The sequence below is a fragment of the Macaca fascicularis genome, chromosome 4, assembly GCF_037993035.2.
Source record: "Macaca fascicularis isolate 582-1 chromosome 4, T2T-MFA8v1.1".
NCBI lineage: Eukaryota > Metazoa > Chordata > Mammalia > Primates > Cercopithecidae > Macaca > Macaca fascicularis.
The window spans coordinates 172,040,757-172,112,845 of record NC_088378.1 but is presented as its reverse complement, the minus strand read 5'-3'; the positions used below and the strand labels follow the sequence as shown (position 1 = coordinate 172,112,845).

Here is a 72,089-nt window from a genome sequence, read left to right as displayed (position 1 = left end):
CCTCCTCTCATCTCCCTACCTTTCTGTAGGTGTTTCCTTTGTCAGACTGGCCTCCCTGCACGCCATCGACTACATCACACCACGATGCGTGAGCACTGATTTCCCACTGGATAGACTCCAGCCCGACATCCACGATTCTCCAGTGCAGGGGTTCAGTCCTGGCTCTTCCATCTCCCCTGGTGAAGGCAGCACCCCAAACACTCATTCCGCAGTTCCTCCTACACCATGCCCCCTGGTGAAATGCCTGCTCCCTGATTTCTCCCCAAAGCTCCCTCGTGAGCCGCTGAAGTCTGACGTTCCTGTGACGCTTCTTGGTTGATGTCAGCTGTCCATGATCTCTTCTTACTCTCAACTCACGGCTCGTAGAGATTAAACCCCTCCTTGGCTAATAGTTAGCTACCTCTTACATTTCTGTCTTGAGAAATCTCAGTATTTCATACACATATTGTTCATTTACTTTTCACTTATGTGCACGTTTCTTCCTGACAAGATTACACATTCTAGAAGAATTCCTTGAGGCTCACAGATTCAGGGCTTTTTGTTTCAAGCAGTCGAGGCTCTCCCCCTCTGAGTGTTTACTTGGCGTCCCTCTCATGCTCTTGCTTGTGATACTTAATTTGTTTTGTTTCTTGTTTGGACACCAATGATAGTTTGTTTAATAAATAGATTATTTGTGTATTATTCCAGTAAAGTAGTAAAATTTCTTCTAGTGTTTTGTTTTCTGTGTAAAAGGTTTTTATTTAAATTTATTTTTCATTAGCTATTTGTTTTGGCTCCATTATTCCGACTGCTTCCAAAAGAGTGCATCCCATTCATGGTAAGGGTGTGATGTTCCTGAGCATCTTGAAGCAATTCTGTTTGTAATCCTGGGAGTAGTAACTGGGAAAGGTGGATTGTTCTATGGACACAGAGAGGAGGAGGAGAAGATGGAAAAGAAGGGACCCTAGGAGGACCGGCACCTAGGGTGGAGAAGAAGGGCCAGTTTTGAACAGCAAGGCAGCCCTCGGGGACAGACAGGCCACATGTGGGTTTGACCGTTTAATGAGAAGTGTGTGCCTCCTCTCCATCTGCACATCAGGAATCTTCAGTAGAGCTCACACTGGTTCCTGACGGTCTCATAAGAATGGGCTCTCTGGGGGAACTCAAAGGGATGTTGACTTTCGCATCTGGGTCAACAAAGTGCAGAGGCGAGGGAGGCTCGTCCTGGCCCCCCGGGCTCATCTAAGGCCTCTCAGTGTCCAGAGCCACCAGAGAGCCCTCTCGTCTTCAGATGAGTGACGCAAAATCAACTCACATTTATAGGGCTCCTCACAACTTACAGAGGAACATCATCCTAACGGAAACTCTGTGTGGCAAGTGGGGAGGACTTTGTTAACTCAACATTACAGACTTAAACACGGAGCTTCAGAAAAGTTGTGTCATACGCCAGTGAGCAAAGAATTCAAAGCCATGGCCTGCTCTTTTAAAACAAACAAACAACAAACAAACAAACAAAAAACTAGGACCTTCTAGTAGCGTCCACTCTTTCGCCTTCTCCCTGTGCTAGCTGGGGTGTGCCTGCAGACTCGTTTCTCTGGAATTCATAGCATTACTCTGTTTGTTGTCAGTTTGCTTTCAGAAGAACAATCACCCTGCTTTTCTCTTGTATGTGAACTTTTAACTTAATGCTTAAAATGTTTGGTAATCTTGTCAACCTCTAGGTTTTAGGATACGTGTCATCAAAATCTGAATGGCACGTCCAGAATTATCCACACATGATAGTTCACATTCTCCCTCTCGTTTAGTCCTATTCTATAGTCTCTCATTACTTTGCCATTTTCATCATTATTTTTATCTTTCTCCTCAAATACACGTTTTATAAACAATTGTGATTTATTATTATTATTTGCTTTTTGAATTCAGTTCCGCTGTACTGGTTTATGGCTTGTTACTTTTCTTCTGTGACTTGCCTTGACGTTATTTGTCCAGTGCTCTCATGCTCACAAGTCCTTCTTGATCACGAGTCTATAATTCCCAGCATCTGTTTCTGGCTCCACCTTGAAATGCATTATTCGATGAAGATTTTTTTAAAAAATTTTTTCTTCACATGATTTAATTCTTTGGCTAATCACTGTGATTAATTTTTGGTTGAAAATTTCCAGTTGTCTTTTTAAATGGAAGTTATTATTTCTCTCTTAATTTTTCCTCTAGTATGTGAGAGAGGCTCAGGAAATGGATTCTTAGTTATTTTATACTCTCTCATTCAGTGAAATTAATGTGCTTTGAAATTAATGCCATTAAGAATCAATTATTATTTGTAGTAGGGAAAATGTGTAAGAACCCAAATGCCCAACTACTAAGGGAGCTGTTAAATGAATTACTCAAGTCCTTTGAATCAGAGCATGATTTATAAATATAAAAAATTGGAAAGAGTTTAAAAGATAATTGTAAAATTAAATGCAATATAGTCATAAAATCATGTTTTTGAAGAATAGGTTTAATAAAAGTGCACATTGAGTGAAAAGATTTCAGGACACAAAAATTTACATGCAATTTGATTCCAAGTTCCTTCTATTCTTAATAAATGTGATTAACTTTGTATGAAACAAACTACTTCTCCTTTTAGATGTACACTTATTTTGCCTAAAATGAGAATTGCAGTTTCATTGTATTCTTCTGCTTTTAGTTTTTAGTATAACAACATAAATGGTACCTATTTTATTGCATTTATTCCAACACAGAGAGGTATATGGAGAAGAGATGCTGTCGGTGCTGTCCTGGAGTAGATGCTCTAAGCACACAGACAGCAGGTTAGGCATGGAGGGAGATGAGGGTAATGTGTGTGATTGATTCACTCATGCTAAAAGGGCCCTGGCTCCCCTGGACTCATCTCCCAGTTAACATTTCACTGATGAGCAGGTGTGCAATCCCAGTAGAAACAGGGAAGGCATTTAGTTAAAATGAGGTGTTCTAATAAGAACTTAATTCCATGGACCCTTTGATTATGAAGTGTTTCAGAGAAGGGTGTGGAAGGCTTAAGTAGAGATTTGAAAGACTTCTTGCACTTAGATAGTTTCTACCAAAGAGAATTTTGAACAATGAAGCCAATGAAACAGAAACAGATGGCTAAAATTTTCTTTGAAATGTAGACAGATTGAGGAGGAAGAAGTTTGGCAAAAATACATTTGGGATATGGCCAAACTGAAAACATTTGAGAAATGGTATGAAACACTGGAAAAGCATGAAGGTGCCCGAAACACTTGCACTAAGTGTAATGTGATGGGGACACACGAAGAAATGGAGCTTGCACAGACAAGGCCACGTGTTCTGGTCAACCATGGCCACCACAGCTTCATTCTGAGGGAGGACAGACACTGACAGTTTGTGGCTCCACCTCAGTGACTGGAACCACCTGCGTGAAACACCCTATGAGACTGTAACTACCTGTAAGACTGATGCTACCTGTGTGTCTGAAACACTCTGTGAGACTGTAACTACCTGTGCGACTGAACTCTGTGAGACAGCAACTACCTGTGTGGATGAGACACCCTGCGAAACTGTAACTACCCATGCAGCTGAAATACCTGTGTAGTGGAAACATCCTGTGAGACTGTAGCTACCCATATGGCTGAAGTGCCCTGTGAGACTGTAGCTACTTGTGTGGCTGAAATGCCCTGTGAGACTGTAGCTACCTGTGTGGCTGAAATGCCCTGTGAGACTGTAGCTCTACCTGTGTGGCTGAAATGCCCTGTGAGACTGTAGCTCTACCTGTGTGGCTGAAATGCCCTCTGAGACTGCAGCTCTACCTGTGTGGCTGAAATGCCCTGTGAGACTGTAGCTACCTGTGTGGCTGAAATGCCCTGTGAGAATGTAGCTACCTGTGTGGCTGAAATGCCCTGTGAGACTGTAGCTACCTGTGTGGCTGAAATGCCCTGTGAGACTGTAGCTACCTGTGTGGCTGAAATGCCCTGTGAGACTGTAGCTCTACCTGTGTGACTGAAATGCCCTGTGAGACTGTAGCTACCTGTGTGGCTGAAATGCCCAGTGAGACTGTAGCTACCCATGTGACTGAAATGCCCAGTGAGACTGTAGCTACCTGTGTGGCTGAAATGCCCTGTGAGACTGTAGCTACCTGTGTGGTGGAAACATCCTGTGAGACTGTAGCTACCTGTGTGGCTGAAATGCCCAGTGAGACTGTAGCTGCCTGTGTGGCTGAAATGCCCTGTGAGAATGTAGCTACCTGTGTGGTGGAAACATCCTGTGAGACTGTAGCTATCTGTGTGGCTGAAATGCCCTGTGAGACTATAGCTACCTGTGTGGCTGAAATGCCCAGTGAGACTGTAGCTACCTGTGTGGCTGAAATGCCCAGTGAGACTGTAGCTACCTGTGTGGCTGAAATGCCCTGTGAGAATGTAGCTACCTGTGTGGCTGAAATGCCCTGTGAGACTGTAGCTCTACCTGTGTGGCTGAAATGCCCCGTGAGACTGTAGCTACCTGTGTGGTGGAAACATCCTGTGAGACTGTAGCTACCTGTGTGGCTGAAATGCCCTGTGAGAATGTAGCTCTACCTGTGTGGCTGAAATGCCCTGTGAGACTGTAGCTCTACCTGTGTGGCTGAAATGCCCTGTGAGACTGTAGCTACCTGTGTGGTGGAAACATCCTGTGAGACTGTAGCTACCTGTGTGGCTGAAATGCCCTGTGAGACTTTAGCTACCTGTGTGACTGAAATGCCCTGTGTGACTGTAGCTACCCGTGTGGCTGAAATGCCCTGTGAGATTGTAACTACCTGTGTGACTGAAATGCCCTGTGTGACTGTAACTCCCTGTGTGGCTGAAACACCCTGTGTGACTGTAACTATCTCTGTGGCTGAAGCGTGCTGTGCAAATGAAATGTCCTGTGTGACTGAAATGGCCTCTGAAATTGTAATTTCCTGTGTGACTAAAACTATCTGTGCAACTGAAATGGCCTGTATGGTTGTAACTCCCTGTGCCACCATAACTTGCTAGGTCTCCTTTTGCTTGTCTCTAACTTGAAGGCCTTGGAGTAAATGATCTGACATTCTTTAATGGAGGAGTCACCCCACTACCATGTCTCTTTCCCTCTCTGTGTGAGTGTGAAGCATTTAATCTGCTTTTTGTGGAGACCATTCCTGAAAGAAATATTTGCCTGAGAGTTACAAAATCTTTGGTCTCAGACTTGAGTATCCCCCTTTTTTTTCAGGATCTCACTTTGTCACCCAGGCTGGAGTGGAGTGACATGATCATGGCTCACAGCAGCCTCAACTTCCCAGGTTTAAGCGATTCTCCTTCCTCAGCCCCCTAAGCATCTCGGACTACAGGCATGTGCCACCATGCCTGGCTAATTTTTTTGTATTTTTTTGTAGAGACAGGATTTTATCATGTTGCCCAGATTGGCCTCAAACTCCTGGGCTCAAGTAATCTGCCTCAGCCTCCCAAAGTGTTGGGATGTTACCCACTTTTCAATGGACCTTTCTTTGGTAACATTTAAGTGAAAAAGTATTAATGCATATTTATGCTAATAATCAGATAAAAAGAAAACAACACCCACAGCTGAAGGGCATGGAAATATAAATTTCTGCTTAGGTTTCCAAGGGGCTGATCCTTGTGAGGAGATTGGAAAGTCTGAGTTGGGGCATTTGATTCCAGGAGGAGAAGGAAAACCCAGGAGAGCTTACTAAATGCGCCATTTCAAACAAAGTAATGACGAAATGACCTTCAGGCAAAGAAGAAAACACTGAAACACAATGAAAGGAGAAGAGCCCTATGGTTCACAAATTATTTTTTAATTTTTAAATTGAGGATATTTCCCCAAAGTATATCAGACTTTGGAATATTGGCTGGGGGCGGTTGGAGGAGACAAAACTACAAACAAGAAAGAGAAGTTTCAGGGTCAGCCGGCGTGAATTCTGCTCTCTAAACCTGACTAACTCGTGGAAAAGGGACAGAAGCACACGGGCACACGGAGACGGTCAAAATGGGAAGGAGAAAGGGTCAGAGAAGCCAAGTTGTGGGAGCCGGGAGGTCAGTGGAGATGCCACAGGCTTCGTGGTCCTGAGACAAGTACACCTGGTACGGCAGTGGCTACCCGAGAGGTGGGGAAAGCCAGCGGCACTAGAGTGTCCTGGAGGAAGGATGAAGGGAGGGTGGCTGATGTAAGGAGGTTTGCGGAAGCAATCTGAGAGCAGGTAAATCCCTCGGTACCGCAGCCACCTCCACACGCCTGCCTCCCTGCTAGTGGGGCTGAACTCTGGAGGCTTTTTCTCTCAGCAGAGTCCCTGGAACACGGCTCTAGGCATAGTTGTATTATACTCAAAGCAAGGGGCCTCACTGAGTGTATGGTTTAAAATATTCCTGTAATTTAGTGATGAGCATGTGTCAAAACTCATTTCAAACTTTCTCTAAGGAAAGAAACCTGAGACAAGCCTACTGAAGTACTAACCCGTGCTAGGAACATTTTAATGAAAAAGGCTAAGTGAGATCTGTCTCTCTCAGCCTGACTATATGGTAAAGAACGTCTTGTTAGAAATCATTAATCCTGCTGACAGACTGAGGGGTGAGAAGCCAGTGTCCTGGAAGAGATCTCAACTGCATTAAACTTTATCAGCTAACTGCTTAAACATTTGATCAGGAATTAACATTTCTTCTAAGAGGGAGGTTGCAAATTATCCCACATGAAAAGTTCTTTCCTAGACCAGGTTTGATTTTTCCGTGGGCAACCTGGCCAGCTAACCAGTTCAAGAGGTACTGAGGCAGCAGGCAGGGCTTGATTCTGGAGCCAGGGCTCAGACAGGGGACCGAATGAGGACTTGCTAAACCAGGGATGGAGTGGAAGCTGTTTCCCGTAAGACAGGCCCAACAGCGTGCCAAGTCAGTTTACCATCGCCATGGCAATACCCAGGAGTTACTGTCCCTTTCCATGCAATGACCCAATGACTCAAAAGTTACTACCCCTTCCCTAGGACTTTCTGCATAAACCGCCCCTTAACTCACATGTTATTAAAAGTGGGTGTAAATGTGATTGCCAGACTGCCCCGAGCTGCTCCTCTGTGCCTATGGGGTAGCCCTGCCCCGCAGGAGCAGTCACAGAGCATGACGCACACTGCTGCCTCAGTAAAGCTCTTTTCTTGTACCTCTGGCTTGCCTTTGAATTCCTTCCTGGACAAAGCCAAGGACCCTTGCAGGCTGAGCCCCACGACAGGGCTCACCTGCTCTGCATCAGTACAACCAGAAAATTGCCATTGGAGTTTTCCTGAAAGCAGATAAGATATTGGATTGAAGAAACCACAACAAGATGCTAAAGACATTTTTGCAGAATCAAAGCATGATCTCGATAAATAAAAACAAGGTAGGAGAAATGAGAAAAAATAAAGTCATGAAGAGGGCTCTGGGAAGATGGCAGAGGGGGAAGCATCAGGAATCCATCTCCCCACCTAGACAACTGTTGCCCTGGCGGGATCTGTCTGATGTAGCTGTTTTGGAACCCTGGAGTCTACTCAAAGGCTTTCAACTTCCAGAGGAACACTTGGATGTTCAGCTCTCAGCTTGGCAGCCACCCCCACCTTACCCGTCAATCGCAGAGCTGCCAGCCACGCATGAATCCCAGTCAAAATGTTGGACATGTAATTTTTAAAACATTTTTCTCTCTCTTTCTTTTCATCTCTTCATCATTTGCTCTACTTTTGGCACATGTTGCACTACAAGATTTTATTTTTTAAGCTTTCTATTACTTTTTAAGAGAATTCTTTCCTGCAGCTCATCCTTCTGTTCCCACACGCCCACTCCCAGGACGCTGGAGCCGTGAGACTCAGCCTGCTGCTCTCTGATCACTATAGCTCTGCAGGACTCATGGCTAGGTCAGCCTCTACAGAGGAAAGTGCTGACTACTTGGTCTTTTCTAAGTATTCAAAGCCTCTCTCTGTTCTTATCCTTGTCCTTATTATTTTAAAGGATGAATTTATTTATTTATTTATTTATTTATTTATTTATTTATTTATTTTTTGACACAGAGTCTCGCTCAGTCGCCCAGGCTGGAGTGCAGTGGCACATGGTCTCTGCTCACTGCAAGCTCCACCTCCCAGGTTCACGCCATTCTCCTGCCTCAGCCTCCCAAGTAGCTGGGACTACAGGTGCCCGCCCCCATGCCTGGCTAATTTTTTTTTTTTTTTGTATTTTTAGTAGAGACGGGGTTTCACCGTGTTAGCCAGTATGGTCTCGATCTCCCACCTCGGCCTCTCAAAGTGCTGGGATTACAGGCGTGAGCCCCTGCACCCAGCTGAATTTAATTTTTATTCCTTTTATTGATGCTATGATACATTATCCAATAAAAAGCCCAAAGGAACAAATATGAAAAGAGTGTGCATCCAGTGCACAACTTCCCCAGCCACACTGTTTCTCTGTCCACAAGGCACAGAGTCTTTCCGGAATATTCCATCTATACGTAAACAACGTGGCTGTATCCTGATAGCTTTGTGTTTTCATCTTCACTGCTGCCTACAGGGATCAGGGAGACCTTGCCCACATGAGGCATCTCATGTCTGTGTAGCCACTCAGATTACGAACATGTTTTGTGTTTCCCTTTGGTTTCAGTCATTTGCCATCATCTTTGTGAACCTCACCAAAAAAACAATAAAACAGAAGGTGCTTTTGACTTCTGCCATGTCTGGTTGTTCAGCTGCAGGGTGGTTATTAATACAGAGCCCTGCACATTCCACACCCTCAGATATTAGAACTACTGCCATCGGTCTTATGTGCCCTTCATTCTTGCTGGTCAGCAGTCATTTCTGGGTCCCCATTAACCATCCTTCTTGAAACTTCTTTGACTATACTGTTGGTTATCCTGTTCCCTGAGTCCCATGTATTTATTTTTGTTCATTTATTGAGCTTATTTGGTGGAACATGTTTCCATTACCTGAAGAAAGTGTCTGAAAAAATGTTTTTCTTCTACCTTCCTCCTCAATAGATAGTTGGGCTGGGAATAGAATTTTAGATTAAAAAACAGTTTTCCTTTGGAACTTTGAAAGTATTGTTTCTTTGCAATCTACCTCCCAATGTTGTTGCTGGGAAAAAAAGAAAGCTAAATTCTAATTCCCATCCCTTTCTTGTGACCTGTGGATGCTGTCGCTGCTGTTGTTTTCTTTTCTTTCAGAAAGCTTGTAGGATCTTACTTCATCCTCATCATTTTGAAATGCCAGTGATTTGGGTTGATATGAAACTATTCTCATTGATTGTTTTGGGCATAGTTTGGGCTTCAATCTAGAAACTCATGTACTTCAGTTCTAGGGAATTATTAAACATTCTTATTAAAATTCTTACACTGATGTTTTCTCTTCTCTATTTCCTCAATTTCTTTTTGGAAATCAGGACATTCATTAGGAATGTGAAGTAAGGATGGATGTGAGTGAAAAGTATCCAATAAAACCCCACTACAAGCATATAGCTTTTGGACATTTTTCCATGTATAGGTAAATATTTATTTTCCAGAATGAGATTATAAAAAAGATTCTTTTTGTGATTGTCTTTCTTAGCTTGTGAGTATATGCTCAACTTTACTGGGGAATATTTTAATGTTAATACAAACATGCCATTATCATTAGAAAATGTTCATTATATTCCTTTATATTATCATACAGTGAAAACTTCTAAAGGTGACTTCATTCAATAACAATTTTTTCCCAGTTAGAAACTTCATGGACAAAACAAGTCAGATAAGTCGTAAATGAGGGACACGTATAAAAATAATTTATAAACAATCACACAATGCTCAAGGGGTAAACATATCCCAAACTAAGTGCTGAACAGTTCAATGTAGGGATGGTGATATACAGAAAGGTCATATTTTCACTTCTAATTGGCCTTATATGGAAGTAGGTGTTTGAAATTGAAAAACACAATAATACATATGGCACAGGTTCTGGAAAAGAAGAAGCAAACAGAAACGTTTGACTTCTGTTTAGGAAAGCACGTTCCAGAAATTATGTCCTCCAAAATAGTAAGAAATTATGTGTTCATGAGTCCAAACTGGGCTACTTCTGTAGGTGCTAAGTAAATGCTTGTTAAAAGAAATTCTTAAAAAAGAAATGTAGATGAGTTTGCTGGGGCTGCTGCCACAGATACCATTGTCTGAGTGGCTTAAACAACAGGAATTTATTTTCTCACCATTCTGGAAGGTAGATATCTGAGATCCAGGTGTGGGCAGGGTTGGTTTCTCTGGAGGCCTCTCTCCTTGGCTTGTGGATGGCGTCTTCTCCCTGTGTCCTTGCCTGGTCTTCCCTCTGTGCGTGTCTGTGTCCTCATCTCCTCTTCTGATGAGGACACCAGGCGTACTGGATCAGGGTCCACCCTAATGATCTCATTTTAACTTAATTACCTCTCGAAAGGCATTCACATTCTGAAGCACAGGACGTTAGGACTTCAACATAGGAATTTTGAGGGATGCAATTCACCTCATGACACAATGAATGAATTGTGAAACAGTGAGAAAAGTCAGAGGGGGAAGAAAACTCCTAGAAAGCTATTAACAAACTGAGCATTTCTTATACAAATGATTTTGCATTCCATGGTTTGATGAGATGGGGAGATATGTTCAGAAGGGGTGGCTTGTCCCACCTGGGGTTTCCTGAACCAAGCAAACCTGAGGGGGACTCCTGGTGACATTTGCCAAGCCCTGTGTCTGTGTGTGGAAGACCTGCCTGACTACACAGACCACAAAACCGTGCCTCATGACCCCTCTAGGCTGGTAATGTGTTCAGGCCAGGCAAAATCAATAGACTTACATGTCTTACCCCTTCAAGCTCCATTCTGTATTTAGGCAACAGAAAATTGTCTTCGCCCTCACTCGACCATTATGTCATGTGAAACAACAGCTTACTTGAACTTGGCTCCTATCAGCTAACGGGGCACATATTTCCTGGTCCCCGACCCCCACCCTCACCAGCCACCACAGACCTGCCACGCAACTGTTCCCAAACATGTCTGTGTCTTGGAATCACGTGGGTGTTTAAAGAGTCTGCTGCCTGCCTCTCCCAGCCCAGACATCCTGCTTCAATTAGTCTGTGGTTGTGGACTGGCCACGGGGATATTTTTAAAGCTCCCTAGGTGATTCCAATGAGTTTGGGAACGGTATCTCAGGCTAGTCTACATGAACTCTCTGCCATACACTCTACAGCACTTACTTTGTGACCAGCACTGCCCTAGTAATGACTGGTTACTGGACTGTCCTCCCCACTGCACTGTAAGTTCTTTCAGGGCAGGAATGTCAGCTGCATTCTTCACTTTGAGGTACCCAGAGCCCAAACTGCACTTCTATAAGATATGAGGGTGATTACGATAAACACGTTTGTTCCCAGCCTCATCTCTTGCAGGTGCAGGAGCTAGATCTAGTCCCAAGTGGCATGACAGACTTCAAGGCCTCAAATCTTCACCCTGTTACATTCCACTTTTTAAAAAATATAGGGCCAGGCATGGTGACTCATGCCTGTAATCCCAGCACTTTGGGAGGCTGAGGTGGGAGAATAACTTGAAGCCAGGAGTTCAAGACCAGCCTGGGCAAGATAGCCAGATCCCATCTCTATCAAAAAACTTTTAAAAACTTAGCCAGATGTGGTGGTACATGTCTGTAGTCACAGCTGCTTGGTGGCTAAGATGAAAGGACCACTTAAGTCCAGGAGTTTGAGGTAGCAGTTAGCTATGATCATGTCGTTGTACTTCAGCCTGGGCAACAGAGCAAGACCCCAACTTTAAAAAAAAATTAGTTAATAATTTAAAGTTGGCTGGCCAGTATTTTGGTATGCTTAGCAGGAGGGAAATGCCGTGAAATTAAGGAACTTTGAGATCTTTGGATATTTGGTAAAAATCTCAATCATCCTGGACTGTGGAACTCTAATTTCTCAGCTGAACTCTCAGTGTATTTTTGGCATATAGATTAATTTTTCAGTATAAATTTATACATACTTAAACAGATGTATTTGAAATTTATATTAGAAACCTCAAGATTCGTCAATTAATACATCTATGATGAATGTCTATTAGAAATGAAAATGTTTTAGATTGCAGCTGGGACTATTACAGTTCTTTTCTATTTTTTAAATTTTTTAAATTATTTAAAATGTTTTAAATAAGAAATGAATCCACTAAATAATCCACAAAGAAAGCCGTCTCTCTTGAAGGTTCCCATGTTCATAAAACTCCCGAAATGTGTAATTTTTCTTTGATAATTTAATGTCTGCTGTCTTTGTCCATCTAACTTATTTGTGATTAATCATAGATTTGTTTTATTATTTTAATAGTTTTTGGGGAACAGGTGGTGTTTGGCTACATGGATTTCTTTAGGTGTGACTTCTGAGATGTTGATGCACTCATCACTCGAGCAGTGTATACCGCACCCTATTTGTAGTCTTTTATCACTCACCTCCCTCCCACCCTTTCCCCAAAGTCCCCAGAGTCCATTATATCATTCTTATGCCTTTGCGTCCTCATAGTTTAGCCCCTACTTATAAGTGAGAACATACGATGTTTGATTTTCCATTCCTGAGTTAATTCACTTAGAATAATGGTCACCAAGTCCAACTAGGTTGCTGCAAATGCCATTATTTTGTTCCTTTTTAAGGCTGGCTAATATTCTATGGGGTGTATATACACATATGTATATATTATATTTATATATCTACATATATGTATATATTATATTTATACTTATTTATAATTATATATGTCATATAATATATAATAGACAATATATAAATATATAGTGTATAATATATACTATATATACATATATGTATATATTATATTTATGTATATATAATATATAACATTTTCTTTATTGACTTGTTGGTTCATGGGCATTTAGGCTGGCTCCATATCTTTGCATTTGCAAATTTTGCTGCTGTAAACATGCATGTGCAAGTGTCTTTTTCCTATAATGACTTCTTTTTCTCAGAGTAGATAACCAGTGCTGGGGTTGCTGGATCAAACAGTAGTTCTAGTTTTAGTTCTTTAAGGAATCTCCACACTGGTTTCCATAGTGGCTGTACTAGTTTGCATTCCCATCAGCAGTGTAGAAGTGCTCCCTGTTCACCACATCTGTGCTGACATCTATTATTTTTTTATTTTTTGATTATGGCCATTCTTGCAGGAGTAAGGTGGTACCGCATTGTGGTTTTGATTTGCATTTCTCTGATAATTAGTGATGTTGAGCATTTTTTTCATATGCCTCTTGGCCATTTGTGTATCTTCCTTTGAGAATTGTCTATTCATGTCCTTAACCCACTTTTTGATGGGATTATTTGTTTTTTCTTCCTGATTTGTTTGAGTTCTTTGTAGATTCTGGATATTAGTCCTTTGTTGAATGCATGATTTGTGAATATTTTCTCCCACTCTGTGTGTTGTCTGTTTACTCTGCTGATTATTTCTTTTGCTGTGAAGAAGTTTTTAGTTTAATTAAGTCCCATCTATTTATCTTTGTTTTTGTTGCATTTGCTTTTGGGTTCTTGGTCACGAACACTTTGCCTAGGCCAATGTCTAGAAGAGTTTTGTTTTTCTGATTTTGTGTTCTAGAATTTTTATAGTTTCAGGTCTTAGATTTAAGTCTTTTATCCACCTTGAGTTGATTTTTGCATAAGGTGAGAGATGAGGATCCAGTTTCATTCTTCTACATGTGACTTGCCAGTTATCCCAGCACCATTTGTTGAATAGGGTGTCCTTTTCCCACTTTATGTTTCTGTTTGCTTTGTTCAATATCAGTTGGCTATAAGTATTTGGCTTCATTTCTGGGTTCTCTATTTTGTTTCATTGGTCTACATGCCTGTTTTTATACCAGTGCCATGCTGTTTTGGTAACTACAACCTTGTAGCATAGTTTAAAGTCAGATAATGTGATGCCTCCAGATTTGTTCTTTTTGCTAAGTCTTGCTTTGGCTATGTGGGCTCTGTTTTTGTTTTATATGAATTTTAGGATTGGTTTTTGTAGTTCTGTGAAGAATGATGATAGTATTTTGATGGGAATTGCTTGAATTTATAGATTGCTTTTGGCAGTATGGTCATTTTCACAATATAGATTCTTCCCATCCTGAGCATGGGATGTCTTTCCATTTGTTTGTGTTGTCTATGATTTCTTTCAGCAGTGCTTTGTAGTTTTCCTTGTAGACATCTTTTACCTCTTTGGTTAGGTAAATTCCCAAGTATTTTATTTTTTGTAGCTTTGTAAAAGGAGTTCCATAACTTTTGTAAAAGGGGGCTTGTAGCTTTTGATAAAGGTGTTGAGTTTTTGATTTGGTTCTCAGCTTGGTCACTGTTGGTGTATAGAAGTGCTACTGATTTGTGTACATTGATTTTGTATCCTGAAGCTCTACTGAACTCATATATCAGTTCTAGGACCTTTTTGGATGAGTCTTTAGGGTTTTCTAGGTATATGATCATATCATCAGCAAACAGCAACAGTTTGACTTCCTATTTATCAATTTGGATGCCCCTTATTTCTTTTTCTTGTCTGATTGCTCTGGCTAGAACTTCAAACAAGTAGAAAAAAGAACTTCAAAGAAGTTCTAGAATGATTTAGGGAGGGTTCCATCTTTCTCTATCTTTTAGAGTAGTTTCAGTAGCATTGGTATCAATTCTTCTTTGAATGCCTGATAGAATTCAGCCATGAATCCATCTGGTCCTGGACTTTTTTCCTTGGCAACTTTTTAAAATTCCTGTTTCAATCTTGTCACTTGTTATTGGTCTGTTCAGAGTTTTTGTTTCTTTCTAGCTTAATCTAGCAGGGTTGTATATTTCCAGGAATTTATCCATCTATTCTAGGTTTTCTAGTTTGTGCACATAAATGTGTTCATGGTAGCCTTGAAGGAGCTTTTGTATTTATGTAGTATTGAATGTAATATCTCCAATTTCATTTCTAACTGAGCTTAATTGGATCTTGTCTCTTCTTTTCTTGGTTAAACTCACTAATGGTCTACTGATTTTATCTTTTCAAAGAACAAACTTTTTGTTTCATTTATCTTTTTTGTTTGTTTGTTTCAATTTCATTTAGTTCTGCCCTGATCTTTGTTATTTCTTTTCTTCTGCTAGATTTGGGTTTGGTTTGTTCTTATTCCTCTAGTTCCTTGAGGTGTGAGCTTAGATTGTCTATTTGTTCTATTTCAGACTTTTTGATGTGGGCATTTAATGCCACCAACTTTCCTCTTAGTATTGCTTTTGCTGTATCCCAAAGGTTTTGATTAGTTGTGTCATTATTATCATTCAGTTTAAATAATTTTTAAATTTCTTTCTTGATTTCATTGTTGACTCAAGGATCATTCAAGAGTATATTATTTAATTTCAATGTATTTGTATAGTTTTGGAGATTCCTTTTGGAGTTAATTTCCAGTTTTATTCCACTGTGGTCTGAGAGAGTGCTTGAGTAATTTGAATTTTTAAAAATTGATTGAGGCTTGTTTTGTGGCCTAACATATTGTCTATCTTGGAGAATGTTCCAAGTGATGATAAAAAGAATGTATGTTCTGCAGTTTTTGGGTAGAATGTTCTGTAAATATTTGTTAAGTCCATTTGTTTTAGGGTGTAGTTTAAGTCCATTGTTTCTTTGTTTACTTTCTGTCTTGATGACCTGTCTAATGCTGTCAGTGGAGTATTGAAGTCCCCCACTATTATTGTGTTGCTATCTCATTTCCTAGGTCTAGTAGAGCTCCAGTGTTAGGTGCATATATATTTAGGATTGTGATATTTTCCTGTTGAACTAATCTTTTTATCATTATATAACATCCCTCTGTCTTTATTTTTTTAACTGTTGTTGCCTTAAAGTCCTTTCTGTCTGATGTAAGAATAGCTACTCCTGCTTGCTTTTGGTGTCCATTTGCATGGAATGTCTTTTTCCACCCCTTTACCTTAAGTTTATGTGAGTCCTTATGTGTTAGGTGAGCCTCTTTAAGACAGAAGACACTTGGTTGGTTGATTGTTATCCATTCTGCCATTCTGTATCGTTTAAGTGGAGCTCTTAGGCCATTTACATTCAATGTTAGTATTGAGATGTGAGGTACTGTTCTACTCATCATACTAGTTGTTGCCTGAGTAACTTGTTTCTTTTCCATTGTGTTATTATATTATAGGTCCTGTGAGATTTATGTTTTAAGAAGATTCTATTTTGGTGTATTTTGTGGTTTTGTTTCAAGATTGAGGACTCCTTTTAAGCATTTCTTGTAGTGCTGGCTCGGTTGTGGTGAATTCTCTCAGCATTTGTTTGTCTGAAAACCTCTCCTTCATTTATGAAGCTTAGTTTTGCTGGATACAAAATTCTTGACTAATAATTATTTTGTTTAAGGAAGCTAAAGATAGGATTCCAATCCCTTCTGGCTGGCACGGTTTCTGCTGAGAAATCTGCTGTTAATCTGATAGATTTTCCTTTATAGGTGACCTGATGTTTTTGCTTCACAGCTCTTAAGATTTTTTCCTTTGTCTTGACTTTAGATAACCTGATTACTACGTGCCTAAGTGATGATCCTTTTGCGATGAATTTCCTGGGTGTTCTTTGAGCTGCTTATATTTGTATGTCTAGAATTCTAGCAAGACCAGGGAAGTTTTCCTTGATTATTACCTCAAGTAAGTTTTCCAAACTTTTAGATTTCTCTTCTTCCTCAGGATCATCAGTTATTGTTATGTTTGGTCATTTAACATGATCCCAAACTTCTTGGAGGCTTTTTTCATTAAAAAAATTTCTTTTCTTTGTCTTTGTCAGATTGGGTTAGCTCAAAAGCCATGTCTTCAAGCTTTGAAGTTCTTTCTCCTACTCATTTGATTCTATTGTTGAATCTTTTCAGTGTATTCTGCATTTCTCTAAGCATGTCTTTTATTTCCAGAAGTTATGATTCTCTTTTCCTTATGATATCTATTTCTCTGGATACTTTTTCTTCCATATCCAGTATTGCTTTTTAAATTTCTTTAAGTTGCTTTTCACCTTTCCTTGGTGCCTCCTTGAGTAGCTTAATAATCAACCTTCTGAATTCTTTTCCTGGCAATTTGGAGATTTCTTCTTGGTTTGGGTTCATTGCTGGAGAGCTAGTGTGATCTTTTGGGATGTTACAGAACCTTGTTTTGTCACATTATCATAATTAGTTTTCTGGTTCCTTCTCATTTGGGTAGACTTTCAGTCGAATGATCTGAAACTCAAGGGCTGCTTTTCAAATTATTTTGTCCCATGGGGTGATCCCTTGATGTGGTGCTCTCCCCCTTCCTCTAGGGACAAGGCTTCCCAAGAGCCAGACTGCAGCGATTGTTATTGTCCTCTGGATCTGGCCACCCAGTGGGTCTACTGGGCTCCAGGCTGGTGCTGGGGAAGGTCTGCAAAAAGGTAAGTCCAGGAAGGGCTTCCCTTGGCTCGAGCTGGAGATCAGGAGTGCCTACAGGACTCTTCCTACTGCTCTTTCTACTCTTATATTTTGCTGGGCTCCCTAAATCCATTTCAGCTTTAAGTAAGGGGTTAAATCCTTCCCCATGATCTGGATTTTCAGGTTCCACACTGGGGAAGTATGTTCAGAGGCCAACTTTTCCCCTTCTCACACTTGGGGAACTCAGAGTTTTTCGACTGTCTCACAGTGTTTGCAATGGCAAGCTGCTTTTTTCAAAGGGTCTTTGAATTCTTTTGCGTTTCTTTGGTTTTCCTGTGGTGGTTCTTGAAGCAAAAGTTCACAATGTGAGTCTCCAAACACTCTTCTGATCATCTAAGTGGGAGCTGCACATTAGTTCTGTCTCCTATCCACCATTTTTTTTCCCTAAAACCCTATTATTGTTCTTATCTGCAAAATTTCTTGTGGGTATAAAAAGAAAGAATGCATCTGATTTACTTAGCACATGGTAAGAGTAAAAGGAATTCTAACCAAGTTACATGTCTAAATCGAATATACAATTTTACTGGGACCTTTGTGAAAACCCTGCCTCCTCTCTGTCCACACCCACTTCCTCCACTCAGAGGACTTAGCAGGTGCTTCTGTTTCCTCCAGGAGGTGTTATGGACCCTTTTTGTTACTCTAAGTTAACAGGGTATGCACAGTCCTTTGCATTCAATTGTAAATGGGCCTGGTGCTCTTTGGGGACTAGCTCTATTTCTTTTGTGGTCTATTTAAAGTTTCTCCTTTCTTAAAGTTAGTTTTGGCATTTCATATGTCCCAGGAGAATCATCCATTCCAGTTTATTACATTTTCCAAATTTATTTGCATACTGTTAGGCAAAGTTATATTTTATAATTTTCTAAGAAATATTCCATTTATTCTTTAAAAGATAATTCCATTCCTAGAATATGTTACACAATGTGACAGATATAAAATTATATACTCTACAAAAATCAGTCTCCTTCTAACATTGTTCCTCAACCACTTAAGAATCCTTCATGTGGGTCATTACTATAAACAGCTCATTTTGTAAGCTGACAAGAATGTTCAATTCAGCTGGCTTGCAATATCCCTGTGAGTACAGTTGTAATGTCATATTCTGTGTCACAGGTAAGTACAGTTGTAATATCATATTCTGTGTCACAGGTAAGTACAGTTGTAATATCATATTCTGTGTCACAGGTAAGTACAGTTGTAATATCATATTCTGTGTCACAGGCACAGGTAAGTACAATTGTAACGTCATATTCTGTGTCACAGGTAAGTACAGTTGTAACGTCATATTCTGTGTCACAGGTAAGTACAGTTGTAACGTCATATTCTGTGTCACAGGTGAGTACAGTTGTAACGTCATGTTCTGTGTCACAGGTGAGTACAGTTGTAACGTCATGTTCTGTGTCACAGGTGAGTACAGTTGTAACGTCATGTTCTGTGTCACAGGTGAGTACAGTTGTAACGTCATGTTCTGTGTCACAGGTGAGTACAGTTGTAACGTCATATTCTGTGTCACAGGTGAGTACAGTTGTAATGTCATGTTCTGTGTCACAGGTAAGTACAGTTGTAACGTCATGTTCTGTGTCACAGGTAAGTACAGTTGTAATATCATATTCTGTGTCACAGGTTTGAATTCAGAAAATATAGCCACTTCATTGTTCACTCTTAAGTTGCTAATTCTCAAAGCAATTGCATGCCCACTTTGCCCTGTAAAAATTCAAGTTATACACCAATTGTTTTATATTTCTCCAGTCCTTTTCCCCAAGGTCACCAGCAACTTGAGGGCTTCTAATTAAAGACCGAAGCTCAGATGGCAATTCAGGGAAATTAAGAACTTTGCTCAACTCTATGCAAATAAATTTGGAAAATGTAATAAACTGGAATGGATGATTCTCCTGGAACATATGAAATGCCAAAACTAACTTTAGAAAAGAAGAAACTTTAAATAGACCACAAAAGAAATAGAGCAAATCTCCAAAGGGCACCAGGCCCATTTACAATCGAATGCAAATAATTACATGTACAGTTCCTAAATGTCATTATGTTGAATGTGCTCAATTGTACCTTGTACTAAAAGTTCGGAAAAGTCAAGGCACTTCCACGCTGTGTCCCATTTGGGAGTTGCGAGCTGCATCCCCTGAGTGGTTTTGCTTGGTTGGGTGAAACGCCAACACAGAGGACCTGGGGATGGGCACCCTGGCAGAACACAGGTGGGAGACAGCACTATGAGTAGGATGTGTGGGGTAAACAGCCACAAGAGCAGGCTTGTTTGTCTTTTGCATTTATGGAAAATACACAAATGATACTTAAATGCATACAACACTGAAGGAAAGATACTTAAAAAAATATTTGTAACTAACAGCATGGCAGAATTATTTGTTTTTGTTAATCCTTTGGCCAAACAAATGTTTAACAAGGGTTTAATATTGAAAAATAGAAGAAAAAGCCAGCAGAGAAGAATGAAGCACCAAAACGATGTTCCCTAGCATTAGTGGGAGTTAGGATATAATATTTCCTGCTTACGAGTACTTGGCACACACTATTATATAATAAATGCATCTGACCAGGGATTCCAAACTGTCAACATGCAGGAAGATTGAGAGTCAAAGACTTAAAGGATGATTTGTTACAATTGAATACACTTTAATAAATTCAAACTAAAGTAGAGAAATGGGAGAAGTGGGCAGTGAAGGCTGGGAAGAGAGTGGAAGTGATCTCCTTAGTTTTTGGTCAGTTACCAGAGGCTTTGAATTCTTTTCTTCTGGCAGTGCCTCGGTGGAGTTAGTAATGCAGACGATTCCAACAGTACTTTTCAGGCTCTTAGGATTGTCCTGCCTTTAGTTAATTGTTTTATAACTTGCTTGATTTCTTTTTTTTACTGGGTGTGTTCTATGACAAATTTGGAAATGCATCAAATTGGTTTTTCTCTTCGCTTCTCAAAATTTGTGTTTAAAGGGATCCACTTTTACAGACAGCGTGGAGAAACTTTGCTGTTCTGCGCCAGTTCTGGTGATCAGCCTTTTACAGCCTTTCTCGTGCTTCTCTGGGAAGCTCCCTGCAGGCCTCTTCTATGAGCTTCTTAGTGTCCAAAAACGTCTTTGAGCACCCCACTTCTCACCGCCGGAATGAGAAGTTAAAGGTGCTCTGTACGCCTCTCGATTTTTTTTTTCCCCACAAAACGTGTGTCCAGAGCTTTCCACTTGTCCATGTCACACATAAACCTGGCTCTGCAAAATGCAGCAGAATCCTCTGAACATCTTGAATCTGGAGAGTTATCTGGAGGGCAGCTCTGCCATGGACAAACCTCACAAACTTCGGTGCTCCCTGTGGCTCTTCGACACCAAACCAAGTTCTCCAGAGCTCCGTATGTGAAGTGCCTATTTTCAAATTTTAGCCATTCATTTTTGAATATATTCGTGTAATTTAAAAAGTTACTGAAGGATGTAGCAACAGAAAGTCTCTCTCCCACTCCTCTCCTTCTCAGCCGCGTCCCTTCTATGTGCAAAATCCCATATTGCCCTTTGGATCCTGCTTAAGTCACCAGAATGGCTTTGTAAGAGGCACTGAAATTCAGGGCTACTGTAGGAACCCAGGCATTCTTACAGCCATCATTCCCTGCTGGTACATAGAAACACCTGCACAGCTTTAAGGCAGATACTCAGTTGCCACTGCATAGATTAAAACAGGCCTGAGCATGCCACGTAGAGCTGTGGTAGAAAAGCCTTGCACCATCGTCCCAACATCTCCTGCAAACCCAGAAATCAAATTGGTGTAGAGTGTGTGATGTGCTGATGGACCATCCACAGGCCGGCCACCAGAGGAGGGTTCTCAGTGTGTCCAGGTAGCCGCCGTTTACAGTGACCATCTGGAAGGTGGTCTTTCTTGCCGATCATGCAAACTGTATCCCAAAACTCTTTTTTTTTTTTTTTTTTTTTTTTTTAAATTTGAGACGGAGTCTCTCTCTTGTTGCCCAGGCTGGAGTGTAGTGGTACGATCTCGGCTCACTGCAAACTCTGCCTCCCAGGTTCAAATGATTCTCCTGCCTCAGCCTCCTGAGTAGCTGGGATTACAGGCGCCTGCCACCACGCCCGGCTAATTTTTGTACTTCTAGTAGAGACGGTGTTTCGCCATGTTGGCCAGGCTGGTCTCGAACTCCTGACCTCAGGTGATCCGCCCACCTCGCCTCCCAACTTGCTAGGATTACAGGGGGAATCACCATGCCCGACCCAGGTTACTCTTAATACAAACATTTATGCCAGACATTCTTAATTTTGTAGCACAAATACTGTGTGCCAGGGACTGCCCACGTATTATTTTTAATCCTTACAACCACCCCATGAGGTTAAACATTCATATTTTTATTTTAGAAGTGAGGAGACTGAGGCGAGGAGAGAGAAATTCACTTGCTCAATCTCATACTGCCTGGAAACGGCAGACCTCAGAGTGAAACCCAAACCCGTCTGGTCAACGTATGGCCCCTGCATGTCACTGGGCTGCTTTGCTCTTTACAAAGAGGCACTGGCTTAAAACGGGTGCAGTGGAGAAAAATGAAGAAGATTTAAGTCTGAGAAGTAGTCATTCTAACAAAGATGACAGGAACTGGGAACTTTATGTGGAGGCCACAAAATGAAAGATAAGTAAGTAAAATATTTAGTGCCAGAGATGATGACCTGCCAGACTCAATCTCTGTGAAGACAGAATATGGTAAAAAGAGAATAACTTGGGAGGCCGAGGCAGTTGGATCACTTTAGGTGAGAAGTTTGAGACCAGCCTGGACAACATGGTAAAACCTTGTCTCTACTGAAAATACAAAAAAAATTAGCTAAGTGTGGTGGCATGTGCCTATAATCCCAGCTGTTCCAGAGGCTGAGGCAAGAGAATCACGGGAACCCGGGAGGCAGAAGTTGCAGTGAGTTGAGATCACACCACTGCACTCCAGCCTGGGCGACTGTCTCAAAAAACAGAAAAAAGAAAAAAAAAGGGGGGGGGGAATAACTTTCTGGGGAATTTAGTTAGCTATAAGAAAGAACCTCCTGTGGTTAGGCTGTGGACGCTCTATCCTTTGTCACCTTTAAGAACCATGTTTAGTTTAACTTTGGAGAGAAGCTGTACTATTGGGGGTGGGGGAAATGGGCTTGGCTGCAAACAGTGTTCATTATTAATCTTGCTGAAAAGATGACTTTGGGCAGCATTTGTCATGTCTTGACATTCTTATCTGGAAAATTGAGAAAAATATGCAAGTAGGAAAAAGGATGATTTTGAGGGTAGAATAAAATCACAGAGGCGAGTGCCTGGTGTGGGATCAGTGTGCAATAAAGGTGAGCTCTCTGCCTTCTCATGTTGTAGAATAGTTTGCAGGACTTATTCAGATATCTCTTTCCTTTAAGAGTTAGTTCTAGATTTTGTGAAAAGAGAATGAGATTTTTGGCAAAAAAATAAATCGTAAAAAGGGAATACAAGGAATACAAAAACTGAAGGAAAATGTTAAAAAGTAATCTGTAAAAAGAAGATATAATGCATGCAAACTGAAAAGCTAGATGCCACAGACCAGTGACACTGTAGTCCCACTCACAGATGAGGGACAGAATCCTGCGACTTACTGGAAAGCCCACAGCTGGGCGTGTTCCCACCTCCCCCACATGGGTTTTGCCTGTGTGCGCAGGTGTCTGCATGCATCATGACTAGCAGTTTGAGCAGGAGTTTTTGACGTCCTCTTCCGTATCCTGATATCCCCCTGTCTATGACAGTTTATCTGGCTCTAACCAAGCTACAGTCACCCTAGTAACTTTACTTAATTCAATATTTTGGTGTTTTCTAAACACACAAAACATGTTCTGACAGTGAAGATTCATGATTCAGTGACTCTGCCCAAAGCCTCAGGCTAACTTCTGCATGTGGCACAAGCTTATGAAGTCACCACTTAGGAGCAGGGTGGGGCTGGCAAGTAAAGTCTAATTGGGTATGCTTTATTGAATAGCTTCATTTTGTTTAAAAAGAGGGTTTTAGGCCAGATGATAATGGCAGTGATCTATTCAACTGACGTACAAAAGCGTTTCAGGCGGCATTAATAGACGTAAAGCATTTTGCATTCTGTATTGAGTGCACTGTTCTTACAGAGATGCAATCTCAAGCTCAGATTGGGTGCAGCTCTTCTTCTACTGGGATGTAAAGTACAACAGTTCAGTGCTTCAAATATATTGTGGCAGTAAAGTTTCTGAGCCTTATGAATATTTATATTTCACAGCCGTCATTTCAGTGTTTCCTGGGGTTTTAATTGTTTTACTTCTGGAGTGTTGAATAAACTCAAGCCATGCTCATTGCTGTGCAGAGTTAATCACTGCCAAAATACACCTCAGCATCACATGTCCCCTTGCCCCAGGGTGTTGCCAGAAACATTGAATGTCACCTGCAGACAGAAATAAGTTAAAAGTTTCTTTTTTTATTTTTATTTTTTTGTTTTTAATTTAAGTTCTGGGATACATGTGCAGAATGTGCAGGTTTGTTACATAGGTATACATGTGCCGTGGTGGATTGCTGCACCCGTCAACCCGTCATCGAGGTTTTAAATCCCACATGCATTGGATATTTGTCCTAATGCTCTCCCTCCCCTCGCCCCCAACCCCTGACAGGCCCCAGTGTGTAGTGTCCCCTCCCTGTGTCCATGTGTGCTCATTGTTCAACTCCCACTTATGAGTGAGAACATGCGGTGTTTGGTTTTCTGTTCCTGTGTTAGTTTGCTGAGAAGGATGGTTTCCAGTGTCATCCATGTCCCTGCAAAGGACATAAACTCATTCTTTGTTTTATGGCTGCCTAGTATTCCATGGTGTGTATGTGGCACATTTTCTTTATCCAGACTATCACTGATGGACATTTGGGTTGGTTCCAAGTGTTTGCCATTGTAATTAGTACTGCAATAAACATACATGTTCATGTGTCTTTGTAGTAGAATGATTTATTCCTTTGGGTATATACCCATTAATGGGATTGCTGGGTCAAATGGTATTTCTGGTTCTAGGTCTTTGAAGAATTGCCACACTGTCTTCCACAATGGTTGAACTAATTTACACTCCCAACAACAGTGTAAAAATGTTCCTATTTCTCCACATCCTCTCCAGCATCTGTTGTTTCCTGACTTTTTAATGATCACCATTCTAACTGGCATGAGATGGTATCTCATTGGGTTTTGATTTTCATTCCTCTAATGACCAGTCATGAGGGGCTTTTATTCATGTGTTTGTTTGCCTCATAAATGTCTTCTTTTGAGAAGTGTCTGTTGATATCCTTCACCTACTACTTGTTTTTTTTCTTGTAAATTTGTTTAATTTCCTGTAGATTCTAGATATTAGACCTTTGTCAAATGGATAGATTGCAAATTTTTTCTCCCATTCTGTAGATTCCCTGTTCACTCTAATGATAGCTTCTTTTGCTGTGCAGAAGCTCTTTAGTTTAATTAGATCCCATTTGTCAATTTTGGCTTTTGTTGCAAATGTTTTTGGTGATTTAGTCATGAAGTCTTTGCCCATGTCTATGCCCTGAATGGTATTGCCTAGGTTTTCTTCTAGGGTTTTTATGGTTTTAGGGTTTACTTTTAAGTCTTTAATCCATCTTGAGGTAATTTTTGTATAAGGTATAAGGAAAGGGTCCAGTTTCTGTTTTCTGCATATGGTTAGCCAGTTTTCCCAGCACCATTTATTAAATAGGAAACTGTTTCCCCATTTCTGGTTTTTGTCAGGTTTGTTGAAGATCAGATGGTTTGTAAATGTGTGGTGTTATTTCTGAGGCCTCTGTTCTGTTCCACTGATCTACCTATCTGTTTTGGTACCAGTACCATGCTGTTTTGGTTACTGTAGCCTTGTAGTGTAGTTTGAAGTCAGGTAAGGTGATGCCTCCAGCTTTGTTCTTTTTGCTTAGGATTCTCTTGGCTATATGGGCTCTCTCCTGGTTCCATATGAAATTTAAAGTAGTTTTTTCTAGTTCTGTGAAGAAAGTCAATGGTAGCTTGATGGGAATAGCATTGAATCTATAAATTACTTTGAGCAGTATGGCCATTTTCACAATATTGATTGTTTCTATCCATGAGCATGAAATTGTTTTCCATTTGTTGTGTCCTCTCTTATTTTCTTGAGCAGTGATTTGTAGTTCTCCTTGAAGAGATCCTTCATGTCCCTTGTAAGTTGTATTACTAGGTACTTTATTCTCTTTGCAGCAATTTTGAATGGGAGTTCACTCATGATTTGGCTCTCTGTTTGTCTATTATTGGTGTATAGGAATGCTTATAATTTTTGCATCTTGATTTTGTATCCTGAGTCTTTGCTGAAGTTACTTATCAGCTTAAGGAGTTTTTGGGCTGAGATGATGGGGTTTTCTAAATATACAATCATGTCATCTGCAAACAGAGACCATTTGACTTCCTCTCTTCCTATTTGAATACCCTTTATTTCTTTCTCTTGCCTGATTGTCCTGGCCAGAACTTCAACTTCTATGTTGAATAGGAGTGGTAAGAGAGGGCATCCTTGTCTTGTGCCAGTTTTCAAAGGGAATGCTTCCAGCTTTTGCCCATTCAGTATGATATTGGCTATGGGTTTGTCATAAATAGCTCTTATTATCTTGAGATATATTCCATCAATATCTAGTTTATTGAGAGTTTTTAGCATGAAGAGGTGTTGAATTTTATCGAAGGCCTTTTCTGCATCTATTGAGATAATCATGTGGTTTTGGTCGTTAGTTATGTTTATGTGATAGATTACATTTATTGATTTGTGAATGTTGAATCAGCCTTGCATCCCAGGGATGAAGCCAACTTGATCGTGGCGGATGAGCTTTTTGATGTGCTGCTGGATTCGGTTTGCCAGTATTTTACTGAGAATTTTCACATTGATGTTCATCAGGGATATTGGCCTGAAATTTTCTTTTTTTGCTGTGTTTCTGCCAGGTTTTGGTATCAGGATGATGCTGGCCTCATAAAATGAGTTAGGGAGGAGTCCCTCTTTTTCTATTGTTTGGAATAATTTCAGAAAGAATGGTACCAGCTTTTCTTTGTACCTCTGGTAGAGTTCGGCTGTGAATCTGTCTGGTCTTGGGCTTTTTTTTTGGTGGGTAGACTATTAATTACTGCCTTAATTTCAGAACTTGTTATTGGTCTATTCATGGATTCGACTTCTTCCTGGTTTAGTCTTGGGAGGGTGTATGCCTTCAGGAAATTATCAATTTCTTCTAGATTTTCTAGTTTATTTGCATAGAGGTGTTTATAGTCTTCTCTGTATTTCTGTGGGCTCAGTGGTGATATCCCCTTTATCATTTTTTATTGTGTCTACTTCCACACCTTACCACCTAGCATGACGTAGATGCTCCAAGTCTGACCATTGAATGAATAGAATTAAAACCAGCTGTCAACCTCTCAATCCTCTGCTAATAATCTGTTGCATTCCCCTTTTCAAGGAATTTACTCATTTTTGCAATTTTAATTAGTTCTTCCAAATTTTCCCCATTCCCATCTAAAATGACCTACGTGGATATTTGTGACAAGTTGGGTTCTCCACAACCAGGCTGCCTCAGGACAGTGGGGCCTCCAGGGAGGCAGACCTTGAAGGACCTGGCAGCTGGAGAGTGTGTGCCCTCATTCCCCACACTGGGCAGCAAATCCTTTCCTGAAGGGAGGTCTGGCAGAGCATCTCCGCTGCTATTACAGTATCTTACTTACTTTACACCTTCATCCAAGGCAGAACTGTAACTCTCTCCTGGGAACGCATAACTTTCCATCTGTTTTTCATGTCATATATAAGAATCCTTTGCAAACTAACGTCATGAAGACTTACTCCATGTTTTCTTTTACTATTTCTGTGGTTTTAGCTCTTAAATTTGGGTCGTTAATCCATTTTGAATTAATTTTTGCACATGGTTTGAGGTACAGGTCCAATTCCATTCTTCTGTATTGGCTATCCAGTTGTTCTATATCATTTTTTGGAAAGACTCTTCTTGCTCTCATTGAATGGTCTTGTGACAGTTGTCAGAAAATTTTTGACTATAGATTTATCAGTTTATTTCTGAACTCTCAATTCTACTGCATTGATCTACATGTCTACCTATGAATTGAGGAACAAAAAAAGATATAAGACATATAGAAAACAAAAAGCAACATGACATAAGTACCTTCTTTTCTTATCAGTAAATACTTTAAATGTGAATATACTAAACTCGTCAGTTGATACTCTTTTATTTAGTATATTCACACTTAAAGTATTTACTGATGAGAAAAGAAGGTACTTCTGTCTTTAGAATAGGCAGAGATTGGCAGAATGAAAAAATCCACATAATCCAACTATATGTTGTCTACAAGTGACTCACTTAAAATTCAAAGACACATACAGGTTGAAAGTGAATGAGTGAAGAAAATAAATTTTATGCAAAGAGTAACCAAAGGAGAGCTGGGATTGCTAGACTAATATCAAAACAAAAGAGACTTTAAGTCACATACTGTCACCGGAGGCATAAAAATTATATATTTATAAAAAGATAAGCCAAGCAAGGGTATACAGCAATTATGCAACAAGAAAGTCCCCAAGTATGTGAAACAAACATTGACAGAATAGTAGAAAGGAATAGTTGGAGACTTTAACATCCCACCTTCAGTAATGGATAGAACAAATAGAGGATCAAAAAGAAATAGATAACTTGAACAATACTATAAACTAACAAACATATCAGTAAATTCTACCCAATAATACACACGCTACCCCAAATACACATTCTTCTCAAATGTGCATGGGACCTTCTCTGGAACAGATCATATGTTAACCCACAAAAAAACTCAATAAATTTTAAGACATTGAAATAATGCAAAGTATCTTCTCTGACCACAATGAAATAAAACCAGTGAATTAGTCTGTTCATGCATTGTTATAAGGAAATACCTCAGACTGCATAATTTACAAAGAAAAGCAGTTTCATTGACTTACGGTTCTGCAGGCTGTAGAAGAAGCATGATGCTGGCATCTGCTTGGCTTCTGGGAAGACCTCAGAAAACTTAACAATCATGGCAGAAGGCAAGGAAGGAGTCAGGTTTCTCACACAGTGAGATCAGGAGCAAGAAAGAGTGAGAGACAAAGGTTCTGCACACTTTTAAACAGCCAGATATCATAAGAACTTACTCATTGTCATGAGAACAGCACTGAGAGAATGGTGCTAAACCGTTCATGAGAAATTCACCCCCATGATCCAACCACCCCATGCCAGGCCCCACCTCCAACACTGGGGACTAAAATTTGACATGAGATTTGGTGGGAGCACAGGTCCAAGCCATGTCAACTAGAAATCAAAAGCAGAAAGAAAATTTAGAAATTTACAAATGTATAGAAATTAAACAACACACTGTTAAATAACCAAGGGGTCAAAGAAGAAATCCCAGGGGAAATTAAGAAAATACTCAAAGGCAAATGAAAACAAAAATATAAGAAACCAGAAGTTATAGGCTGCTGCAAAAGCAGTGCTTATGAATAAATTTGTAGTTGTGTGTGCCTATATTAAAAAGCATAAAGATTTCCAAACAACTTAACACCATAGGAGACCAAATAAATAAGAGTAAACCAAACCAAAAGATTGCAGAAGGTAAAAATAATAGAGTGAAATGAAATAAAATAGAGAATTGAAAAATGATAGGGAAAATTAATGAAACCAATAGTTGTTTCTTTGAAAAGATCAACAAAATTGAGAAATGTTTAGCCAGGTTGACTTAAAAAACAGACAGAAGACTCAAATTACTGAATCAAAAATAAAAATGGGAACGTTACTACTGACTTCACAGAAATTAAAAAGATTATAAGAGAATATTATGAACAATTTCATGCTAAAAAAATTAGATCAAGAAGAAGATATAGAAAATTGGAAATGACCTATGATATGTAAAGATTGCATCAGTAAACTAAAGCCTCTCAACAAAAAAGTCCAGATTCATGTGGCTTCACTGATGGATTCTACTCATCACTTAAAAAAGAATTAACATGGCCAGGCACGTTGGCTCACACTTGTAATCCCAGCACTTTGGGAGGCTGAGGAGGGCGGATCATGATGTCAGGAGATTGAGACCATCCTGGCTAACATGGTAAAACCCCGTCTCTACTAAAAATACAAAAAATTAGCCGGGTATGGAATCCCCATGTGTCAAAGGAGGTCCTGGTAAGAGGGTAGGAGGTGACTGGTCATGGGGGTGGTTTTGCCCATGTTGTTCTCATGACAGGGAGCTCTTACGAGAGCTGATGGTTTTAAAAGTGTTTGGCAGTTCCCCCTTTGCTCGCTCTCTCCTGCTGCCTTGTGAAGAAGATGCCTGCTCCCCCTTCACCTTCCGTCATGATTGTAAGTTTCCTGAGCCCTCCTCAGCTGCGTGGAACTGTGAGTCAGTTATGCCTCTTTTGTTTATAAATTAGCCAGTCTCAAGTAATATCTTTATAGCAGTGTCGAAATGAAGTAATACAAAGTTCTGAGAGTAATTAGACAAGAAAAAGAGATTAGAGACATCCAAAATGAAGGAAAAAGTGAAATTACCCTATTAACAGATGATATAATCATATATATATCCTTTAAAATTTACAAAAAACTATGAGAGATAATTAACAAATTTAGCAAAATTGCAGGATACCACATTAACGTACAAAAATCAGTGCACTGGAAATGAATTATAAGTAAAGAAAATTAAGAAAACAATTCAATTTACAATGGCATCCTAAAGAATATAATACTTAGGAAGAAATTCAATCAAGAGAGTGAAAGACTTGTACACTGACATTGTTTGACTACAAAATATTGCTTAAAGAAATTAAAGAAGACATAAGTAAATGGAAAGATATCCCATGTTCATGGATTAGAAAACTTAACATTGTTAAGATGGCAATACTCTCAAAAAAACTTACTGATTTGATGTAATCCTTATCAAAATTTTAATGGCCTTTCTTTGGAGAAATGGAAATACTGATTCTCAAATTTATAGGGAATTGCAAAGTATCCAGAATAGCCACAAACACACAAATTCTGAAAGAGAAGACGTATACTTCCTAATTCTAAACTTACTACAAATCTACAGTGATTGAAATAGCATGGTACTGGTATAAAGATAAATATATAGACCAATGGAATAGAACTAAAAGCCCAAAAATAGACCCATACATCTAAGGCCAATTGATTTTCAACAATGACACCAATAAAATTCAAATGGGAAGTACAGTTTCTTCAACAAATGATGCTGGAACAGCTGGCTACCAACATGCAAAAGAATGAAGGTGGGTGCTTACCTCACATCATTTACAATAATTAACTCAAATTGAACCAATAACTATATTGGTTATATATAAAACTAAAGACAGCTACAACTATAAAGTGCTTAGAAGAAAACACAGAAGTAAATCTTCATGACCTTGGATTTTGCAAGGGGTTTTTACACAGGAAGCCAAAAGCACAAGTAGCAAAAGAAAAAAAAAATAGAAAAATTGGGTTCCATCAAAACCAAAAGCTTTGTGCTTTAAAGTATATTATAAATAAAGTGAAAAGACAACCTATAGAACAGGAGAACTATTTTGCAAATCATATGTTTGATAAGGGTCTGCTAGCCAGACCATACAATTAACTCTATGATTCAATAACAAAACGCAAACGCCCAATTAAAAATGGGCAAAAGACTTGAATAGACATATCTTCATCCAGTCCACATTACTCCAGTGCCAATCACATCTCAGATATGGTGTTCCATACATGGAGGTGTCTGAGGATGGAAAAGAGAGCTCAGTGTGTACAGAGGGAGAAAGCAGGGCACTGAGAACACAGAGGAGGAAGTACCTGGAAGCAGGTGTGCCTGGGGATAGGGAAGTGGAACTCAAGGAAGCCTTCTGAAGGGAACTGACTGTTGAATGCTGAGGAAAAAGCGGATTTAAGGGAAGAAGCCTGGGGGAGTTAGTGTATGGCTTTTAGTGCAGACGTAACAGCACGTGAAAAAAAAATCTCATGTGAAAGATCCTGATGTGTCACAATGAACGTGAGGAAATTTCAGGTGAGCAAGAAGGGAGCAAGATTCTGGCTTCCCAGGTCTTTTCTTATGTGTCTAAAATGTCTTTAGTGGACTTTACTCTCAAAGGGCTGTCCAGCTGGGCAGAGTTCTGGAGTCAAAGCTATTCTCAGCATTTTGAAGCCTCATGTCAATTTAATTCTCATTTGTTTTGTAGTAAACATGTATTTTCTTTGTAGAAACCAATAGCATTTTCCTTACAGGAAACAGACTTGAACTCAGATGATTTAAGACACTTGATTGAAGAGACTGTTTCCAGTAGCATTAGCTGCACAATGAAAAACTCCACATCTCAGCATCACAGTCCAAAGAAAACTAATTAATATACATTTATAGATACAAACAACACAGAATTTAAAATGAAAATAAAAAGGCTCCACTTACGATAGCACTAAAAACACTAAAATGCCCAGCAATAATCCTAACAAAAAATGTGTAAAACCTCTCTGTGGGAAGCTTTAAAACAGTCTGAAAAAATACCAAATAAAATAAAAAATGGACAAATGGAAAGAGATACTATGTTCTTGGATAGAAAAACTTGACATTATCAAGTTATTAATAGAGGTTAACAGTAATCTCAATAAAAATATAAAGAGAATATTTTTCTCTTTAAAAAAAATCTAGGCAAACTATTTCTAAAATTCTTTTATAAAAATAAACTATCAGTTTTGCTTTCAGACGCAACAGAGTAAATGGTATTGGACCTGTCCTCCACTCTTAAATGATTGGAAACCAGACAACGGAAACGACAAATTGTTTTCAGACTTCAGTCAAGGCAGCATGGGAAAATAATTCCTGAGAAGAAAGAAGCAAACAAGGGGAGCCATAAAATTGCCCCTGATTTCTGCCTGGGAACGTTTTCTGAACGGTGTCAGGCTGGGGAAACTAAGCAAAATACCACCGTCTTGCTGAGCTTGGAATTCAGAGAGGCGGAGGTGGCTGGACTTTGTGGAGCAGCGTTGTGGAGACAAGGGCCGCATTTTTCTATGTTTCCTTCCTTCCTTCCTTCCTTCCTTCCTTCCTTCCTTCCTTCCTTCCTTCCTTCCTTCCCTCCTTCCCTCCTTCCCTCCTTCTTTCCTTCCTTCCTTCCCTCCTTCCTTCCTTCCCTCCTTCCTTCCTTTCTTCTCTTCCTTCCTTCCTTTCTTTTTTTCTTCCTTCCTTCCTTCCTTCCCTCCCTCCTTCCTTCCTTCCTTTCTTCCTTCCTTCCTTCCTTCCTTTCTTCCTTCCTTCCTTCCCTCTTTCCTTCCTTCCTTCCTTTCTTCCTTCCTTCCTTCCCTCTTTCCTTCCTTCCTTTCTTTTTTCTTTTCCTTCCTTCCTTCCTTCCTTCTTTCCTTCCTTCCTTCCTTCCTTCCTTCCTTCCTTCCTTCCTTCCTTCCTTCCCTCCCTCCCTCCCTCCCTCCCTCCCTCCCTCCCTCCTTCCTTCCTTCCTTCCTTCCTTCCTTCCTTCCTTCCTTCCTTCCTTCCTTCCTTCCTTTTTCCCTTCCTTCCTTCCTCTCTCTCTCTCTCTCTCTCTTTCTTTCTTTCTTTCTTTCTTTCTTTCTTTCTTTCTCTTTTTCTTTCTTTCCTTCTTTCTTTCTTTGTTGTCCATGTCTAGCAATTTCTTATTGGAAGCAAGACACTGAGAACTCTGCATTATTAGGTGCTGAGTTTTGTTGTACTTAAAATGTATTTCTAGTCTTTGTGCCGGAACATTGTTCCATTGCTTGGAATTGACTTTAGTCCATGGATGTCTTCATTTAAGTTACTGATAGAAGTTAAAGTGGATCTGGAAGTATTCTGACCTGGTGTGGGCCCGCTTTTGAGTTGAATCCTTTTGAGACTTTCACCCCATGGGTGTATGTTAGCAGGTCTTTCCAGTGTGACCTCTATTCCTGGCCCTGAGTTTGCTCACCTTACTGTTTCCCAGGTGGTTCCCAGCCTTGCAGGTTTTCTCACACTTACGTGCAGATCACGACCAACTCAGAGACTCAAGGAGAATGTGCCGCACATCTCTGGAGTTTGTTATCACTCCTGTCTCTACAACTTCCTGCGTTCTCTAATTTAGCTTCAGAAATTCCAATTGCTTAAGGTGGGGAGGGAGGTGGATCCAGTCTGTTACATCATGACTGAAAAGAAACTCTCTAGGTATGACTTTACTGTGCAGTGGAACTCTGTACCATCCCCCAAAAAGAACGAGGAAGGTCTCGGTAGTGACACTGAACAATCGCCAAGGTTACTGCTAATTGTGAAAAACAAGTTTCTTAAGAGTCCAGCAAAGAAGGAAAATGGAAATATGTTTTCACATTTTCTTGCATTTACATAGAGATGCTAGGGAAATTTATAAAATAATGACTACAAGTGGTTGTCTGTAGGTGCATAGGGGGAGAAGTGGGTTGTGAGGGAGGGGAAGTAAGACTTTTCACTGTAAGCCATTTGACGTTGCTTTGATATTTTGCTGCGTGTGAATGCATTATCAATTAAAAAAACTTTAAAAAATTAATGTTGCTGCTTATCCAAATGGAAAAGAATGAAAGTGAATTTCTATATTACACCAGTCTTAAAAATCAATTTCAGATAGAAAAATGACTATAAAAAACAAATTCGTAAAATGTGTAGAAGATTATGTAAGAAAATCCCTTTACAAATTTAAAACAGAGACATTTATTATACAAGACAAGGATGTACAAATATTAAAGAAAACACTTGATAAATTAGACCACATTAAACTTTGAGAATTTAATTTTAACTTAAGTAATCAATTTAATTATATATATTGATCAAAAAACGCAACAAAGGGTGAAAAAAGTTAAAAACTGAAAGAGAAATGTTTGTATTACATAAAACTAGTAAGGAATGCATGCACAGAAGATATAAAGAGCTACAAATTATAATAAAATGACAAACAGCTCAATAGAATAAAAAAGTGAGAGCCTTGAGCCATCACTTAGCAGAGGAGGAAAGATGAATAGCCCATAATCATATGCTTCATCTCAGTGGCACTGGGGCAGGGCAGCTGGAGACCACAGTGACATGCCATTTCACCTCCACCAAATTGGCCCATCTTAAAAGCAGACATTAGGGAGGGCATGCAGGAACACCAGCTCTCATCCGCTGTGTGGGAGGGTGTACATCAGTGGAACCCCTTGGAAAAGGTCTGGAATGACTCACCAAACTAGAACATGCCTATATTCTATGCATAGTGACTCTACTCCTAGACACACACCTGGAGAAACTAGTGCTGTGTGCCGGACCTGAGCAGTAGTCCACAGTCACACTGTAACAATTGGGAGTCCACGTGCACACAAGGTGCACAGCTTGCAGGAAACCCAATTGCCCCAAACTCTGACCACATCTCAGTGCATATCATGCCTAAATCAGCTATGGGGCAGTCACACAGGGAGTCCTACACAGCAGTGGAAGTGAATGAAACTTGGGGGCACACATCAACACAGGTGAATCACAACCCTAATTGAGTAAAACAGCAAGTCACAGAAAAAAAATATGGTATAAAATTCCAGTTAAATAAAATATGAAAGAAACAAACACTAAAAACTACACTATGTGTGTACATGATTATGTATCTACATCTATATCTACCTACCTGTCATCCATCATTTATGCATCATCTACTTATGTATCTATTTACCCATCACCAGTCATCTATCTATCCACCTATCTCCCATCTATATATCATCTATCTATCTATCTATCTATCTATCTATCTATCTATCTATCTATCTATCTATCTATCTATCTATCCACCTGTCTCCCATCTATATATCATCTATCTGTCTATCTATCTATCATCATCTATCTATCTATCTATCATCTATCTATCTATCTATCATCTATCTATCCACCTATCTCCCATCTATATATCATCTATCTATCATCTATCTGTCTATCTATCTATCTATCTATCTATCTATCTATCATCTATCATCTATCTATCCACCTATCTCCCATCTATATATCATCTATCTATCTGTCTATCTATCTATCATCATCTATCTATCATCTATCTATCTATCTATCTATCTATCATCTATCTATCTATCTATCTATCTATCTATCTATCTATCTATCTATCATCTATCTATCCACCTATCTCCAATCTATATATCATCTATCTATCATCTATCTATCTATCTATCTATCTATCTATCTATCCACCTGTCTCCCATCTATATATCATCTATCTATCTATCTATCTATCTATCTATCTATCTATCTATCAATCATCATCTATCTATCCACCTATCTCCCATTTATATATTATCTATCTATCTATCTATCTATCTATCTATCTATCTATCTATCTATCATCTATCTATCCACCTATCTCCCACCTATATATCATCTATCTATCTATCATCTATCTATCTATCTATCATCTATCAATCTATCATCTATCTATCTAACATATGTCAACCATATACCAATCCATCTTCCATGTATGTTTGTATGTATATATGTATGTAAGTATGTATCTAACATGTATCAACCATCTACCAATCCATCTATGTATGTATATATGTATGTATGTATCTATCTACCTATCAATCATCTATGTATCTGTGTATCCAATTTGTCTATCTATCTATCTATCTATCTATCTATCTATCTATCTATCTATCTAACATATATCAGCCATCTACCAATCCATCATCTATGTATGTATGTATGTATGTATGTATGTATCTATCTATCTATCTATCTATCTATCTATCTATCTATCTATCTATCTAATCTATCCTTTAGCTAGTTGGCCATTCAGGATAACAGTTAACTGGGCACAACAGAGCTTCTATCTATGTTAGCAGGGATATTGTATTTCTTCAGTTGTTTGGAAGATAGATGGGCATTTGTTTCACTATTATTTGAATGAAATATGGATATTCTATTTACTGTTTTGTGTGAAAAATATATTTCACAAATTTTCTCTGCAGGTAAGTGTTTTTTTTCCACTTACTTATACCACCATTTATTTTATACGAAGATGTTTTAATTAAACATTTACATATCCATAGACATAAAGAGACTGAATGTTAAAAAAAAAAAACAGATTAGATTGGTCTCCAAGCCAGGGGAGCTGTAAACATTTGTAAAGTAACTATGACTATTTTAGCTAAGTAATAATGAATAGTTTTATCTATAAGGCAAGTTTTCCTTTCTGAATGATAAGTTGTTTTCACTCAACGTCTTTCAAGTTCCTGTTCTTACATGGCTGTTGTAGGTGATTGCCCAGGAAGTCGCTTTGCTGTGGCGATGACGGTTCGGGACATTTATCTGAGAATGTTCTCAGGACCAACACGTGTGGGGAGGGAAAGCGGCAGATGGGCAGAGGGACAGGTTGGGCTTCCAAGTGGCCAAAACAAAAGCCTCAGGGACCCCACAGGAATATCTCCGGAGTGGGGCAGCCCTTTAAAGTTGTGCGGAATAGGGGTGAGAGGGACAGGGCCCTCTTATCACAAGGACATCACTGAACTGAGGCTACTCCAGGGACCATGGTCAGGGCGGGTCCCTTCAGCAGAGGGCGATGTCTAGAGAGAGGCGGGTAGGGGATGGTGCTGGCAGCACTCACAGCAATGGGGCATGAGCCCCTCTGTCCTTCGGATCTCAGGGAGGCCGGGCTGCGTGTCCCAGCTCCACATCCCCACGGTAAGAACACGTGTTAGGCACCATGGAGTGTCAAGATGCATAAGGTCTGGTCCTGCCCCTGAGGAGCTCACGCTCTCGTGCCGTGGCTGAGGGTGGGCAGAAACTATGTAAGGGCAGGATCCAGATGGAAGCTCCAGAACTGCAGCGAAGGCTTGGGAGGCGCTGGGAGCAGCTCTCCCTGACCGCAAGGAGGGGAATGAAGGCAGGCTGCAGGAACACATCTCAGAGGGCATCTGCGCAGTTACAGGATTTGCTCCCAAAACTCTGGCAGGCGGGGAGGAGGAGGACGACGGGTGTTTTCAGGTGTAGGACCTGGCGAGGGAGAAAGAACTAAGGCCAGAGAGGAAGAGTCCCAGGATACACCGATCTCACTGCTGTGCTGTCTGCGACCCCCAGCCCTGCCTCCTTCCCTCTCCATCCTCAACAGCTTCCTGCCAGCTTCGGGGTGTGGGAAGCCAAGAACAGCGCAGAGGGCTGAGTGGGCAGCAGAGCTGGGTATACAGGCTCGTACAGGTGGGAAATTAAATGAGGCCGGCAGTCCTCCAGCCGACACTGGATAGACACAATGTGATAGGTCACAGCTGACGAAATATGATTCAGGCATGAATAATCATACGTGATCATGTAGCTGACACATGCTGTGACATGGTGGACCTGGAAGACATTACGGGAAAGGAACCAGCCACAAAAGACCACACGTGGTACTACTGCATTTATATGAAATGTGCTGAAAAGGCAAATCCTTACAGGCAGAAAGTAGGTTAGTGGTTGCCAGGGGCTGGGGGTCTGGGGGAACTGGGGAGGGACTGCTTATAGGGATGGGGTTTCTTTTGGGGGTGGTTTAAATGTTCTCAAATTGATTGTGGGAAGATTGCACAACTCTGGGAATGTACTAAAAACCACTGAAGGCTACACTTTAAAGGGGTGAACTCTGTGGTATGTGAACTATATCTCAGTAAAGTTGTTACTGAAAAGAAAGTGAAGCCGTGGGCACGAGGACAAGGCCCACATGGAGATGTAGACAACAACTGGCTGGATAAACTTTTCCTGTTTTTCTTTTTCTTTGATCTGGTTCTCCTGGCCTATTGATCTCTCCTTTACAGAGGCAGTGCTGGGAGCCTGGCGGTGGGTGGGCATTCCCTTCTGTGCCTATTCATCATATATTCTCCATCAGACACCCCTCAAATTACCTCAGAGAAACGGAGGCTCAACACCAATCTAGGTATAGTAACAGAGGTATCAGAACCTCCTTGAAAATGAAACTCTAACTTTGAGACACTCCCTAGCCCCCCATTCTGAGCAGGTGCACCCAATCCATTTCATCTTGTGTGCTGTGCTTTTTCATGCGGCCTGCTGGAACCTTGCACTCCCTCCTCACTCTTGGTCTGCGGCACTAACCCCCTCTGACACTCTGGGCCATTGCTGTCTGCCTCCCTCTGTCAGAACACCAGGCGCGAGCTGAGAGCAGGTGGCACTGCTTGGCACAAGGCAGGGGCTCAGCAAATTCTTGCTGAGGGGATGAATAAATTCCACAACTCGGTGTCCCTGAAAGCCGTATTTCCCATGTGCCTTGATGGATGCTGCAGACAAACCAAGGTAACAGTGCTGTGGCCTGGAGGCCACTCATGTCTGCACAGAAGAAAGAGGAGCAGTATCCTAAACCCATGCCGGCACTGCCTGTTAGTTGTTTTCTGTGCACAGTAATTTATTATCTGTACCACTAATTAAAAAAAAAAGCTACTCTACCTCCTGGAATATGCAATAGGATCCGTGTAAGTTGTATAATGCTGGTCTGGGGATCTCTTTTTCATTTAGCCTACATTTATTGAGCACTTCCTATGCCCCAGATGTTCATTATCTCATTTAATCTTCACAACATAATGTGATAAATACACTAATATTAACCCCATTTTTGAGATGAGAAAACTGAGACTGCAGGTTAGGAGAATTTTCTGGATTCCACAGTCAGTAAGGATCGGGGACAAGGTAATCCCAGGTCTCTCTGTAGTTTGGAAGGAGGAGCTCACACTTCTCCTTGTGCAGCTCGCCATCTCCATGTGCCTTTGACTTCCAGGCATCTCAGCACAAAGCCAGGAGCCCTCCGTGTTCCCGGGATCCCATTACATAGCAGCTCCAGTGTGTCTGCCCAGGGGTCAGTGTCCTCACCTGTAGCCTGTGTCTAGGGCGTTGTGAAGTTTCCTCCTATCTTCTCACCTTCTCTTTCTCTCCTACCTGCAGCAGGAGCTTCACAGTTCCTCAGGGTTCAATGGCTGTGGATCCTGCTCCAAGACGGACCACACCTGTGGCCTCGCCAGAGGAAGAACCCACCTGCTCCGCCTCTCCCAACATCAGCTGGCCGCTCCCCCCTCCCCAACCCTACCACACAACCGCCTTCTGTCGGTCCCGTCCTGTGCCAGACACTCATCTTTCCCTTCCAGGTCATCACCAGCCACCTCTCCCGAGTTTAGTTCATGAGTTTGCGTGGCCTGGAGTTTCTCTCTGAAGCTTTTGCTGTACATACATACTGAGGAAGACCGCAGAAAAATTCTGAACCACGTATCAATACACGAGTATTACAACAGCAGTTTAACTGCCAAGATGTTTTTGGCACTGATGAATTAAGTTTCACACTCGCTTCCTCAGGACGCCATAGCAAAGCCTGGCAGACTGGTGAGCCTTAAATAACGAGAATTTATGGTATCACAGTTCTGGAGTCTGGAAGCCCAAAACCAGGGTATCAGAGCTGGTTCCTTCTGAGGTCTATAAGGGAAGCTCTGCTCCAGATGGATGGTTGCCTTCTCTCTGTGTCTCTTCCCACCGGCTTCTCTCTATGCACATCTGTCTCTGTTCAAATTTAGCCTCTAATAAGGACATCGATTATATTGGATTAGGGCCCACTTGAATGACATGATTTTAACCCGATTACTTCTTTAAGATCCTATTCCTCCAAATAAGTTCGCATACTGAGGGACTTCAACGTACCTTTTCGGGAGAAAACAATTCAGTCCATAAAAGGTATCAAGAACAAGCTCCTTTCAATTTGGCTGCGTCCTGCTTCATTTAGAATTGGTTTGGAGAACATCAAATAGATGCATTCACAAAACCGTCACACACAGACCTACATAGAATGTCCAGTCCTGCCACACCTCTCGCGGGCTTGTCCTTGTGTCTGCCAGCTCAGAATCTGACCACATGAATCAGAGCCACTGGCTCACTAAAGGCCACCTACGAAGGAGACAGATGTCAAGTTAGAATCACCCGATCTATGAATTGGAAAGGAGAGTTTTGTTTCCTATAGGGGGTTACAGCCTGCAGACTGGCCATCCTGCGGGCTGGGAAGTGTAGCCTCCAGCAGAGACTGAAGGCACGGACTTCTACTGGGGAAAGGTGAGGCAGAAATGGATGCTGAGCAGGTTGGCTAAGTAAACATATTCAGCAGGTTATAGGAGGGAGCTGTGGACAGTCATGGAGGTGGGCGCGCTCATGCATAGTAAGCTAATGTGTATGTCACACGGACATGCTTGCTTTGGGGCAGAGATCTAACCTTTAAATGCATTGCAATTAGGACCTACACATCAAAAGGCGAAGCAAGGGCCTGAAGGCACATAAGGAGAAAGTGACTGAAATCAGCCTCTTGTCAAGTCAAAGCTTTAGTTCTGGCTGGTGGAATAGGGTGTCAACTAGTCAGCTTGCTGCAATTGTTTCGATATTGCTTATTTCATGACCAGTGCTGTTCAGCCACTAGAGAGAAAGAAGAACCTTGTGGCAGTTAGAACAGAGCTTATTGTTTAAGTGTAGGAGGGTGTGCATGGCCTTGGATCTGTTTTATCACTTGGCATCTTATTGCCACAGAGAGTCCACTCCATCAGTCTTAGGATACTCTGTTTTCACACAGGTTACATATGGATGGGTAAACCATCGTACCTTTGGCTCTTTCTGGAACAAAAATGGGCTATGCCATGTAGATGCCAACGATTGTCTCTACGTCCAGGCAGCAGATGCTTGTAAAAACAATGTCAGCATCCACGAACATCAGGGCTGAGTGGGAGTCACGCAGTTCAAAAGATCTGAAAAATGCATGATGGAAGAGTCGCGACTTTTCCACTGTGAGGCTTTCTCCGTTTCTTAGTTTATATATTTCTTCAAGGGAAAGCCTGAGAGGAGCTTTTGATGTGCCCGTTCATGAAGCCCTAACCCTAAGCTGGCCACAGAGAAACATGAACGCTTAGGATCCGGGCATGGCCTGTACCTGCGCTTCCCATTCCTGGTACCCAGCTGAGTTGGGAACGTTTGTCAGCAAGGCTTTTTGAAGTCTGTTCCTGGGAAAGCTGAAATGCATGTCTTTTGTGCTGTGCTTTCTGGGCTGTTTTACACTGTCTTCTGGGAAGCTGTCCACTGACAACGAGATCGCTTTGGAGAAATGATCAAAGGAACCATCTCTGACGGTACCGTCTTCATTTCTGAGCAGCAATAATAGGCGTTCCAGCCCGCACTGTTGTAGGCAGCTACAAATAATGCTGTGTTCCTTTGATCACCGGCTCTTCATTCTGATCTTATTTACTTTTCAGAAACAAACACTTGACAATGGTGGTAGGGATTCTAAGCCGCTCATGTGGGTAGGAAATCTCTATTTTAAAGTGATAGTTTAGACTGAATGGGTCTGTATGTTTGCCCCTGAGCTGAACTCCTCCGTTTTTTAAAAACCATGTCAATGTCTGCAGAGCTGTACCCACAAAAACACTGAAGTCTAGAGGGAAGAAACCGGAAGCCAAACTCCCCTGGCAGGGTTTTCACAGGCCCAGTGACTCCCAGGGACCATCATCATTGCTTACCTGCCAGTTTCCTGCACGAGATACAAACTGCCCTCCGAACTCTGACCTTTTGCTGCTTTTACAAATTCTGATGGTGCAGTTGGGACTGAGGACGTTCAAAAGGCCACGGTGAATTTGTATGCCTTCAGAGCAGGGAGCAGGGGCCTGTTCTAATACGGTAAGCTTGTAAAACACTGTTAAAATAGGCACAAAAGTTTCACACATAAGATATATGAGGATATACAATTATATGGTCTCATGATAGGTCCTATAATCTTCTGTGATACTGTATTTCTACTTTACAATATTTTTTCATCAATCACTGCTCCAAATAAGTCATTACAAAACTTGGCAAACTTTGTCTCCATCTTACGTTAGAGGTGGGGAATATATGAAATTCATCGTTCGCCTGCCCTCTGAGTACCCAGGGAATCTTGTTCCCTTCCTTCTAGAAAACAAACAAACAAAAAACCACAAAAAACCTGCTAAAAGAGCTGTATGGTGTTTTAACTTACCTTACACCATCCCCACCTTCCGTTTAGAAAATGTATTATTTTATTGCAAGTCTTTTTCTGTTGCATTATATCCATGCTATTGTGAGGTAAAAAATGACCACGTCACTGCTCTGTGAGTTTGATGTGACTGGGTGATTCGTGGGACCACCCTAGACAAACAGCTAACCCCCTACAGGTGAGGTGCCTTCTCTGAACCACAGAAGTTCTCTCTTGGGTCTCACCTCTGTCTCCCAAGAGCTGCGTGAACAGACAAAGCCCCAAACTGGTATTCCCACAGCCTCCTGTCCACCTCGGGCCATTTGGTCTCCGCACTCCAGCCACCTCTGTGTCTTGGACCTTCTATCTTGACAAAACAATTGACAGGTGTCCTCAACACCAAACCTTATCCGATCTGGTCCCAGTCTATCAGCAGTTTATCAGGGAAGGAATTCCAAAATAATTCTTATAAACAAAAAAACACCAACTACCTTCTTACACAAAAGACAAACACAAACCATCATGTTAGGGTTGGAAACAGGGAAGGTCAAACATGGCAAAGGGGATACTGTCTGTAGGTATCTGCAGAGTTGAGGACTGTGTCTCACCTGGAAGGCAGGAACTGCATTGAAAGGGATCTATATCAGGCTAGTGTCACTTAGGATTACTTCATGTGGCCATTCTGATTCTTCGTTGCACTGAAATTTGTTCACGCAAAAAAGAAAAAAAAAACTGTTCAAAATAACTAGGCTACTGGAGGTTTGAGATGCCTTTTGTCCAACGCAGACACCGTTTCATTTACTGTGCTGGGAACTACCTGTAGGGCCTATGTTCATGGCAGGGAGGAAGCTTTGGCAAGGACCACCATGGTTTTCCCAAGATTCTGGTGTTCAGGGATCACTTGAAGTTTTGAAAACACACATTATTTTTTCTGAGGTCAAAATTGGTGATGTCAAAACCCTCTGAGGTGGGCTCTACTGCTGTTTTCAAAAGATGAGAAAGGAGAAATCCTGTCTTTAAAAAGGTTCCCAGTCTAATCTGGTAGACCAATGATGCTGGCAGACGCTTCTGAGAGTCAGAATGGTTGGTAGGAGCAGCTCCCCCCTCACACGGAACCTTTTGATGTTCACCCGACCCCACCAACCCTGCATGGAATGCACCAGCATAAGCCACCACGAAACCCTAACAAGGCGTGATTGGGCTTGGAGACCAGAACACTGGGCCAAGAAGCTACAGAGCCAGCTGTGGGACTCATCATGCATGAGTTACCGAATACGCCGTGTCTCAGCTCAGCCCTCTGTGGAAGAGACGCATGCTTTCACCCTGGCCACTAACCTCAAATCACTTTCAGAATAGTGTGGTTCTGCCCCGTGTTGATGTTAACTTAAGTTCAACTCCTGAGAATTACATGAAACAATGGTTCTATGGGCCACAAATGATCATTATTTCCAAGTTTACAACAAACTTTGCCTCACAGAATCCACATTAGTGACATCTCTCTAAAATATAAGAAAATGTGGTGAACATCTCCCCTCTGCCCCGGGCATGATTTCCACCATGTAAGTAAATACACGCTCTGAGTCAAAATAAAATAAGACACAAGATACAAAACAAATTGGCAGTCTCACTTCTTTGTTCAATGCACCTTAGTTTTATGAACAATTAGGCTGCTGCAGCCATGTGATTGTGTGTTGACTTGCACTTCTTTTGGGTAAGGTTGTCAGAAGCAGACAAAAGACCGGGAAGAGCAAGGCTTTTGAGCAAAACTGAGCAGAGACATTCTGAGACCACACACCACACCCAGCACAAGATGCTCCGTGATGTCAAGCGGCATTAGGAAGAAAAGAAAGGCTTTAACCTTGGCACCTTGTACACTGAGCAAAGAACATGAAGAAGGGAAGACCCAAAGATGGGGAAGGATAGATACATTCAGGGGAAAAATCAGGTAACTAGAAGGGCAGCCAAATCTCTAGGCTGGGAACTTGCTGCCCCAGCTTTAAAGCCTGTTTCCCCAGAGCCAGAGGGGGCCCCAGACTCACCCCTCACTCCTCACCTGGAGCTTTTGCTTAAAGAACAAGATTTTGTTTAAAACAATGCCTCCATGCGAAAAGGGGCAGCTGGGAAATTAGAAGCCCCTCATGCTATGCGTTTACTTTTTTAGAGCATGCTCTATCTTGCACACTTTTCCCTTTTACCAGCCAAGACTAACCTACAAAGCACCTTATATTTTTCAAGAGAAAAACAACGTTTTTAGGAAATTGACTAGGCACAAATTATATCAAAAGCATTATTTGAGGGGCTATAATTTTTGCCTAGATTTTTTATTTTTAGAAAATGTTTTAATGTTTTATATTTCAGACTTACGGCTTTTCACTTAGGGTGAAAAATTTTTGTTCATCCTTCATTCGGCTTTCTCAAATATTAACACCCATAACCATAGCACCATGATCAAAGTCATCAAGTTAACAATGATAACACTATTAACTAACCTGTAGACTTCATTCAAGTGTCTCTCTCCCCCACCTCCCTCTCTCTCCCTTTCTCTCTCTGCCTCTTCCTCTCTCTCGGTCTTTCTCCCTATCTCTTCCTCTCCCCCTCCCTGCCATCTTTCCCTGTCTTCTCTCCCCCTCTCTCCCTCCCCCTCTCTCTTTCTCTCCCTTCTCGCTCTGTCTCTCCCTGTCCCCACTCCCTCTCTCTTCTCTCAGCATTGGTTTTGCATCCTCCTGTTGCAGACCTTCTTCCTCAAGAGAGTAAAGGGAGCATGGGAGGGGCTGGATCGACTCTCTTCACTGGTTCTGACTTCAAAAGCTCTCATAGAAGGACCCTGATGCACGGATGAGCAATGAGCCCGGACAGGGTCAATCGGCTACCGCCAAAGAATGGAGTACTGGGCCCTGGGACCCCTGCACATCAGGAAAGGGCTTGCTATGGGCCAGAAAACCAGCAGACCTTGACTTCGCAGCTTCAGCTGTCACTGTCAGCACAGCCTCTCTTTGGGCTCCACACTGACGGGCCCCAAACAGACCTCCTGACTCCTCCCGTCTCCATATCTACTTATCAGTAAGTCAGGCCAGCTCTACCCCTAAAATCCACCCAGGCCCCAGTCACCTCTCTCCACATCCACACGAGCCCACCACCTAGTCTAGGCCACAGCCTCGCCTCGACTGAGGCAGGGACCGCCTTTGCGGCCTTTCCGGGTTCACTCTCGAGCCGCTGCATCCATTCCCAGATACAGCTGCCAAGGTGACTTCTGAAGCAAAGCATCTCATCAAAGGGCTTTGCTTTGTGCTCACCGGAAAGTCCAGCTCCTCCCTGAGGATGACAGACCCCTGGCGATCAGGACCCTGGCCACTCCTTAAACTTCAGCTCATCCACTCCCAGCACCCCACAAGACCCTCACTCGCCTGCCTGCTCCCAGCACCCCACAAGACCCTCACTCGCCTGCCTGCTCACCCACTAAGTCCCGTGGAGCTCCTGCTGCTCTTTGCCCTTCTGGCTCCCCTGCCAGGCCCCTCCTGGGTCCTCCTCACTCCTACCCCCGACTCCACGTGCAGCCTGAGTCACTGTTTCCACAGCCCCCTCTGCAGGTATTCACTGCGTTGTCTCTAATGGGGGTTACCTTGCTCAGTTAATTGTTTGAATGTTTTCAGTCTTACCATGACTTTAAGATTTGCAATGAAAAAATACAGGAAGAAAGAAAAAGGCAATAGCTAAGGAAGAGAAAGTGAGCCAGGGAGGCTCCAGGTAGGGACTTTATTTCAGAGTTGATTTTAGACATTTAGAATATCTATGTAACAGTATTTGAAATTCTTTCCCACGTTTAAAATAAATTTGAATTAATTAGAAGAAAAATTGGTTCCGTAAGGAAGCACTTCTGCTGGAAATAGCTCTACAGTTTGTAATCCTCATTTATATTGAACAACAGAATGAGTTAACTCTTTTATATTAAATAGCGTTGTTCAGAAAGGAAAAATCAATTGAACAGAGCTTGAATAACTTGATTTGCAAATTTGGGAAGAGGAGTGAGTTAGTGGTGTCATGTCTCACAAGGAGGAATTTTATTTATTTTATTATTATTATTTTTTAAACAGAGTCTCACTCTGTCACCCAGGCTGGGGTGCAGTGGCGTGATCTCGGCTCACTGTAACCTCTGCCTCCTGGGTTCAAGCAATTCTCCTCCTTCAGCCTCCCAAGTAGCTGGGATTACAGGTGTTCGCCACCATGTCCCCCTAATTTTAGTATTTTTAATAGAGATGAGGTTTTGCCATGTTGGCCAGGCTGGAGGAATTTTATTTTAAAAGGTCATTTTAGAAAATAATAAAAGAAACAATATTAAAAACTCTGTGTTAGGAACTTCTGTCCTACAAGATACTCATTTTAAATCTAAAAATGTTCTTGATGACTAATATCTAACCTACAAAATATTTTCTCACCTCCACAACTTTCATTCCTCTCTCTGTTTTTTACACACACACACACACACACACACACACACACACACACACACACACACACCCCAGGCACTCCTTGATAAGGATATAACTGGCCTCTGTTTAGAGATGTGTGCTTCAGCCAAACGCCCAGGTCTCAGTCAGTAAGGAGCTAGCAGGCCCTGGGAACCACACTGAACTCAGGTTTCCTTGCTTGCAGAAGTTATTCGGTGCTTTTCCCCTTCCAGGAAACAGAAGGAACAAATGATTTTTCCGATCTGGGGATGCGTGAACATATTTTGTGCAAAAGCGGCCGTATAAGATAGCGATTTTCTTTTCTACGAGGGAAAAGCAATTCACATACACACAAACCTGATTCTGAGATGCGTCATCCTCTGAGCATGAATTCCTGTGGTTTTTGGAGTTGGTCCTGGAGAAGGGCTAGGTTGATCTGTCTCCTCAGAGCAGACTGCACACCCTTCCCAGAGAAAAACATGCAGGGCCTAAAATATGGAAAATGTTAAGGTTAAAGTCCACCGGACAGCAAGAGTTCACCTGTTCCCTAGTATTTGCAAGATTCTCTTAAATGAAGGATTTGGATGTTGGAGTTCCTTCTCGCATCTTCCTTCCTTTGTTGAACAAGCGCCAGACCCACTCCGGGGAACCAGCTCCCTGGAGAATGACTGACTCCAGGGCTGGGGCAGGAAAAGTACAGGATCAGCCCCAAAGTAAGGAACTGCTCAAAACGTGATGGGGACAAAAGGACACAAGGACTAGTTTGAAGGAGCTGCCACTGGGCACACATGAGACAAATTGAGCATGAAAGTGACTCATGAAGGTGGTGGGTGGCAACTCATTGGACAAACAAACAAACCTGCGACTACATAATGATGGCAAAAAACAAGCAAATGAAGGGGTAGGATGCATGAGAAAGCCTTTTCTTGCAGAAGGCCAACCGATAGAGGAATTAGAAAATGACGACTTTGAAACCACCATAATAATCACTGGCCCAGGCTAAGATCGTCGCTGAATATTAATATCATTTTGTGGAATTGTGGGGTGATACTTACAGTTGCCTAGTGCCTGCTCATAAATTCCTTCCTATCCAAGTATAGAAGGTGTCTTTCCGGAAAATAACTGGATGACATCACCGTAACCAAGTAACCCCCACACTGAGACGTCAGCAAAACCGAAGACCCCAAGCACTTCAGAAACGAACTTTCAGCCTCATGGAACAAAGAAAGGCTAAGGATTACTCCTGATGAAGGAAGTCTAAGGGGACATGACACCTAAAGGCGATGCATCACCCTAGACTGGATTTTGGTGTTGAGGGGAAAAAGTTGCTTGTAAGACAATTTTGTTACCATCAACAAAATTTAAATATTCACCACATATTAGATAAGAGTATTGTGTCAATGTTAAGTTTCCTAAATTTGATAATTGCACTGTAATTGTGTAGAATATAGAGATGGAGAGAGTTGGCATGGCTAAGTATCAATGGTGGGAGAAGAGAGGGGAAGAGCATATCATCATTAACTTGTAATATTCTTGCAACTTTGCTCTAGGTTCTGAATGTTTTCAAAATAAAAGGTTTAATTAAAAATCTTGAGAGATGTGGAATGAAGAATAATTTCTTTCTAAAACTACGACTATTTCACAGTCATATGTGCTTTTTGTAACAATATTTGAAATGTGATTCAAAAAATGAAAGGCGTCTGTTCTTTCACCACACATACTTAACACTGCAAACATTTAGAATGAATTTAGAAACAAATATATTTATTGGGGCTCCCTTGAGGGCAGGAGTTCAAGGCCAGTCTGGGCAACACAGTAAGACACTGTCGCTACTAAAAAATAAATTTAAAAAAATTAGCCAGGCATGGTAGCATGCCTGTAGTCCCAGCTACTCAGGAAGCTGAGGCAGGAGGATCACTTGAGCCCAGGAGTTTGAGGCTGCAGTGAGCTGTGACTGTGCCACTGCACTCCAGCCTGGGAGACAGAGCAGCACTCTCTGGAGGAGAATGTTGTGCCACGTATGTGCCAGGTACCTGTTCACGGGAGGGTTTCAACCCCTCAGCCCTCCTCCTGTCTGACTCTTGTGTGATCTTCTGAGCACTCTTTCTTGCACATCAGGTGCAAATAACGAGTATGCCTACTCCCAGATCATTCTTGAGTGTTTTCTGGGAAGCGGAGAAGCAAAGTCAGGTTTGTTTTACAAGCACAGGCCCAGCGTGGCTGTGGTGCTGTTCATCGTTCTCACAGGATAGTGGGAAGTTTTCAACGCAACTGGTGAAGTGAGCTCTAGGAATGGTCCTCAGCCATTCATAGCTACCCATTTGAAGTCGGCGAATCAAGGCCAAGTGAGATGGGGTGCAGCCTGAAAGGCTCCCCCAGCCGTGGGGTGGCCCCTCGCAGCAGGGTTCAAGGTCCCCATGTGCATGGCCTGCTCCTCAAAAAGCAGTGGAATGCTATGTTAGGGCCATCGTTCAAGCTTGAGGCCCCAAGGTTATGCTTCCCTGACTAGAAGAGACGAAAACCTTGCCCTGACAGATGCAGGAATGAAACTGTTAATTATCGTCCGTTGTTTACTTGGTGCCAGGGAGACACAGGTCAGTTTTACCTACGTTATCTAACAAAGGGAGCAACAGATGCATGTAAGAACAAAGCGAGAGGGAAGACAGCCATGCAGGCAGTTTGCCCGCTCGGGATCAGCTTCTTTGCTGTCAGCCGGCAAGGAGATCCATGAGGAGCAGGTCAGCCGGGACACCAGTGGAAGTGCCTCCAGGTGTTCATGGACTTTGCAGAAACCTTGCAATGAGCTTTGGCACACACGTGTCAAACCGTCCCTGTATCGGCCAGTGTCTGGTCAGCAACTGCCCTTCAGTGAGGCCGTCTCTGCCCATTTCCCCCATCGTGATTTCCAGCTGTGAGCCTGGGGCTAAGTGGCGAGACTCCCTCCCAGGGGCAGGGACAGTGCCATCGCTGTTCTTCCTAGGAGGGTAAGGGTCTGTGCTCAGGACTGAGTCACACCAGGAGATGTGACTCTAATATCATCTGCCCCATCCTGAACTGTCAGTGCTGGACCAAAGTGCTACACATTTGCTGTAAGGCCAGGCTGCCTGAAGTCAGAGTGCTGTCTGGGCTCAGGGCTGGGGAGAAGGGTTTCCTTAGTCCCGAGTGGGCAGAACTTAGGCTCACACTGAAGAGAGAGCACTGTAGTAGAGACCAGGATGCCAACACTTGGAGCTGGGCAACACGGGGCAGTTGAAGCCTTGGCCACCAGAAGAGACTGCCAGGACGCAGAACTTCCTTACGGCAACAGCACCAGGAGTTGAAGGGTTTCTCGCCCACCGAGGAAGGCTCCGGAGCTGCCAGTGTACTGAGGAGGAGAAGGAATTGGGAGGCCAGACTGTCTTCAGCTCCCCCAGGTAGGGACCCGGTTAATGGAAATGCTTCTAGCATGCATTAAATACCCTTAAATACCCTTCAGGTCCAGAAGAGCCTTCTGGAGTCAGGGTTGTCAGCTGATTTGACCTGAGTCAACGGCTCCATTATTCTAGAAGGCGTTTTTCTCACTTAAGGATTGTGGGCTATTAGGTAACACCATCTTAAGTAAGTCCTGCTACTTTTGGACAAGGAAATATGCTCATACTGTAGCCACATCAGTCTGAGTTACAAATGTGCTAGATTTGTCAGCCTGGCCACAAACCATCTCAGAAACACAAAACCTTAGAATTGGAAAGGATCCTAGGGATTATTTAATCCAAGTGCGTGTTCTACAGATAAGGTGGCCGAGGCCAAGAGAAGCACAGGAGTGTCGTTCCCAAGTGACTCGTTGGATTGAAAAGCTGAAACCAAAGCTAGATTCCAGGTCTTCTGATTTGCAGGTGAACCATCTATCAGCATCTCGTGGTTACTTCCCTGTTTACTGCTAAATAATTGTCTCTCAATAAGTGAGTGTATGTGTGACATTCATGCATTTTAGCTTCTTTATAATTATTGTGGTATATATATACTATATATATATACACACACACACACATGCACAAACACACACGCAGCATAAAATTTACCAGTTTAACAATTTTAAGTGCACAGTTCAGTGGCTTTAAGTACATTTGCATGTAGTGCAGCCATCACCACCATCCATCTCCGGACTTCATCTTTCAAAACTGAAACTCCGTCCCCATCAAACACTCACTCCCCATTCCTCCGTCCCAGCTCCTGGCAACCCCTATTTGACTTTCTGTCTCTATGAGTTCAACTGCTGTAGGAACCTCAGACAAGTAGAATCACACAGTATTTGTCCTTTTGTGACTGGCCTATTTCACTCAGCATAATGTCCTAAATGTTCATCCACGTTGTAGCATGTGTCAGAATTTCCTTCCTTTTTAAGACCAAATCACATTCCATTGTGGGAATACACACATTTTGTTATCTGTTCATCTGTCTGTATGCATTTGGGCTGTTTCCACCTTTGGCTATTGTGAATCATGCTGCTATGAACACAGGTGTACAGACACCTGTTAAGAGTCCCTGCTTTCAATTATTTATTTATTTATTATTTCAATATACAACCCAAAATGACATAGCGGGATCATATGGCAATTCTATTTTTAATTTTTTGAGGAACCCCACTACTGTTTGGCAGAGCACCTGCACCAGTTTACATTCCCACTAACACTGCACAGGGGTTCCTGTTTCTCCACATCCTGACCAGCATTTGTTACTTCCTGTTTTCTGTGTTTGTTTTGTGATATTTGCCATCCTCATGGCTGTATGTCTCACTGTGGTACTGATTTGCATATCCCTAATGATCAGTGATGGGGAGCGCCTGTTCATGGGTTTCTCCCTGTTTGAAATCCGTTCTTCCTGTGGCCACCTTTTCTTTGTCTGCACAGGCAGCCATGTGTCTACAGCAGGGCTCCATGAAATCCATGGCTTTGGGGCATCCATCTGCCTGTGAACATTCAGACAGGGAGTGTGAAGTTGAAAACCCAAAGTTGAAATCAGTTCCCTGTGGCAGAGAGGCGGGAGGTGTGCTGGGGAGGGTTTAAAGCCAGGGAGGCTGGTTTTGATGAGCACGGGCTAATTGCTGAATTGTGGTTGCTGTCGCTCTCTCTGGGCTGACACCCAGTCAGGGCAGGTCCTCACACTCACTGAGTCACTGGGAACTGATGGCTTCTCTCACAGCCGGTCTGAAGAGACCAGCGAATCCTCCCCAACACATTAAATTATGCACTTTCTAAAAGTACGGTGGAAACACAAGGAGTTTTAAAGCAGAAGGCACCTATTAGCCTTAGGCTCCCTCCAGCACCCTTGTGTCACTCATGCATGTGTCACAGGTGACAAAATCACTCCCAAAGACACAGGCTGAGGTTAAGCGCCTCTTCCTGGGAGTCAGGACCCACTGCTGTCTGGCTCTAATCCCTCTTCCTATTTTCACATACGTCTGTTTCACAACCATTAGCCTATCCTCCCTCCCTCCCTCCCCCCTGCTCCCTCCCTTTCTTCCTGTCATTTTCCTACTGTCACTAAACAAGCCACTCCTTTTTCTACCTCCGGCCTTTCAAGCCCCATCCCCCAGTACTGAACCTCCTTCCTCTCCTCTGGTTGCCCAGTCCTAACCATCTTACACGCACTAGGGTCCTCTGTCCTCTGCCACTTCCCAGGCCATTGAAACCCTCACAGCAGCTTCCCCAGACTCCTTAGATGATTGCCCTTGGCTCCTAGGACACGCAGAAGTAGATCTCTCTTCTACTTTTCTTGCAATTTGCTTTGATTTCTGCGCGAGGCTGCACATTCTTGAGGTAGAGACAATGTGTCACTCATCAAGAGACAGGGAAGTCAAAAGGGCCCTAGTGTCAGGGACACACGTGACATGTACTTGCAGCCTTGTTGTGTAGTTTAGAGTCACTTTTCTCATCAGTTTACCAGGACACGTTACTTAGTGATCATGACTGTGCTTTGATCCCTTCATCGTGCACAGTGTGACATCAGCCTCACAAGCCTGTATTGCCTGGTGAGGTTCTGGGCCTCTGTGTTCCTGGTCTGCTGGCTACAAGGCACACACACGATAATGTCAACTCTGAAAGTTGTCACTGCAAAGCTGACGTCCAGCATCCCAGTGTACATTGTATGTGCGTCTCTGCCCTGTACATAACCCCAGTTTCTGGTGCTTGGAGCAAACGAGCTATATCCGTCTTTATTATGCAGTAAACATGCAGAGACCAAAAGAACGTGTGCTTCCCAGGAAACACCAAGGACGTTTTATTCCAGCGTTAGACGTACGTGCAGGTACTGTAAAGGGTTCCTCCCGGTAATGGTTTGAATTGGGCAGCATTTTTTAAAAACCCAGGCAATTAATTTTAGTGACCTGAAAATAATATAGTTCAACCCTACTTCCCAGGTTTACTCTAGAGTAATTTCTTTTCTTGCAAATAATAAGTTTTTCTCTCAAACTCTTTTCCCTCAGTAATTTGCTCAATTCCTGAAGAAATAATGGAGTTGCCTATTTTGGAGTTTCGTCCCTTGGGCAGCCTCCTACAGAGGCTTATCAGGGCCACTGACTGGGCAGCTTTAAGGTTTCTGCCAGCGTCCAGGATTCCAGAGCCCCGCACCCAAGTCCTCTGAACGCACTCTGCAGAGTCCAATCCTGTGGGTCCCCTGGGTGCCTTCACTCAGGCATCCACGGAGATTGACGGCTTGTGTGATCCACAGAAGGCAAGGAAATTTCCAGGAGTCCTGGGCTCCAAGGACCAGGCCAAACACTGACCTCAGGAGCCTATTTCCCCAAACTCTCCATCTGGTGATGAGGATGTAATAGGGGATTTTATTACTTTTCTATTGCTGTGTAACAAATTTCCACCAACTTATTGGCTCAAAACAACACACACGTATTACCCTGTGATTCTGTCGGCCAGAAGCCCAACATCGGTTTCACCAGGATAAAGCAAGGTGTCGGCAGGGCTGACCCCTCTGGAGGCTCACAGGGAGGACCTGTCTCCTGGCCTTTTCCAGCTCCTAGAGGCTGCCTGCATGCCTTGGCTCATGGTCCCCTCCTTCAAAGTCAGCCACATGACATTTTTCTGAGTCTTCTTTTGTGGTCACATGCTTCTCCCTCCGACTACAGCAAAGACGGGGTCTCTGCTTGTGAGGATCCCTGGGATCCCATTAGCCACCCGGATAATCCAGAATAACTGCCCCGTCTCAAGATCCTTCATTGCATCAGCGAAGCGACTCCAGCCTTCTAAGGCGACAGTCACAGGTTCCAGGATGTGTGCGTGTGTGCGTGCGTGTGTGTGTGTGTGTGTGTGTGGAGGTGTTATTCTGCCTGGCACAGTGGTGGAGGGCAAGAGGCTTCCTTCACTGCCACGGTGCCTGTACACTCTGATGTTCCTCAGATCTGGTCCCTGCTTGTCTTCTATCCCAAAGATTCCTATTGCTGTCTATACTTTTCATCTAAATTGTCCTCCTGCCATCTGGGTGTGACGTTTCTCTCCACCGGATGCTGCAGAACCAATCAGTCCAAGTCTGCAGGCCCCAAAGGAGAAACCTCCGCAGTCCTGGGGTGGGTCAGCTGTGGGTTGTCCCCACCGCCCCCCAACAAGACAGGGCCCAACCAGGATTCTCCAAGCCCTTGGTCTGGTTACAGAGAGAGGAAACACTTCACCTCTGTAGTTTTAAGCTTGGGAGCACTTATTTCTAACTGTTACGAGTTAATAGATTTGCTTTAAAATCCAAAAATTGCAAGGCCGTCTCCCTATATGATTATCTGTAACTTTCAAAGTGTGTTGACTGCAAACCACTACGAATTCAGTCATAAATATTTAAAAATTTGTATTTCATTAATAACAATGGCATCCACATAATTCAAAAGACAATACAGGTATGGGTAAATGACATTATTTACTCGATTTATAGACCACGCATGCTGTGCGTATAGATTTTCAGACACCAAATATGACTCCATGGCCTTATAGGCGATGTTTCAGCTAATGGTGGCCGACAAGTCCTGGTCTTATTTATTCCCCTGGGCTCCTCATGAAATGACTCTGATATTGCAGGCTTTCCCAGACCCTCTCCAAGGAAAGGCCAGTGAGGGGTCTCCATAGGAACAATTTGAGACAGAGTGGCTGCGTATTAGTGGCTGCACACGTGGCCTCTCCCTTAGTGCTTCTCCTGGAGGAAGGGAATCCATGTACACCCCCAGAATACTGAGCATCCCCCACGAGGAGGCCATGTCTTCTGGCCTTTCATGAAGAGCCCCTCCCCAGAAAGTTGACCCCCACATCCAAATGGCTTCTCAAGGTGGCGAACCCCACCCAACCCCACTGTGACCTCTGCTCTCACTTTCTAAGCCCTACTCATCTCATCTATCTCTGAATTTCTCCTCCTTATTTGTAGACTTCTAAGCCCTACTCATCTCATCTATCTCTGAATTTCTCCTCCTTATTTGTAGACTTCTAAGCCCTACTCATCTCATCGTTCTCTGAATTTCTCCTCCTTATTTGTAGACTTCTCAGCTCAAGGCACTTTTTGTTAACCAATATTTTCAAGAAACCTGCAAGAATCGTTACTTTCCTCCACTCTTCTGTCTTGGTCAATTTTGCCTTTTTGTTTTTGTGTTTCTCCTGAAACTTCAGCTCTATTCATTCTCTTCTGAGAACCCATGTGGGCTTACCTGAGAAGTGTACTTTAGTTAAAGCTTATTAAATCATGTTACATTTATGATTTTTTTTCTTTGGATGTAGTTAACCGTTAGGCCCAGTCAAGCTGTGACAAACTTACAACTCATCCTATACACACGTTTCACTCGAAAGCTTATGTTTGCTTGGGATTACTGTCCTGCCTCTACAACACAGATTTTTCACGAGTCTTAGCATTTTGTAATAAATATTCTCCACTCACTGCTTTTGCTTTCCACTTTTAGGACTGACTCAAGGGATGGGGGTTTCCAGTTGAAATGCTTTTCTAAGACTTTATTCTTCATAATGTTTCTCCCTAGACTTGGGGTGTTTCCTCTTAGCATCCCAACCTGTATATTTTTTAACAAATGAGGTACTGGCAGAAGCCTATCAGTGAAGTAAAATCTCCCCAGGGATCGATTCATCTTCCCGCTTGTACTTCGTACTCATTTCAGACATTTTTCCACATACTTTCAGGGGATGATGGTACTTTTCACCCAGGTGGAAAACCTCAGCAGAGGCACAGCAATGGAAGTGTCAGCTGAAGGCCATTCGGGAGGTTTTCATTCACAGATACACCTCACAAGAAGCCAGGCCCAGTTTTGGGGGTCTGCTTGAAACTTTGTGTTCCTGAAACAATTGTGAGAGGTAAGTAAGTATAAAACTAAGATCCAACAAGGCTAAATGACTTGCCTGGGAACACAGCAAATCAACCCCAGTCGGGCCGAGATATGTCTTCAGAAATGAATTCATTTCTGAACTCATTAGGAGTTCAGTGTGCCCTTTGGGACGAGGGCCCTTTGGGAGGAGATTGGGTCATGAATGGGATTTGTGCCCTCATAAAGGAGATCCTGGGGAGCTGGCTAGCCTCTTCGAACATGTGAGGACACAGAGAGCGGGTGCTGCACATGAGGCAGAGAACACACCCTCCCTAGATGCCAAATCAGCCAGTGCCTTGCTCTTGGACTTCCCAGCCTCCAGAACTGTAAGACATACATGTCTGCTGTTTATAAATTACCAAGTGTCTTGTAAATTTTTTTTAAGTTTCTTGTAGATTCTGGATATTAGATCTTTGTTGGATGGGTAGATTGCAAAAATTTTCTCCCATTCTGTAGGTTGCCTGTTCACTCTGATGATACTTTCTTTTGCTGTGCAGAAGCTCTTTAATTAGATCCCATTTGTCAATTTTAGCTTTTGTTGCAATTGCTTTTGATGTTTTAGTCATGAAGTCTTAACTCAAACAAATTTATAAGAAAAAAAACAAACAACCTCATCAAAAAGTGGGCAAAGGATATGAACAGACACTTCTCAAAAGAAGACATTTATGCAGCCAACAAACAAATGAAAAAAAAGCTTATCATCACTAGTCATTAGAGAAATGCAAATCAAAATGACAATGACATACCATCTCATGCCAGTCAAAATGGCAACTATTAAAAAGTCAGGAAACAATGGACGCTGGTGAGGCTGTGGAGAAATACAAATGCTTTTACACTGCTGGTGGGAGTGTAAATTAGTTCAACCGTTGTGGAAGACAGTGTGGCGACTTCTCAAGGATCTAGAACCAGAAATACAATTTGACCCAGCAATCTCATTACTGGGTATACACCCAAAAGAATATAAATCATTCTACTATAAAGACACATGCACACATATGTTTATTACAGCACTATTTACAATCACAGAGACTTGGAACCAACCCAAATGCCCATCAATGATAGACTGGATAATGAAAATGTGTCACATACACACCATGGAATACTACGCAGCAATAAAAAAGAATGAGTTCATGTCCTTTGCAGGGACATGGATGAAGCTAGAAGCCATCAGTCTCAGCAAACTAACACAGGAACAGAAAACCGAACACTGCATGTTCTCACTCATAAACAATGAGAACACATGGACAGGGAGGGGACCATCACACACCTGGGCCTGTCTGGGAGTGGGGTGTGAGGGGTGAGGGGGGGACAGCATTAGGGCAAATATCTAATGCATTTGGGGCTTGAAACCTAGATGACGGGTTGATGGATGCAGCAAACCACCATGGCACACGTATACCTACGTAACAAACCTGCACATTCTGCACATGTATGTCACAACTTAAAGTAAAATTAAAAAAAGAAAAAGAAGATAATTTTTATGTCAAAGTAACGTAAAAAAATTACCCAGTATCAGGTGTTTTGTTACAGCAGCCTGAGTGAACTAAGAGAGTGCCCTTTCCTGTATAAGGGATGGCTACAGGGCCCTCCAGGTCACGGGATTTGCTGCCCTGAAGACACAGAAAAACTGAGCCCAGTCAGCCTTCCTCAACCCCCACCCCACAGCACCTCCAGGGGAAACACGACTTCACAGCACGAGAGGCCTGACTGCACAGCACTAGCTTCAGGCATTTGGAATAGCTCCTGGTGCTGCTACCCTCAGTATGGAATGTGGCGCTGCTGTGGCCATGCTCATCTGAGCTCCGTCATGAACACCCAAGGGAGGACGGGAGAGAATAAATCAGTCCAGTCTCAGCAAGCTGGGCCCTCCCACCTGAAGATCTATAACTGTGGCATCCGAAGTCCAGGGGACACTCTGAAATATGGGATGTCAGCAACTATTAATGCATCTGGAGCCACAGGGAAACTTGTTAATTGTTTATTTAATTAAATTTTTTATTCTTCATTTTAACATCGTGTAGCACAGATGCACAAACACACACTCACACACTTAATTACAGCCCAGCACACCAACTGCCTCTGATGCTTTGATACAGAAATTAATCTAGAGATGGAAGACAGAGCATAAATAAGGAAAATAAACAAACGCCTGGTTGTCACATTTGTTTTCCTCGTTCCTGTGTACTCACTATTTACGGCAGCCTCATAAAATCCTGTCATAATAACTCCTCCTATCAAAGGGCTGTCACAGCAAACCAGCATCACAGCAACCAAGTGTCCAAGCTTCCTTTGAATAAAGGTCCTAGATGACCCCCATGTTTAGTATAAACCTCCAGTTTCCCCCTCTACAAAATTATTTAGGGGAAAAAGCGATTATTGGGGGATTTGTGACGTCTTCAAGTATCGTACGTTTATTCAACCATGCATTCGTTCACTCATTGGTTTATTCAATAAAACTGTACCCGTGCCAGGCCCAGGACTGGTGCCGCAGGGAACACAGATGCCAGGTCTGGCTGTGCGTGTTATGGACACTCAGTAAACACTGGCAAGGCAGAAGTGAAAATGTTGGTTTCGATTTGGAAACAGGGAACTGATTTGGGTTTGAGATACCTGAGAAACAGATTAACCTGGTAGTTAGCCCTTCAGTAATTGTTCCTTGAAACATTTCAGGGGATGGCTGTGCCAGTTATGAGTGAATGCGCACAGTTCACTGGGGACTGGTTTGATCGGGGGTGGCTTGCAGCCGTGGCTGCACGTTAGGGCCACCTGGAGAGTTAAATGAACGAACAGGATGCTGCCCACATCACTCGGAGATACGGTTCAGCCGACGGGAGGTGGCCCAGGGCTGCGTGATCAGCTCAAAGGTTCCCAGAGTGATTCTCACAGCCAGGGATGAAAATCAGAGGTGCCGGGGAAAGAACACGGACTTTGGTGAAGCTGAATCCCAGGAGTACTTATCATTAACTCTGTAACTGAGGGCAATTCACTTAACCTCTTTGAGACTTAATTTCTCATTGGAAAAAGAGAGAAATACAGGATATATAGCATATATTTATCTATAGGTAATTGTGAGACAAGTGAAATAATAAAGGGAAGTTCTTAGTAAACTCTTTGTGCCTTATTAGTGCTCAATAAATGCTAAATACTATTATTAATACTACATTTCTGTTATTAACTCGAAAGTCAATGCGTTGTGGGAAGAATGGGGTCCTAAATTATAACGTTTTCCCTCCACTTAAAAAAAATCACTAACTGAGCAGACAAGAATAAGTAAAGACATCTCAGAATCAAGCAAATACCCCAGCATGTCCTAGGAAAAATTAAAACTGCAATAACAGTACACTTCTGTTTGATTTAAAAGAAAATATATGTTAATTGAATATTTGGTAACTTTGCAAAGTTGACTAAACATTGAACACAAAAATAGCTTCCGAGATTCCTAAAGTAGTCAAAGACAGCTTCATTGTAATAGCCTTGTTGAAACCGGAGTTTAAAACCCACTGCTTTTAGGTCCAGCGGGCAAGGCAGCCACCCGTGGATGTGCAGTCCTTACCGGCAGACACAGGGGAGCTGCTGGGCTGGAAGGTCGTGAAACTGCTTTTAGGTGGCCCCGGGATGCTACTCACCACAATTCCGGTGGGGTCACCCCTGACTGACAAGTGGGGCCCAAGGAAATAACCCTGCCCAGTAAAAGATTGTCTGCCTTTACTTTGTAGGTAAAAATCCAGAGAGCTCTTTATCCTTTGGGGAACGTTCTAGTCTTTCTCCCTCAGGATACTTGTGTGTGGCAGAGGATACTGTTCCCACTAAGTGTTTCCACCTGTACATCCCAGAGCTAAACCCCATCCTGTTTCAGTTACGGGCTCAAACAATAAACATAAACACTTTCTACATCAGGCTAATTTATGGGCTCTGTTTTCCTGGCTTTCCCCAAGAAATTCCACTCCAAACACATTGAGAATGGGAAGAAAAAATCTGTTCTTAGAGTCACCATAAAAAGTATGCTATTGATTTAAGAAATTCATATTTTCTAAAACTAGTGATTCACGTTTGTGTGTGTATCACGCTGCCATCCACATTTACAAGAATAGTCGGAATGGTCGTTAGGAAGGACTACACCGACTTCTTACAGCCAACTGCAAGTTCTTTGTGTGAATGTTCCTTCCTGAGCTTTACTAAAAAGTTTTTGTGCCACTGTACAAATTGCACATGTGAATCTCCAGGAAACTCGTTCATTTTCCAATTCATAGCTAGTGGTGCTCCAATACTGACACTTATCATCAAAGTGTTAAGTAAATCGGCATTAACCATTGCCTGGAACGACTGAATTGAGAAAAGTTTCATTAATTTCTCATTATTCTTCTTTACTGTGCACATGAGCATGTGATTTTAAGCTTTCATAATATGTGTGTATTGTTTAGTATTACAGACATTCACAGCTGAAAAGCAACCCACAGATTACTTAGTGAGACCTAATCGTATTAACTTTACACATGAAGAAATGGAATCAAGATGAACACATCTTCAATGGTTTACCCAAGACCGCGTTGTATCTCATATCATAAATTAATCCAGTCTTTAAAACCCATCATTTCATTTACCCATCCATTCATTTACTAGGTAAGTATTTGCTGTGCATCTCCTGTGTGCTAAGCATCATGCTGTGCTGTGGGAATACAGCGATTAAGACCCAGTCCCCTGCCCACGGAGAGCCCTGCGCGTTTGTGGACAAGACAGGCAAACCGGCAGGCGATGACAGAGTCTGGAGATAAAGTCACATGGCTACACCTGGCTGTTCTCTAGACACCTCAAAAAGAGGAAGTGATTCAGGCACTGAGCGTTCTGGGAAGGACTCATCTGATTTTTAATACTTCATTTTTAAAATGGTAACCAACAGAAACGTGCTTTGACTTAGGGAAATCCAAAAACCTATATTTGATTTCAGATTCTGCTGCGTGCGTCCTCTATGACCTTCAACAAATGACTTAGCCTTTCAGAGTGTCCTCATCTTTAAATGGGGATAATAATATGAACCCCAGGATATTTGACAAGATTATAGAATAAATACAGAATCCTAAGTACCGAGTAAGTAATTGTTGCTATTCTATACACTTATTTAAAACTTAGCCTCTTGGGGAAAACGTTAGGGTAAAATTCAGGCTCCATCTACACCCGTGTCTTTCAGGATGGGGGAGAAAATGGCAGAGGGACTCAAACACAAGGCTTAGCCCCCACCGATCCTGTGCTCTTTCCACCCAAACGCATGGAATCAAGCTGCCACGGAGGCAGAAGCTCGGGGAGAACAGGAAACAAAAGGGCAGAGATACTGAGTTCAAGAGTGATTGCAGGCACTGCAGTGTTGGAAGAGGTGTGGGGCTGGACGGGAGTGTGGGGACACGTTAGAAAATCACTCTCAGAGGAGTTACCACAAAGAAAAGCTGTTTTTCTGATTTTCACATCCCATCACTCAATTTGCTGTAACCTACAAAATTCATGAATATGTACCAGTTCCCCATTGCACTGGGTATTTGGGGGAGCTGACCTTGTATTCAAATTCTGACAGGTGAATAAGTCCAACAACACCTTGACTTCTTAAATTCTAACTCTGTAAATTTGCAGATGAGAAACTAAGGTCCAGAGAGGTGAAGTGACATGACTATAGTCATTTAGAAGACACTGAGATGGGCTTAGATGCGTGAGGACTTTATAAAACCATGTGAGAGAGAGAATGGGTGGAGGGCAGGGTAAGGCCTTGCAGCAAGTCTGACCCAGTGAAAGAGTGAGGGAGGTAAGGTTGGATGGCAGCGTCCCAGATGGCCACGCAGCCAGAGGAAGGTTTAGGAAAGCTGTGAAGCAAACGTCAGAGAACCCCTGGTCTTCCAGGACCGGCCTGGCCTTAGGGCCTCTGACGTTCTCAGTCATTGGCTGGGAGAACCAAGGAAAAGCTGATGTCGAGAGACATTTCAGAGGCAGATGCCACGGTTTTTGTTCACGTGTGCTTCCATAATTGGGGCTCTGTGCTACTCATGGCTACCAGGGTCCACCATGGGTAGGGGTTCTCACTGACCGCACATTGTAGGAGCAGCTCCTCCAGGGCCCTCATGGGGCTTTCTGCAGAGGGAGACACAGCTGAGGGAGGCAAGTGGGATGGACTGTAGACCACATTGCTGTCATTGACTTGGGGCCCCAGCTGGTACTAATCTTCCCCCAGCCCTGCTACTCATTCTAAATGTCCCTCACCCTCAGCACCTTGGCAGGGCTCAGTGGCTTGTCTGAAGGCATGACCCGAAGGATCACACCCTTGGTCATCGTGTTCTTCTCATCCAAGCTTGCTGAGAGCACCCACTCACCTCTACGGCGGAACCCGGCTATACCAGGACGCACCGGGGTGGAGCCCTGGGCGTGTTCCTCCCTGCCCCACTGTGTACAAGCAGCCACAGCTCCTTTCAATGACCAGGGTCCATTTCCTCGGCCACCCCCTGAGGACAGCTCCGGAAACAGGGTTACTTGGTGTCTCACGGTCAAGTAGCCTGTCTTTACCAAGGCCAGCAGCACACACAAAAAAACATTTCTCAAGGCCGCATAATTCTCTATTGCAGATGGCAAGTCCTTGCTCTGGCGTCCCAGGAGCCTGCGTTGTGGTTCTTCTGGGGAACTACTGGGAGCTCTAGGCTGCCTCTGTTCCCTTCTGAAGCCTCCAGCACCATAGGGTCTGCAAGATCGTGTGGCCCCAGCAGCAGGGATGAATGCACCACAGCGTGGACCCACGGCAGAGCACTTTCCTGCCCATGGGTGACACCTGGAAGCCTTCTGTGTCACCCACAATCTAGGAATGAGATGAGGCGCCACCAGAACCCGGGCACCATGCTTACTTCTTTGCAGTAATTGATACAAACCGCAGTGACTTATCTTTTACTGTGGAGCAAAATCCTGGCACTCCTTAATTTCTGGCGCCTAAAATCTTCACTGGAGTGGTCAGCGCCCGAGTCTTTGCAGGGTTTACCCCCCACTGCAGGAGCACATGTGTCCTCCCAACTCTCTCAGTGCATAAGCCCCCTCTTGTTTCTTTTGTTCAGTCTGCATGAACTCATTGATCATTATAGTGTTCTACAGTTCGGCCAGGCAGTCCAGGCCCCTTCAGTCTATATCATGCTGTGTTCAGTGTTGGTTCCTGCCCGTGGGTTCGTGTTCTCACCTAGCTGACTTCAAGGATGAAGCAGCAGACCTTCCAGTAAGTGTTATAGCTCTTAAAGATGGCAGGCACCCAAAGAGTCAGCAGCAGCAAGATTTATTGTGAAGAGCAAAAAAACAAAGCTTCCACAGCTGGAAGGGCACCTGATCCGGTTGTGGCTGCTAGCTGGGGTGGCCAGCTTTTAGTCCCTTATTTGTCCACGCCCATGTTCCATTTTCGTCCTATCAGAGTGCCCTTTTTTCAATCTTCCTTGTGATTGGCTACTTTTAGAATCCTGCTGATTGGTCCATTTTACAGAGTACTGATTGGTCCGTTTTCAAACCTCTTGCTAGCTACAGAGCACTGATTGGTGCATTTTTACAGAGCGCTGATTGGCACATTTTACAAACCTCTTGCTAGCTACAGAGCACTGATTGGTGCATTTTTACAGAGCACTGATTGGTGCATTTTACAATCCCCTTGTAAGACAGAAAAGTTCTCCAAGTCCCCACTCGACCCAGGAAGTTCAGCTGGCTTCACCTCTCAGTGCCAGGAGGCACAGAGTTCAGACAGCACTGTGGCTAAATTAGCAGTGCATATCATCAGTCCTGTGTGAGCTGTTTCTGACCCTCTTTTCCAAATGGAGTGGTCGAGCATGCACTGGCAAACGAAGAGGCACGTGCCCCTTTCTTGGGGCTTTGCTAATCAGCTCTAGTGGCTGTGATCTGGGCGACTGCTAGGTTAAGTCTGGTAGTAGTGGTAGTCTACATTCGTTCTCTGGGATCCATACCGTTTCTGCAGGGGCCAGCCTGATGATTCAATGGAGCAATGATCGGTACCAACACTCTGCACCCTTTAGGGCCTTAATGGTGGACTTCACTCTGCCTTCCTTTCTCATGTCCTGCCGAGATTCAGCGAGGTTGAGGGGGCAGCTTCAGGGTTTTTCACCTTTTCCAGTCGGCCTTTCCCACTCTGACAGCTCTTATCCCACAAACCAAGAACCCTAATGTGGGAGTGGCTCCACCTGCTCTGTAGTTCGTGTCTCACAGTCCACTGAGGAACTGGGAAAGACCATTGCTGAAGCCACAGACCCAGCAGGACCACTGCGAGCTGGACATCAGCCAGATCCAGTAATGACTTGGCCCCCAGGTCCCCTACTCTACCAGGAAAGCCAAGGTGACTCTGGAATCTCCGGGTATCCCTGGCAACTCAGACCTTGTGCCCAATAGTCTTTGAAATGTCAGGTAATTCCCCCTCCCCAGTGTAAAGTCACATGAGTGAATGGCCACAGGTGCCCTTGGGGAAGGACTGGGGGAATGCACATAGCTGGTCTCCATGCTGCAGGATCCTGCATTCTCAGGACAAGCCAGCTCTTCAGTCAATGGGTTTCGAGTCTGAAATTGGGTGTGTCTGGGGACTGAGCCGGAGGCTTGTCTTGGCTGTGGAGAGGCAGCCCTCAGCCTGCCGCTCCTCTGTTCTTCCCTCTTTACCGTTCCTATTACAGGCCTAGGGTGGCACCCTTGTGGGCCTATCTGACGCTAAGAACAATCTGCTCTATCAGCCATCTCCAAACTCCCTGCAGCTCAGGCCCCCTTGGCCACCCCTCCAACCTTGCTGTTCATCATTGTCGTGGCCTCTGGTTTCGAGCCCCCATTACTTTGGGGCCCCATCATCCCCAAAAAGACCCAGGCTTCCAAGAGCAACCCCAGGGACTTTGCTTCATTTCTTGACATCCTGTCTACAATGTTAAATCTCATATTCAGGAAAAAAATTACTTCTAACTATTGCTTATCTGATTTACAGTCTGATCAAACACCCTCAAAATCCAATCCCAGGCATACTCCCCTAGCTCCCATGTGGACACATGCCAGCTGGCCTTTCCGTTATTGGGATGAAAAGTCTTTTCCTCCCCTCTCAAGCCCAGCATGTTCTCAGCTGGGTTATGTTGGGCTTGAAGGCTAGCTGTGCCCTGGCCTCCTGCAGGGGAAGATGCCTGTTGCTTATGGGGGAAGCTGCTGCACTTGTACTAGGATATGGCGGGGCCACCTCTGCAATCTCAGAGGACTCACAGGGACTGTAGGGTCAACGTCCACAGGGGACACCATGCAGAGGTTTCCCCACCAAGATTCTGCCTCACAGATCACAGAAATGCCTGGACTGAGCACCCACACCTCTCTGGAGCTCTGACACTTTCACAAGTACCTGCTGTTCAACTGCATCTGCCCATCTGTGCCAGATGATGAGGGTCTCTTCAGAAGCTATCCTTGAAGCTCTCTGGCTCTCACACTTGACCTTTAACTGCTAGTTAATACAGCCCAGCCTCCTTTTCCTTCTGCAGTACATGAATTCAGCTTTGCAATAACCAGTCAACTGTGCTGTCTTCTTGTAGACATTGTTCCCCCAATATTTTCCAAATGCTTCCATCATTGCACCCGTCTCTGCATTATCCTCCACTGAGTGGTGTTTCAAGGCCCACCTCAGTGAAATCTTTAGCAGTCGAGCTGCCATCCCGCATCAAGGAGGACGCGAGTCCCTGCCCTTCCACCAGTCATCATGGAGACCTTTTTACCTGCTAGCTAATTCATGATCTAGACCCAAACCCACATTTTGTCACCTTTTTTCTCTGACCACTCCTGTGAGTCTGGGTCTTCTGAGGAGCAGAAGTCTGCAAAGATTCTAGTGGGAGAAAGGCTTGCATGAGAGAAAGTGGAGCTGGCTAAGAGGCAGCCCTCCTGCCATGCAGGTATGAGCCCCAAGATAAGGACAGCGAGCCTGAAGGTTGGGTGGAAAGTCCCAGATCTGTACCCTCTGAGGAGGGCCCTGTAGGTTCCTGTGGGTCCTCACCAAAGCCAGCACTCACAGCCGCCCGTCTCTCCTTGTTGGCTGGCTGCTGTGGGGAGCACGGCCTTGGCCCAGGTGAAGGGCAGGTGTGCAGGCCTGGCAGGGGGACTCTGGCCAATCGCACTCCTTGGCTGGAGCTGGGTGGGTGTGGCTTCAGGACCACAGAGGAGTTGGGGACACAAGCCACCCTTCTTCCTTCCCGAGTTCTTTCCATGGCCCCTGGAGCCCACTGCACGTGACAACTTCATTATTGTGACTGTAATGAGAAAATCACTAGGAGTACAAGGACATGAGGAATTAATTTCTGCTCTGTTTAGAGAAGATGTTGAACTTTCTTTCAGTGGCCAAAAGGCAAAGCCCAACGTCATGGCCGAAGAGGTCTGGAGAAACTAGGACGTGGCGGTCACATCCCTCCCCACAGGGGTCACCGCGCTGCCTGCAAGGAACTTCCTGAATGCTGCCTCTGCACAGCTGGCAACCAGGGGTTCTGAGAGCTTGAAGGAGCACGCATTCTTTACTATGACACAACTAGGAAAAAATCACAGCGCTAAGTTAGCTGAGTTAAACTCGGGGCGGTGCTCTGCCGGGAACCCTGCTGTGGAGAGATGTTTATCCAATGTGCTTTCTGCAGGGACCAAAGACAGGCTGATGCTTTTATGAGACGCTGTGGTTTGCTCTTGGGTAACAAACACCAATGAAAAAAAACAGGAAGTTTCCACTTTAAGATGTTCTAAATGAACTATTTAATATACTAAATGTAATGAGTCGGTCCCCTGCTGACTTGCATTGAAGAACATAAATACGTAATAAACTAAGCTAAGTTACTTGGGACCATTTGAAAATATATTCTCCCAAGAACAACCTCTGGTTTACTGTCCTTTTGATAAAACTTCCTCCAAGTGACAATCATTGTCTTTAACACAAATGCACATTGTAGAACTTTCTTGAAAACTAATAATTATGTGGATGCTTTTGAACTAAATTGTGAAATTAATCCCATTATCCTTAAATACATTACAGTTGTATTTTACTTAAGTTGATTTTGCCTGTCCCATTTTTAGATATTTTTAAAAATCTGATTTCGTTTCTCCCTGGATTTTGTTTTTTGTAGTAACTTTACAGCATCTTTCCAAAACCAACCATGCTAAATGGAAAACATGCCTTTGATTAAGAAAAAATTACATATTTTCCATTTATAATAATGGAATGCTTTGTGGTACGATATTCATTGCAAACATTAAGCATATATTGATAAGGTTCAGTTAACACTGACGTGCTCATAATATTTGGATCATTAAACTGCATCTACTTTATCAGATTTTACTTACTTAAATAATAACTGAGACTCTAGAAACTTTTCTCTAATAACCTGCCGATAGTGGTAAACTGGACCTTTGATCACAAAAATTCTGCAGGCTTTCCTGATTTCTGTGATGTGGACACGCTCACCATGGCTCTTCCCAAGCCTCCAGGGTGATGTCCTGGGATGTAGGATGCGAAGAGGTGGGCAGAATTTGTTCTGTGGAGTTGGTATGGCTGAGAACAACCCATCCACCAAACCAATTTCTAACCAGCTGTCTGCCTGCCTTGGTTCCGTTGAGTACACATGGTCCACCTTCTCTACCCTTGTAGCCTAACAAAAACTCTGGCGTCTGTAGCACAGACAAAGTGCAAATGCGCTCTGCCCTCCGAGGCCTCCGGGGCTGGTGGCGGTGCCGGCACGGAGCTGTGGTTACTGGGCTGCTCCACCTTCAATCACGACAGAAGGCCTGTGAAGTCAGTGGCGTTTCTTGCTTTTTGGGTTCGGAAGCTGATGCTCAGTAGGATTCAGGGACTCCCCGGGGTGGGACAAACTGCCGGGAAAGTTCCCTGCCCACTGGGCCTCACCGGATTTCCCTCCTAGAGGGCTGGTCACAGTGGCAAGGGTGAGATTGGGAGGATCAGCAATTTGACTTGGGTCCATTTCGGGGCAAAGCTGGTAACCTTCCTGGAATACGTTTCTTATAAACCTCCATTGTGTTGGATGCTAAAGGGGTCGATGGCTCCTTGTGGAAAAGGACAACCCAAGGAAGACACCGCTAAAGGAGGAAAGGCGGCCGACGGAAGGGCACAGGGAAGCCCTGGCCCAGCCGAGCCTGCTTGCCTCTCTCCCCACCCTCCCAGCACCACCCAGCTGGGGCCAGGACAGGCCACTTCCTCAGCGGGACACCTGTCCAAGTCCGGACAAAACACCAAAGCCCTGTTCTTTGTTCCCCTTTGCACAGCTGAGAAAGCTTGGGAGTTTCAAAAGAAATTTTTACTAAAACATCATTGGAAAACAAACAACAAATGAACAAAGAAAAGACTAAAAGCACGAAAGCCGTCTTCAAAGCACGGATACGGAGTCCTACGGAATCTCCCCACTTCATCACGGTTGTGGGCTTGCTCAGCAGTGCACCCCGGAACCTGGCTGTCAGAGCCCCCTGCCCATCTTTGCCACCTCTTTTCTAGGGAGAAATTCTTGCTACGTAAGAGAGAAATGACGTGAGACATGTGGGCTGGTGTCATAGCTGGAAAAATGCAGGCCTTGCCCTCCAGAGGTTGCCAGGTGCAGAGAAAGAAATCAGCAGATCCTCGATTGCTCTCCAATTCCAGGGAGCATGGTGGGTAGAGACCAGGATGTGGGAGGGAGCCAGAGACATCCAGGACAGCACCCCAGATCTGCCATTGTTTGGCAGCACGACTCTGCAAGGTGATGCAGTTGGGCAAGCCCTGGCGTCGTCCTCAGTAAGATAGAAACACCACAGTGCCTGCCAATGGGATGTGAGGACAGAGTGAAATGGCAGTGCCTGGCCTGTCGTGAGATGAACCCAAGACGAGCTGTTAGTGTCATTACAAAGGATGACTTGAGCTTGACTTCTCCAGGACTCCTGACCTTGCTCCTTACAGGGGCAAATGGCAAAGCATACCTGTGGGTAGCCCTTAAACTGGCACAGCTCTGTGAATTACTGAAAGGCCGAAGGAACAAGGAGAAATTGTGCAAGTGGAGTTTTCATTAGGAGCCTTAAGAACCGAAAGCCAAGACAAAGCAGAAATGTGCAGCATCTTTCTTGCCTAGGACTTTCTTCACTACCGTGAGCAATTTCCATGCCCCAATCCTGTGTCATCCCTCATGTGCCTCCCCCTAAATAAATAGAAAGAAAAAAATCCGAAGAAAGAAGGAAGGGAGGGAGGGAGAGAGGGAGGGAGGAAGTGGGGGAGGGAGGAAGTGGGGGAAGGAGGGAAGGAGGGAGGAAGGAAGGAAGGAAGGAAGGAAGGAAGGAAGGAAGGAAGGAAGGAAGGAAAGGAGGGAGGGAAGGAGGGAGGAAGGGAGGGAGGAAGTGAGAGAGGGAGGGAAGGAGGGAAGAAGGAAGGAAGGAAGGAAGGAAGGAAGGAAGGAAGGAAGGAAGGAAGGAAGGAAGGAAGGAAGGGAAGGAGGGAGGGAAGGAGGGAGGAAGGGAGGAAGGAAGGAAGGGAAGGAGGGAGGAAGGGAGGAAGGAAGGAAAGGAGGAAGGAAGGAAGGGAGGAAGGAAGGAAGGGAGGAAGGAAGGAAGGGAGGAAGGAAGGAAGGGAAGGAGGGAGGAAGGGAGGAAGGAAGGAAAGGAGGAAGGAAGGAAGGGAGGAAGGAAGGAAGGGAAGGAGGGAGGAAGGGAGGAAGGAAGGAAAGGAGGAAGGAAGGGAGAGAGGGAGGGAGGAAGGGAAGGAGGAAGGAAGGAAGGAAGGAAGGAAGGAAGGGAAGGAGGAAGGAAGGAAGGAAGGAATGAAGGAAGGAAGGGAAGGAGGGAGGAAGGGAGGAAGGAAGGAAGGAATGAAGGAAGGAAGGGAAGGAGGGAGGGAGGGAGGAAGGAAGGAAGGGAGGAAGGAAGGGAGAGGAGGGAGGAAAGAAAGAAGGAAGACTATTACCTAGAATAGCTCGATGGTTTTAAACATTTTTTAAGTTGAGTTCATTTCCCCCCAGTTGTGTCTCACACACTAGACTATAAGTTCCAAAAGGGCAGGGGCAACATCCGCCCCCATCACTATCAAAACTCCAGTCCTAGAGCAGTGCCTACCACATGACACACGCGCAAAACATGTTGGCTTAATGAATAAAGAAAAAGCCAAATCATAAAGCCGATAAAATTGCTAAGTTAGGACTTCCAATTAAAGATGAGAAATAAGGCAACCATCCTGTCCTTCTCTCTAAAAATGACAACAGTGGACAAAAAATAAAAATAAAGTAGAAAACCCCAGTTTAAATTAAGAAAAGGAAACATTTTCAGTTCAAGAATACAAAGAATTTCTACCAGTTCAAGTGGCGCTTTGACCTGCTGAGAATACTTCCTGGCCGCCTCTACCACGTCCACTCCTCTTTCCTAACTGCTCTGACGTCCTGCTGAGTTGCCTTCAATGGGATTGAACTTTCCTTTGCTCAAGCAGTAGGCCCTGATTAGCTGGAGGGGTTGATGTTCTCAACCCTTGGGCTGGGGTGATGCGTTCCAGAACAGACATACAGTCCAAGTCAGATCCATGCGGACCTGCAGGACTCAGCTCTAACACTTTGGTTGACCTTCTAGAAAGGCAGTGTTTTCCTACTGGAAGTAAATGAGACATTGAGTTGGCCAGGAGATCCAGCCAGGCTCTTGAGACCACAATGGAGGGCTTGCTAGAGAATCGGGGCAACGCCGAGGATGCAGAATTAAGAAATAGAAACTGCTTCATGGCTGTGTTGTTTAAGGCCTGGATGAATCTCACTTGAAGCTAGACTTGCCTCTGGGATGCTCCGTGGGGGAAAATAGAGTGTTTACATTCAGGGATGTTTCAGTTGGGTTTTCTAGAGCTTGCAAGGGGGTCAGAACTGCAACTGTCCCAAAGTTGACACACACCTCTTGAGAGTCTTACCTTTTCCTGGAGGTGAAGGACCTTGAGGAGTCTGAGGATCCTACAGTGAAAACCAAAGGTGCCGGCACGGATGAGTGACAGGAGCATTAGGGAAAGGCCATCTCCACCCCAGAGTGTGGGCAGGAGGTTGCCTCTGGAATTCTTGGCCTATTTTCTATGGACATGGCTTCGTAACCTGGAGAAACAGCCAGACAGAAGAAAATGCTAACCTGAGATGTATGAATAGAGAAAAATCAATGGTACCTCACAAACCATTGAGCTAAGAGGCATCTGAGAGTCACTGCCAGTTCCTGTGTGGGCGATCGTTTTACCCCAGTCAGGTGAAGCCCCCAAATCTAAGAAAAAGGATTTGTCCTCAGAGGAGAAGACAGAGTAGATTTTTTTGGGGGGGAAAGTATTTGGTGACAGCACAACTGTTTGGACGTTATTGACTGTAACAGCCAGTGCTCTGATACAGTTAGAATGTTTGTCGGCTCCACATCTCCTGCTGAAATGTGATCCCCAGTGTTGGAGGCGGAGTGGTGGGAGGTGTTTGGGTCGTTGAGTGGGTCCCTCACGTGTGGCTTGCTGCTGCGGGAGAGCTGCTTGTTAAAGAGTGTGAAACCTCTCCCAGCTGCTGCACCCTCTCTCGCCAGGTGACACATCCACTCCGCCTTTGCCTTCGGCCATGAGTAAAACCTTCCTGAGTCCTCTCCAGAAGCAGTTGCTGGCACTATGTTTCTTGTACAGGCTGCAGAACTGTGAGCCAAATAAACCTCTTTTCTTTACAAATTAGGCACAATGGACTAACACACATTCTCTGCACTCCCCACCGTGTTTTCTGAGCAATTAGCTGGCGCTGATAATACCCATTCCAATAAAAATATAAATAATATTCAGAAAGATCTAAGATGTACCACGTGCACAGCCAAGGGAAATCACGAGCAAAGAGCTAAGAAGAGTTCACTTAAGAAGAATCACCACAGGTAATAGAATAACATTTTAGGCAAATACTTCTCTGTACTCTCAAATAAATTGAAGAGTAGACAAGACTATTTTGGGGGGATGGT

The 72,089-nt window shown here is 43.3% G+C and overlaps 1 long non-coding RNA gene across 1 annotated transcript; it reads right to left on the bottom strand.

The window, feature by feature from the left end:
* Positions 1-35,179: 35,179 nt before the first annotated feature.
* On the bottom strand, positions 35,180-71,215 carry LOC123572866 (uncharacterized). Its single transcript, XR_006697400.3, has 5 exons — positions 71,041-71,215; positions 47,156-47,286; positions 42,962-43,051; positions 41,884-42,056; positions 35,180-37,363 (listed from the first exon to the last, which is right to left on the bottom strand). It is a non-coding gene; the product is annotated as an uncharacterized lncRNA (long non-coding RNA).
* Between the last annotated feature and the right edge of the window lie 874 nt (positions 71,216-72,089).